Below are 72,089 nucleotides of genomic sequence, written 5' to 3' on the forward strand. Positions count from 1 at the left end.
AGTGCTAGAATCTGTAGTGCCAGCGACTGTCCTTCCAAGCCACGGCAACATAAAAACAACTCGACCATCCTTAGTTTTTGGAACAATTAGTCCCATTCCTTCAGGAGAGTAGTAATCAGGAAGCACTATGTGCACACCACTACTAGGACAAATCATTGTGGGTGCATCTTTGTTAGCCATCTTTCTCACTGAGTCACAAAATGGTCCAGCGGCATTCACAATGACTTTTGCATAAGTGTCAAACTCTTTGCCTAAAGGAAACATGAAAAGTAAACATCTTTGTCACCCTACATTGACCAGACAAATTAATATTATAATATGAACAATGCCCAAAAAAAAAGCAGCAACGACTGAAAGTCTACAATGGATAATGATTAAGGAAACCAACATAAAAATACGAGGGAATGTCAAGTTTGTTGTCTGAATGAATGTTGATCAACAATTTTGGAGTCAATGTAAAGATGGAAGTTCCTAAGAACTATGGAAATCAGTAGTTTTCAGTACCAGGCAACAAATAACATCTTCTATGCCACCTAAAATGTAACCAAACCCTTTATTTAGAAGCTTCAAATACCGACCTACTAAGAAAGGTAATTCATCATCAGCCAAGAATCTTATCACAATTTCTATTACCTGATTGTTTATCATGGATACGTGCTCCGATTACCCGCTCACCGAATTCATCCTTGATAAAGGAAATTACTTCTGCATAGTTGAGCACCGCCGCACCCAGTAATGCAGCAGAACAAGCTAAGCCAACATTTAGCCGAGAATCGTTCATTTGCCCGTCATAGTACACCACTGTTCCTTTCAAGCTTCTACCATGACCTTTTCTAGCTAACGTAGGAAAAAGTTCAGCTGATTCCTCTTCAGAATAATATCGTGACAAATGCAGCATCCTTCTACCAGCAACGAGATCATACATTTTCAGTCCAATCCAATAATAAACTGCTTCAATCCAGTCAAAACACGGGGTCATGCATGGCAAGGCATGGCACAAGTGTGGGGCATTCTCAATAACCTGTTTCCTCTCCCTAAGCGCATGGAAAACAAGTTTTAACTGTCCATAGTCAAGATTGAAAACAGCCTTTTCCAAGTAGCGAACTCCTGAAAAAGAAACAAAGTAAAACATGAGTAGAGCATTTTACCAAAATAAGAGCATCAAAACTTTTCTTCACACAGGAGATACTAAAGAATACACTCCATACATACAATGCGACCAAAAAGCCACACAAAATACTATTCCCAACAGTGGAAGCAGCAGCCACCAAGAAAGGACCAGGAATTTTTCCTTTCCATCTCCCAACCAAAAAAAAAAATGCAATACTAAGCAATAGACCTGCTTGCAACTACAATAAGAAGAAAATGAACAGATAACACTGCCATAGTGATATAACATCTCAGATTTAGGATGACCAGAAAAAACTCTACAGGAACCCATATATAATTTTCTGCTCCCATGTCAAGAAGTAAAAAAAAAAATGTGCCCATGGACTGTGGACCATGAACCATGATGATATTAATGCTTCACTACCCTCACCAGAAAGACCATAAACCTTACAGCAGGTATTTAAACGTCTTTATCATGAATCTGTGAAATTTCTGTCCATATTATTAAGTCAGGTCCATTTTAAAAGCACTCACATACTTTCCATTACCCTGTACTATGTTGGTCAAGTCCATCAGATAATTTAGATGACTAAAATGCTCCAAACAAAAATTAATTAAAACAGCAAAATCTAGGTCACCAAACCAAAAAAAAAACCTTCAAAACCAGGAAGGCCAACCAGACAAAATTCAATTGGACCAAGAAATCACTTTCCAATAAATGTGAGGGGGGTGAAAAATCATACACCTAAATAGATAGATAGGCAAAAAGACATCAAACATTCCAATGCTCACAAGATTCATTAACTGAAATCTTTCTTTCTACCAAACATAAATCCATCACATTTCCACAAAAACAAACAGCCAAAAGATCTGAAAAAAAGTCACAAACATGCATATCACTACAGAGAATCAAGATAAAAATTCAAGAAAACCCTCACCTCCATGGATGAGCTTCGTGGATCGAGACGAGGTCCCAGACGAAAAATCCTCCCGCTCAACAAGTCCAACACGAAGCCCACGCGAAACGGCATCAAGGGCAACGCCGCACCCGGTGGCACCACCGCCAACGACAAGCATATCGAGGGGACTGGTAGGACTCGAACCAATCAAGGCCGACTCCTGGACTTCTCTGGGAGGCACCATTACCGTGGGATCAGCGAGCTTCCGCCGAACAGCCTCGAGGCTGCCACGGTCACTCGCCGTGGCCGGAGTCTGAGCCAGTGAAATCGCCGCCAAGGAAGCGCCGGTGGCCGCCACCACCGCGGCCAAGGGCTTCAATCGTGATGCCGCCATGGCCGATCGATCTCTCTCTCTTTCTCTCTGTTTCTGTTTCTTTGAAGGTCTCTATGGAAACCGAGAAACACGGGAATCAGCGCGTAGTTGGGAATAGAACAATGGTTTTCTTTCATATAAACCCCTATAAAGTTATTAATTTGCAGTGACAAGTAAGAAAATACATAATTTTTCCAATGTGAGCAATGGTTTAACTTCTCCGCGATTATGATGGTGTATATTTTTGTCAATGACAACCCATAAAAACTTATTTTTAGAATGAATATATAAATTCTTTATTTTGTGGCAATTTAAAAAAATTGTGGAATTTTTAAATAAAAATCAAGTTAACACTATATGTTTTGTGTGCCTCTAATCACACTTTAATTAGCAAATATCTCAAGGTTCACTATTCCAAAAATAATATTCCAATTTAAATAATGAGGCCATCTTCACAACCTTCTTCCTTATTTTTAGCAGAGCCCTTGAAAAGCGGGAAGAGAGACGGTCACATTCATTCACAACTTCATACAGATGTATATGCAATACTAGTTATTATGTTTTTTCTTTTATCTCACTTTAATTAGAAAGTACATTAGGGTTATATTAGCATACCTTTGTATTTTTTAGTTAGGATTTGGTTACTTAATATTTTATTGAAAACATTGTACTATTTAGATTGGTTGAGTTTGGATTCCCTTTGAGAAATCTCTCTTGACATTGTCTTCCTCTTCTCCCATTTTTTCTCTAAATCCCTAACAAATTAGTACCAGAGCTTTTGTCCATGCTTCCTGTGTTATCTTAGTTCTTGTTTCACGCATTCAATTAGTGATTTGGTAGTTTTGTTGTATCATAATGAATTCGATGATGTCAGCCAAATTATGATGGTACAATAAGTTTTGCACTTTGACAAGTGCGAATGATGGCTATCTTATCAAATCAAGGCGTGAAGGCAGCTATATTCGGCCGAGACAAATTGGCGATGAAAATGGAGGATAAGGATTGGGAGATGCTTGATGATAGAGCGCTCTCGACTATTCAATTGTGTTTGAGCAACTCGACTCTTCAAGAAATCCTGGCAGAAAGTTTAGCAGCCAGTGCGTGGAAGAAGTTTGAGGAGATCTATCTACAGAAATCGGTCACAAACCGATTACGAATGAAGCAACGCTTCCACTCTTAGAAGATGGCAGAAGGTACATCTATTAAGGCCCACATCTCGGATTATACCGCTCTTCTTAATGAGATGGAGAAGATTGGTATTAAGGTGGATGATGAGGATAAAGCCATGGTCTTATTGTGCTTGTTGCCCAAGTCATACAAGGGGTTTAAGGAGATCATGCTCCATAATAGGGACTCCCTTACCCTTGACGATGTGAATAGCAATTTACTAGACAAGTCATATATTGACAATGACTTGTCCATGGCCGATGGTAGCCATCATTAGGATGTTGGGTCATTTGTGGAAAGGGGAAGGCGAAAGGAGATAAACTTGCTTTCAGAGAGGATCCGTTCAAAGTCCAAGCACAAGAAGCTGACTTGCAACTATTGAATGTAAGAAGAAGGGGACACATTAAGGCCGACTGTTTCAAAGCTTAAAAATAAATAGAAGACAAATCAGAAAGCTACTTTCTCAGGATAAGCTAACCTAGTTGAAAGTGACACTAATGATGTGCTTTATGTGGCGGACGGGAGGAACAAATTTAAGCAAAATTGGGTTATGGATACTAGGGCTTCTCACCACATGACTTCCACTTGAGAGTGGTTTGCCACATATGAGTTAACTAGTAAAGGAGTTCCTTTGGGCAATGATCATTTTTGTAAAGTTATTGGTGTTGCGACAGTGAAGATCAATATACATGATGGGGTGATCCGTACTTTGATGAGCATGAAGTACATCCCAGATATTACAAAGAACTTGATCTTTTTGGGTGTTCTTGAAGATGTCGATTGCAAGTTCCAAAGTGAAGATGGAGTCCTTTAGGTTTTTAAAGGGGCTTTCACATTGATGGAGGCAGATAGAGTCTGTACATTGTATTTTCTATAAGGCTCAACTATTACAAGCTCGGCTACCATTGCTAGTTCTAACTCAGATTCAGACAACACCAGATTGTGGCATATGAGGTTGGGCCTATGAGTGAACGTGGGATGACGATCTTGAGCAAGAGAGGTTTGTTGTGTGGCCAAAGTACAGGCACGCTAGATTTTTGTGAGGATTGTGTGTTTAGCAAGCAAAAAAGACTCAGTTTTAGCACGGCCGTTGATAACACGAAGGGTAACTTTGGATTGCATCCATTCAAATTTATGGGAACCCTCTCGTGTGGTAATGGTTCTTGTTAGATACTTTTGTTGATTGATGATTTTTCAAGAAAATTTTGAGTTTAATTTTTGGAAGAAAAGAGTCAAGTATTTGCTACTTTCAAGCAATAGAAAACTCCTATTGAGAACCAAACAAGAAAGAAAATCAAGGGGTTGAGAACCGATTATAGTTTGGAATTCTGCAATGAAAATTCAATGGATTTTGCAAGGATGAAGGGATTATTTGGCATCGAACATTTGTTGGTACTTCATAACAGAATGGTGTGGCTGAATGGATGAATCAGACACTACTTGAAAAGGCTCGGTGTATGCTTTCTAATGTAGATTTGGGAAAGGAGTTTTGGTAAGAAGCCATCAACATAGCTTGCTGGTTGACGAATCGATCTCCTAATATATACATTGAGTGCAAGACACCCGAAGAAGTATGATCAGGTAAACCTGCAGATTATTTGACATTACGGGTGGTTGGATGTCCTGCTTATGCACATGTGAATGAAGGGAAGCTCGAGCCAAGGGCGAAGAAGTGTATTTTCCTGGGTATGCTTTAGGTGTGAAAGGGTATCGCTTGTGGTGTCCAAATCCTAAGGCACCTAAACTCCTTATTTCAAGAGATGTAACATTTGATGAGTCGGCTATGTTATGGGCAAAGGAGCAAGTGCCTGAGCAGACTATAAAGGAGGTTGAGACAACCATGAAGAAGGTTGAGCTTGAGATTCCAGATCAAGCTGCAGATGTTAAGCTTGTTTTGGTGCATAATGATGACTCTCCTGTTAATGATGATTCCTTTGCATCATAGGAAGAGGGCCTAGAAAAGCATCAACCATATGCTTTAGTGAGAGATCGAGCTAGGAGGAAAATTCAACAGCCTACAAGGTATGGGTATTCAGATTTTGCTTACTATTTGGCTGTGACAGAAAAAGTGGAGTTCGGTGATTTGTCAAACTATAAAGAGGTAATATCTTCATGTGATGCAATGAAATGGACTGATGCTATGAAGGAAGAGATCATAAATGTTCACAAGAATGAGACTTGGACACTTGTTGAGCCATCTAAAGGAAAGAAAATTGTTGGATGCAAGTAGGTGTTTAAGAAGAAAAACGATACTACCAGTATCCGATACAAGTCGAGATTGATGGCTAAAGGTTATAGTCAAATAGAAGGTGTAATATTAAGGGTTTTTTGTTGTAATTGTTTTCTATTTTGGGTGCATGTGTAGGAGTTTAGTTTTGAGAATTTTATTTTTTTGTAGAGGTTTAGTTGTAGAATGGTTGTGTCAACCCTTCTTGGGCTCTTGGGAGGCTCACTTATACTCACATGTTCATGTATAAGGCCGTGTAACATGTCTAGGAGCCATACGCCCACATAGGTGCCCTTGTGTCTTTCTGGTGTTTTGTGTACCGTAGCAGAATCACTATAGCAATAGTGTTGTAACAAAGTATTGTAGCAATCGCCAGAAAAGGCACAATGCCGTATGGAATTTTCACATGGCCGTATGAGGCTTTCTTGGCCGTGGTTTTGAGGGTATTTGTGTCTTTTTTGTTGGCCCAAACCTTTTATTTTTCCCCTTTCTTTCCTCTCTCCTCATTCTCCTTCACTCATTCTTGGATGAGAGTCTTCCCAACCCTCTCCTCCTCTTTTGGTTGTGGATGGAAGGATGATCCTTCACCTCTTCTTATTGAAATCATCAAGGTATGGTTTCTCCTCCCCTTTCTCATTTGTATTCCCTCCAAGATGTTGAATATAGGGCTTTGTTGGATGAGGGTCTTTAAGCTTTTAATCTTGCAATAGCTTCTTGTTTGATGTGAAGAAGGTTGTTGATTATAATCCTTCCTTTGTATCTTGTAAATCTTGTTGAAGTTTGAGTAGCTTTCATCCTTGGAATTGGGGTTACTGTAGTGTTATTGTAGTACCGATGAACCTTGCTTCTTTATTTTATTTCATTGCTTTAGAATGGAATTGATCTCCAATACCTTGGAACTCCTTGGACTTAAGTTTGAGTCAATTTAAGCCTCTGCTAGAATTGCATTTCATATAGGTTTAGGGTTTAATGCATATTTTCTTCTTGACTTCATTGTTGCTCAATTTTTTTGTTGGTTGGGTCTTGTTGGGTGTTTATTTTGGTTAGGTGGTGAAGGCTTGGCTCGAGGCAAGGAGCCAGCAAAGGATTAGCACTCTTGTGGAGTTAATCTTCTAAGTTTGTGAGTGGGTTAAGTTAAATGCATGATTATGATAGAATATATAAATGTTTTAATCACTTGAATAAATTGTTATCATGGATTTATCATATTATAAATCAATGTTTTGGTTAGTTTGAGAAAGCATTAATATGACCACTATAGATTACTGTTATGATAAGTATAGCTTTGGACATGTTGTAATAAATTCTTTGGAAACCTTGTTGTGAGTATGGGTCGTGATGGTTGAATTTGAATTTGTTAGAATATATGTTTCTCGGGGTGAATGGAAATTGTGGAATATTACAATGATGATGATGAACTTATTTGTTATAAATGAGATCGATCATATATGTCTTGATGAATATATATTGTATGTCAACAAATCAATGTATGGTTATAAATTGTGAAGATAATGAAGAGGAATAATGGGTATGGTTGATGTATGTTTTTGGGTAGTTTTTATGTTGTTGATGGTAGAATTTGCTGAGTACTATGTGTGAACTACGGAAAATCTAATTACTCTCATATTATAGAATTGCTAAAGTTTTGAGGTATGCTATTATAAATAAAATGCATGGAGCCTGAATGTAAATTGATGTCATATTTAATCTAAGGATCTATGTTTATAAACAAAATTATTGTTGAGTTGAAGTTCATAATGCTTGATGTACATATTTGATATTTGTGAAATTTGGTGACCATTGTCCATGTGGGGAAGATCAAATAGAATTGAGTTGAGATATTTATATGTTTGTACCCAACGAATTAAAGAATAGTGTTTTGGGTGTTAAAAATAACATTGAGATGATGTCATTGACAAGAGAAAAAAAATGATACTAGGAGAATAATTTATCTCTTCACTAGTCAAGAGGTGATTTTAGATAGATGTTTTTCTGTGGTAAGGTATAACACTATATCAATATAGTGCAGATCATATACCTGGTCATGTACTTGTTATCTTAAACCAAAGATCATACTCTTTTATTGATAATGTATCCATTGAACTTGTGAGGATAACATTTGAGAAATTAGTTAATTCTATTTGAAGATTGGTGAAAAGAAATTTATTAGTTTAGTTGATGATGGAATCTAATTGGAATCATGATCCTAAAAACAATGTTATCAATGAAAAGAGTTGGTTGAATCTAATTAGATAATGTATGTTCATTGTGGCTTTCGTATATGTAAAATTGTGTAATTGGTAATTAGTTACTTATGGGGGAGTTGAACTTGTATTTTAATAATTGAGATTGAAAATGACTTGTACCTTGTTGAGGGTCTTTGATAATTGTTTCATTATCAAATTGTGAGAGGTTGTAGTGACATCAAGTTTAAGAGAAATGTAAGCAAAGTAACAATTTCATGTCTTTATGGAAGATTTCGATATTAGTCTTGAATTGTTCTTCGATTTACTTGTATATTTTAGGTGCTGGTTATCGAAGTGTTTAAGAGATGGAGCTAGAGCGCTCATAGGTGTGGGTCGAGTGTTCATTAGACTAATAGCCATGTTTGATAAATTTTATTATATTTTCAAAGATATGTGCAATGTATTCCAAAAGTATACTCACTATTTTTTACGTCATTGTTGGTTTTTTTCCTCCTGAAAACGGTTTGTGAAACCCTTCATTTGTATAAGTATATTTTTTATATTTATGGATATGAAATTGGTTTCTCTTTTTGAGATGTATATGCTTGTCCTAAGTGTGGACATTTTAATATGTTTACCATAAGTGGCTTTATCGTGCTATATTGAAATTTTAATTGATTTGAAAAGCTTTCTATGACATTGGTTTACATGTGAAACTCTTGAAACTACAAATAAAGGTTAATGACTACACTTGTATTTTGAGATTGAAATGATTTATGAAACCGTGTGTACATATTGATATGTTGTTATCATCGACACTTGTGGAATTGGTTTTCATCCCCGGTAGGGATGCTGTTCTGGATCTAGACTTCATAGATGATATTCATATTTGTATTATTGAGCTTCCACAAGTTTTGATGGTGACCAGGCGTAGCCCTATGCTGTTGCAGTAGACAGTCTTTATGGGCAGCCTCTTGAGGTAGTGTGAAGACCCGGATTTACCGTCTAGTTCAGGTGGAGCATAGAACCCTGATTGGATATACATTGGGAATCTGAAGGCACCACATGGGTTCTCTATGGGTCAATGTCAAGGTTATGAAGACCTTGACGGCTCTCAACCAAGTTGTGAAAGTAACTAAGTTGAAGAGTGTTTTTAGGCCATTGCTCATCTCTTTGAGATGAAATCTCCATATTTGAGAAAAATTATGTTTTACATGCAAATGATATCTTCGAGATGTGATCTCTTATTTATTCTTTGAAAAACTTTATTTGATAACGAGCTTCATGTCTTAATGATTTAAAACTCGTATTATGTCAAATTTCGTATTTGTGAGAGTTGGAAACTTTATGATCAATTGGTTGAGATTTATGCACATGTATTTGCTATATCCTTGATGAAAAGCTTTGAGGCTTTGAATACATTTGTGTAATGTTATAATATTTCGCATTTATATAATGTTATAAATGTTAAAAAGGTTTCGAAATAATATGGTTATTGGAAATGTTGGGCTATTGGAAATTATTGGTTTATGTTCTTTTTTTTTTATATATATATTCTCATAAAATTGTGCTAACCCACTTATTGAGTAACATTAGTTGCTTACCCTCTTCCTCCCTTTTAGGCTTCAATAGTTGGCGGCGTCGTGGTGCGTGGAGTGCTGGCATCACCTTATATTATTGTTTTTATCTTCTCATTTCCAGTCTTATGTATGTGTATCTTTGAACATGCTTGCATTATGTAAGGAATGGGTCCACTAGTATCTTTGATTTCTATAACCTGTATTAGGGCATACTTGTCTACTTTCTTTTGAAACTCTGTCGTATTTTGACTTGTATGACTTTTGAAACTTTGTATTTGGTCATTGAGATTACTACTTCCTCTGTGCTACCATTATACTCTGTACCTTGAATATAATGTATTTATGATATCGTGTTCAGGATTGTAGAGATCCAGGGTTTTGTCAGCCTTGCGGTGACTCGAGGGTTGAGTGTAATGAGTGTAGGGAAGTGGTAAAACATACTATTTTAATGAAAGGTGTGAAGCCCAGGGGTCGAGGGTTGAGTGGAGACTCGAGGGTTTTGTCGCGTGCTGAGCTCATGGGTTGAGGTGTAACAGAAGGTGTGGATTTCAGTGAAGTCTTCTCATCAGTGGTAAAACATACATCTATTTGAATTTTGCTTTCATTAGTTGCTATAGGAAATTTGGAGTTAAGAGCAGCTCGATGTGAAGACTACGTTCTTGCATGGTGACCTTGAGAAGAAGATCTACATGGAACAACCGGATGGGCTATAAGGTTGATGGTAAAGAGAACCACGTGTGCCTTGTTAAAGAAATCATTGTATGGCTAAAATTAATCACCAAGACAATGGTATAAGAGATTTGACTCTTTTATGGAAAATGTTGTGTTTTCTAAATTCGATTATGACAATTGTGTTTACTTCAAGAAGTTGCCGGATAGAAGCTTCATATATTTACTTCTTTATGTGGATGACATGCTAGTCACGACATCAAATAAAGAGGAGATCAAGGTGAAAGATCAATTAAGCTCAGAATTTGAGACGAAGGATTTGGGGGTTGCCAAAAGATGTCTTGGGATGGAGATCACCAGGGATAGACCCAATGACAAGTTATATCTTTCACAAAAGAGTTTTGTTGAGAAGGTGTTAAACTAGTTCATGATGAATAATGTAAAGCCTATGTCTACTCCTCGTGCGACTAAATTCAAATTGTCAAAGCATTTGAGTTTGAAAACTGAAAATGAAGAGAGCTACATGTCGCAAGTTCCATATTCTAGTGTAGTTGGAAATATCATGTACTTGATGGTTTGCACTAGACCCGATATTGCTCATGTTGTCAACATATGAGTCGCTATTTATCATGTCCCAGTAAGCAACATTGGGAGGCAGTTAAGTAGATCCTTTGTTTTTTGAAGGACATTGCAAATAGTTGTTTGGGGTTCAAGAAGAGTGAAAATATAACCAGTACATGGCTTTAACGGAAGACATTAAGTTGGCAATTTGGCTTAAAGGCTTGTTTGAAGAGATTTCAACAAATCGTGGTCCCACTACCATATACTATGATAATCAGTGTTATCCACTTGGCGATGGATCAAATGTATCATGAGAAGAGCAAGCACATTGATGTCTAATTTCATTTTGTTTGATAGGTTATTTCAAATGGTGTAGTGGAGATTAAGAAAATTGGCACTGCAGATATTGCCGATATGCTCACAAAGCCTTTATCTATTGTAAAGTTCAACTATTGTGCAGAGTTGATTTCAATTTATTGTTAGTTTACTTTTGTGTTTGGGGTGAGATTGTGAGTCAAGGTGGAGATTGTTATATGCTCCTCTAATCTCACCTTAATTAGCAAATATCTCATGGTCATATATGCAATAGTTATTATATTTTTCATTTATCTTATTTTAATAAGAAAGTATGTTAGGGTTTTATTAGCATGTTTTTGTATTTTCTATTTAGGATTGAGTTGCTTTATATTTTTATAGTTTGGAACCCCTTTAAAAAATCTCGTTGTCTTCCTCTTATCCCATTTTTCCTCTAAATCCCTAACCCTATACTTTTGCATCTTAGATTTTCTTTGTATTTGTCTTATATGTACATTAACTCTAATGTGGCTAAATCATTTTTTTTTTATTTACTTGCAAATATTTTTTTATAACATTATTTTTGTTTTTATATATGTTTCTCCCACCTTTAATTATCTTCGGTGTTTATTTTTTAAATTTTTATTTATTTTATTACATTCATGTAATAATACAAAGTTTTACAAATTTTATTGAATTGAAATTTAGATAAGTTAATATATAACATTTTGATTTTTATAACTTCCATCAACTATTTCAAGTTTTGATTATCACAATTTTTTTTCCATATAAGAAAACAAATTGAATATTATTAAAAAATATGATTGCATCTGTATTGAACATACCATTTCAAGAAAGAAATTAAATTTTTTTATCAATACAAAATATTTTTACGTGTATTAATCATCTTAAACAAATAAACTAATTTTACACGAACAAGTAATGATACAATGAAATTATCTCTCAAAATACCATAAACAATGATCATATTTAGAGATTCTAAACGGTAGTGAGGTTTTTTTATTTTTTATTTTTTATTAGAAAATCAGGACAAACGCTCCAAACTTATTAGTGTCAAAAAATGGGCAAATATAGAAATTCACCACTTATGATGACTTAATGACTCCCTTAAAAATTTACCATTTGAGGCGGACTAACATGCAGGGCAATGATACTTGTCACGTGCTTCCAAGATTTTATATCTAGGGGTGAGAAAAAATCCGGATTCGATGATCCGCTCCGATATCCAATGTTTTGACCTGAATTTTTTGGGTATCCAATCCGAAAAAAAGGGTCGGGTACCCATCCAAAATTTTTAGATGGAAACTAGGTCGGATTCGTGTTGGGTGAAATTAAAAATTAGGTATCCAAATCCGATCCGGTTTTAAATTTTTATTATATTCTATATATAATAATTTTAAATTTTATATGGTCTAAAAAGTAAAAAAAAAAAAATCCAAATCCCCCATCTAAACCCTTAAAGAGTTATATATATATATATGTACATTAAAAAATAAGAAAAAAACAAAAATCCAAATACCTAATCTAAACCCTTAAAGAGTTATATATATATATATGTACATTAAAAAATAAGAAAAACAAAATCCAAATACCTAATCTAAACCCTTAAAGAGTTATATATATAATAAATTTAAATTCTATAAGGTTAAAAGGAAAAAGTAAAAAAAAATAATCCAAATCCATGTCTCCTAGTCCCCAACGGCCATTACCCTGCATCTTCTCTCTAGTCTCCTTTCAAATCTTTTTTCTCTCGAGTAACTAATGATTATTATTGATGAGACGCTTGATGCTTCAAAAAATATTTAATTTAATTTTTTTTAATGCGTAAGATTGATAAAACTTTTTATTAGTTTTGTTATGATTTTGATATGTGGAGAATAATATAAGAGTTTAATGCTAAGTTATAAGTTTTTCATATTTGTTTTTTTATATAATGTTATATAAAACAGATCCATAGAGTAGATAAAATTTATATCCGATCTGGTTTTAATCGGATACCCGATTTTTGGTACCCAGTTTAAATCGGGTCGGATACGGATTGAGTTTTTAACGATCCAAAAAACCATGTACCTGATACGGTTTTAAAAACCGGATCGGGTGCCCTGTTTTGCTCACCCCTAGATATATCAGATATCAAAATCCCATAATGATAAATCTATTATGCCATACAACCATAAAAGATAAAGAATACAACACCTCTCATAATGTGAGAAATTTAAATGTCGCAAGTTTAAGTACTATTAGACACAGTAATAATAACAGGTCCCCCGTGTGGATTCAGACATGCAACTAGAACCCCACATCGTCAAATGAGAACGGAGAAATTAGATATTCAATTCCCGACCCATGGATATGCCTCTTACAACACTTGTCGCTTTTGTAAAAATTTAAAAAAAGGGGCAATTTCATGAAACTTTTCCTTATATTCTTAATATTATTATTCCTCACATACAACCATTCGTTTGCCTGTATAGCCATATGTACAAAAAGATTACTTGACTTTATATCAAACAACATACATAATATTATATAAATCGCACAGGGATAAGTTCCATAGAAACAAGAAAAGAACAAAGGGTCTGTTACCTTATCCGAATAATATATATCATGGGGCCACTTGCAAGAACCATATCTCATTGCCCATAACGACACCCAAGCCTCCCTCAAGAAAATGGAGAGATATAGTCAAACATAAATTGATGCCTGTTTCATGAAAAGGATGGTTTTAATATGCTAACAAAAATGAAATAGTTAGTAAGCAGCTTAAATTCAATTCGCAGAAAAAACAAACAAGTTGAATTTAGGGGTGGCAAAAATTCGAGTTCGGACAAAACCGAGTCCGGGCAACTACTACTATAAATAAATAAACTTATTGTCCAGACCCGGCCCGGTTTTAAATCCAGACAAATCTAACTTGTCCGGACCCGGTTTCTTTTAAAACCGGGTTGTCCAGATGTCCAAATTTTGCCCAAATACTATAAATTACATTTAATTTCACTCAAATATTAAATTATAAAAAATAATTTAATTCACATTAAATGAAAAAAAAACATCCAACAATCAAAAACTCAAATCAAATCATACAAAATTCCAAGTCTTAATAAAAAAAACCATATAAGTTTGAAGTTTTTTTGGAAAATTGGGCTTAAAACAATTTGGCTCATGATTTGGGCTTTTAAAATTTTAGAGGTACAAAAGCCCGGTTGTCCAAATTTTTTTGTCCGGACCCGGCCCGGATTTAAATTCGGACAATCAAGCATTGTCCAAACCCGACCCGAATTAATACAACTTTTGTCCAAACCCTTTTTATTCTGGGCCGGACAAAACTGAGCCGGCGGGCCCGGACAAAATATTGCCACCCCTGGTTGAACTCAAGCATGACTTTCAAATTCAAATTAAATAAATGTTTTGGGTGCAACTTGAAAGCATAGGAACAAATATTATATAATGTCTAGGTCACTAAGGGCCCGTTTGGTAGACATGATAAAGGCCATAAGATATGATAGACAATCATATCCTATTATTTTCTTTTATTTGGTGTGCCAATAGGACATGATAATATTATCCTATTGACCAATTTATCATACCGGGGACATGATATTAAATCCTGTGGGGGGAGTCAGGATAGAAACATGTAGGATATGATAAACTTTTAAACTTACTTTTTTTTCCCTATTTATGGTTTCCAAACTCATCTAGGGTTTGATTATATCCCTTCTTTCCATCTTGATGCTTGGAACAAAATGCTTATCAACAACTAAATATGACGCTAATTTCACTAAGTAGGGTTTTTCGCATCCGAAGTGGTTGAAGAGTTTCTCCGTCGATCTTGTGCTTGAACAGGTTATTTTTTATCTAAATATCGTTTGTTATCATGTCTTAGTGTTTCTAATCGGATGATTTTTTTTAATTGATTTTGATGTGATGTATTTAATTTGCTATATTTATGGATTTTTGGTTATTTTTTTTCTAGTAAATAGGTATGAAGTAAAATTTTTACAAGTTGGTGATATTATGATCTATATATTTGTGGGCATTATAGGTTTTTTTTAATAATTTAATAGAAACTCGTAAAGATACCGATAAGTAAATCATTAAGGAAAAAATTTTAAAAAAAAAGTCTATTTTGGAAAATAATATATAATTATATTATAAAGGGTAATTTTATCTATTTACATATCATTCATATCATATCCTGTCATTATTTGGTCCACTTCAAACGTAAAATAGGATAATAAATGATGTCCAATGGCTTATCTGGCACACCAAACATAAAATAGAATATGAGGTTATCATGCCCATATCCTTTCCTACTCCTATCCAGTTCTCATATCATTTCCGTCCATATCCTATCATGTCCACCAAACTGGCCCTAAAAGTATCTTAGCTTGGTTGCTGAAGTTGGTTGCCTTAACACTTCTCTACATTTTGTCCAAGCTAAACTAAGACTGGGCCAAATTAGCCAGCCAAGCTTGAGTTGGGCTTAGAACAAATATCAATGACATTCCTTAGGGCCTGTTTAGTGGACATGGTTAGATATGGACGGATATGATATGATGACTGGATAAGAGTAGAAAATGATATGTGCATGATAAGCTCATATCATATTCTATGTTTGGTGCGCATTGGATAAGCCATTAAATAATATCTTGTTATCGATTTGAAGTAGATCAGATAATGACATGATATGATATGAATGGTATTTAAATATACAAAATTATCCTTTATGATATAGTTATATATCCTTTTTTAAAGACTTTTTTTTGGATTTTTTTCATTAAAGATTTATTTATTAATAGATTTATTAGTTTTAATTAAATTTTTTAAAAAATAAATAAGCTATAAATAATGTCCACAAATATATTAATTACAATCAAGTTTCAAAAATTACAGTTCATACCTTTTTTTTTTAGAAAATCATACACAAAATCATCAATATAACCAAATAAATATCAAAATCAATTTGAAAAAAAAAATTGACATGAGATTTAGAAAAAAAAATAACTTGGTCATGAATGAGATTGACGGGGAATCCCTTTAACCACTTCAGATGCCAAAAACCCTAATTAAATAGTGAAATCAGTGTCGAATCTAGTTGTTGGCAAGCTTCTTATCCCAAGCATCGGGTTTAAAAGATAAAAAATAAGGGATATAATAAAATTTTAGATGAGGGAGAGAAACCAAATAATAGGGCAAAATTATAAATTTAATTTTTTATCATATCTTATTAGTTTCCATTATGACACCCATAGGATTCATTATCATGTGTTCGGCAGGATAAAGTGGACGAATAGGACTAACCTATCATATCCTATTGGCACACCAAATAAAAAATAGTAGTAGGATATGATAGCTTATCATATCCCTATCGTTCTTATCATGTCCACTAAACGGGCTCTTAATCACTTCCTAGAGTAGTAAATATCCACCTTATAACTCTAAGTTAAAAAAAAAAAAATCAATCATTTTCTTTTTAAAATTAAAATGAATAAACTATTATTTTATTAATCATAAAGACGAGTACAAGAAGTTAAGTGAACGGAAACAAATATCCACATGCGATAGTCAACGAAGGTGATGTTCGTCAAGGTGACACTAAGCACTAAGTGGAGATGAAGAAGGACTTAGCTAGGGTCGGTGATGATCGTCGGGTCACCAGGATTGCTAACACGGGGACTCAAGAACTCAAGACTTCTATTTACTAGTAATTTTTTTTACTAGATCATAAAACTATCAAGATACCTTATCTCCTGTAACCCAATAAAAACCCACACCTCTCTCACATCTCTCACGCCCAGTATATTCTACAAAATATATCTCTTTCTCATTACATAACAAATCCCAGTTACTAATAATAACTTAATAAGATGATGAAAATTTCATTTGACCAGTAAAAGATACAGTAAGATTCTAGCCCTCCAATTTTATCACCCGTACAATCTGCAACGTGGGCATGAACTTCAATGATGATTCATGAAGACTAATCATTTACCAATGCACACAAATATAGAACACATTATTTGCATATTTTTTGTGTTTTGGAAGTAGAAGGTGAAGTTGGAAGCTCACCTCTGGGATTCGAACTTGTAATGGGCGGGCTTTCATTGAGTCCCATTTTCAGTATTGCTATAGTTCTGTTGGCTTACACAAAATCCTTGAGAACGCAAGACTTGTTATGTAGTTAAAATGAAGTTTAAATGGAGTACAGGCATCAAGAATTTGGAGCCAGGATGAAGTCAAGAGATAAACCTATACAAGACATTCGGAAAACTTAGAAGTAATAAATGAATTTCTGAGCGCTCCTAAAATCAATAATCATGCATTTGGATGGATTGCTTGTTGGATGATACACTAGAGAGCATATTCTGATATATAAGATAAAAAAATTTCCCACAAACCTAATATTTGGAAAAAAAATCCCTTTAACCTGAAACTCTTATCACCCAACCGAACATCTCCTAAATCTCATGTTTTTCACTGCTTGTGCATTGTTGTTTTCATCCATATTTAGTGGTTAATCCAGGTGGGTCAAAACATTAACTGCATAATGTTTCTAACTTATCTAATATAGAACAATGAAACCATTCTCCATAATATATCAATGCCTCAAACATCACTATGCAGTAAAGATTAAATTCTATTCAGATCACAGAAGTCAACAAAAGGCAACACAAATGCTTCTAAATGTTACTCAACAAAGAAACAGATTATGCTTCAATAACAGAAAACAAAACAAACCATTGCTCATTGAAAGGATTCAACTTTAATACTTCTCAAGTGTTATAAAAATGCATTCTTAGCAATGAAGAGAAAAGAGCATTTAATCTTACTTGCTATTGCTTAAGATGATAAACCCAAAAAATCTCAATAGAAAATGATCTCTTGAATAGATATATTTATATATATATATATATATATCAATGTACTTCTTTCCATCAGTTTATTCATGCCATCCACTTCAATTAAACAAACAAAAGAAAACAGCTTTCCTAGCAAGACAACTCCCAATTTTCCACTTGTCATTCAAAGCAATGTAACCAATCCGGGCAAAACCCAAATTCAACAAAATTCCCAATCTCTACATTCAAATAAACATTATCAATTAACTCCAAATACAAACAGACAGCAAATCACAACATCCACCATTATCAAACAACCAATTAGACAAGAAATAAGAAACCCAACACTACCAAATCATCCAAAGAAAATAATGGGCAGCATCATCTGATGGAGAGAGAGAGAGTGAAGAGCCGATCCGGATCATGCTATCCTTGATGGAAAGCGAGGTTGGCACTGCCACCAAAGAGGGCAGCTTGGAGAGGCTAAACTGGGAGACATCACTGCCGCCATTGGAGGTGCTCAGGGTGATCTTGTTACCATAAAGACCCTTGACATTATAGAAAATGACAGAAAAGCCCTCCCATCAAAATTAGTGTGCTGGGCTGGGCTTGCTTGGTGCGCCATGTTGAGGTCCATACTAAATAGATATATTAATTGGTTGAGTTAACAGGTTTAATTAATTAATTAATTAATTAATTAAGTGGGAATAATAGTATGATTCGATTTGGTTTCCGGAATGGAGATGGGAATGGAGGATGGGATAGGAATAAGAGTGTGAAATTAGAGACGATAAAAATAAGGTGTAAATATCAAAATGATCCCTCTATTTTTTGTTTTCCGCCCTTTTAATCGCTCTAATATAAAATTCGCCCTTTTGGTATTTGTATTTGCACATTTTTCATCATTTAGTTATAAAATCCACCCTTTTGGTCATCGTATTTACATATTTTCATCCTTTTTGATCCCTCTAATTCATCAACTGTAAAGACCAAAAGGGAAGATCTGTCAATTAGAGGGTCCAAAAAGATAAAAATGTAAAAATACGAGATCAAAAAGACGGATTTTATATTAAAGGGACTAAAAGGGTGGAAAATGCAAAATAGAGGGACCATTTTGATATTTTGACATAAAAATAATATTTGGTCTAAGAGAAGAACGATGGAAAAAAAAATAAAGAAAGGAATATTGTGAAATTATTTTTTTGTATCATTTAAAATTTTTAATTAAAAAATATATTTTAATTATTTTTATATAAAAAAACAATTACCTAGCTAAGAACTGAAATATAAGCATTGTAAAACTTAGAAAAATAATATTAATTCTTGCAATAATAAATGTATTTTTAAAATAACTTAAAAGAGTAATAGAAACTCCTGTGAAATGACCATTCAAACAACATAATAATAAGATGTTTAATTAGAGAAAAGAGTAAGGTGACAAACTGCTGCTGATACAATGCCAAACAAAATGAAACATTTCTTGCTTCTTCACACATAAGATGCCCTAACTTGAGGTACAACGCAAACCTCAAAATTCATTTTCCTTCCATTGAAAATTTTTGATCCAAAATGTTATTAAAAAACAAACATATAAAAGGGGCACCACAACATGAATGAGATGGTTATTCATTAAAAAGAAAAAGAAACCATGAATGGGATGGAAAACAATGAAAAGCAACGGTCATCGTGATTTACATCCCGACCGCACATCATTGCTAATATAACTCAAATCTTCCCCAATTAAACTCCAATTGCTGATGTTTGATTTTCAACCCATACCTAAAAATCATCAAATCAAACAGTCATCATTAAACATAGCCTGATAGGATGGTGTTGACTCTCTATAGATATCAAGTACTTCAAATAATAGTGCATAATGGACTGAGAATAATTCTTGTAAAGTGCCTTATTTATTTCATATTGAAAAACTCTTGAGGTGTAAGGTGCATGTGGTTGACATTAAGGCCTTGCTTGGGAGAGGGTTATTGGAGGTTTTGTAAAATAAGGTTCTCAACCAACCCTTGTTTGGATCCAGGTCTTTGGTAAGGGTAGAGTTTGAGGGGGTTAATTGGAGGGTTGAGAAACCTCCATTTACCCCCTTTTCTCAACCCTCCAAATTGAGGGGGTTGAGAAGGTTTTTTTTTAACTGGACGAAAATACCCTTGAGCTTTTTAATAATTTCCATCCATTGTTAGGTTTTCAAACTATCAGGGGAATTTGGCTGAGAGAGCTTCACCGCAGAGACTCTGCCTGGAACTGGGGCCTAGAAAATAGTTCCCCTTCATCTTTGTGTGAGATCCCTTCTCCTTCTCCATTGATCTCTTCCATCTACATAGATCTCTTCAGTTGCTTCTGTTCTTTCCCTGGTATTAATAGTTTTCAAATGTGAAATGCCATTGTTTCCATCTATGAATTTAGTTTATTGAGGCAACCTGTTGCTAATGTTCATGATGTTTGTTGGCAACTTGAGATCATGCAAGTAGAGGTAGAATTTGGTAATGGTGTGAGTAAAAACTAAAAAGATGGCAGTCTGCTTTGGTAATTATTTATTTGGTTTGGATAGTAAATTTAATTGTGGGGTCTAGGTGAAAGAAGGTGAATTCCATGGCTCAAGCTTCTTGTTTGAGTTTTACATTTTGCTCCATTATTTTGCTCCGTTATTTGATAACTGGTGGATCAAAATAAACTGGCTCAGTTAATTTGTGTAATATTTTGTTTGACTACTAAATTCAATTATGGGTTTCTGGATCATACTAACCAAAATTGTTCAGTTGGTCATTTCGTGTGATACAAAAAAAAATGCTTTCTTAAATGTGAAGTTCAGGTTGTGTATATAATTTGTATAATATTGGCTTTCATGTGAACTCTCATAGTTTTCTTAAGCAGCTTTTATAAGACACGTAGCTTTTTTCTGTCCCTCTGGGACCTGAAAAATATTGTCCCAGTTTATGTGATGTGGCTTTTTTATTTTATTTTATTACATTTACATCCTAGATGGCATCCAATTCTCATTTTCTTCTTTGGTAGGTCGATCATCGTATTCTGAAGGCTGTTTCCATTGAACATGCAAATGATGTTGACGCAGTTGTCGAATTTATAGTAGCTGATGTTTTGCCTCGTTTTAGTGGACCACCCAAAGAAACACAAGGAATTAAACAGTCTTTTCACAAAGGTGCGTACATCTATGGACTGAAATGTACCATCAATTGGAATTTGATTAAATTGCGAATAAAGAATATAGTAAGTGTAATTGATTTTAAAATTTCCAAAACCGCATTATACTTCATCGATGTTGATGCTCGGGCTTTTTTTCTTTTCATGTATATCGAATGAATAGCTAATGTTTCCTAAGGATATCATTAAAGTTCATGTTTTTTTAACTATTATCTTTAAACTATAGACATGAAATTGTGGAATATATCAAATTATTCACACCCGTGAACAAGGTATCAAGCATTCCAAATTATATAATATGCAGTGGATTTAAATTCAAAGAGTGAAGTGTTTTTACTAATAAATAGTGTTGAAAGAAATAATTATTTCTTTTTGATGATGGGATGGGTTTTTCTGTTAGAATTTCTGTTTCTTAAATAGATCACACCAACTTTGTCAACTAATCAAGCATGTGGCTTTTTCAATTAAACATAGTTTATAAAATTCTCTTACGCTATCATTGCCAGATACTTCCAACACTTCCTCTCCCCACAAAGAAAGTGTACATCATTCTCTCAAGCATCTTAAAGTCATTGATAATGATAACTAGGATCATAAATCAAGAGGATTTAAGATGAAGCTTGTTAAGATGTTTAGGTTGTGGAGGTGGAGAATTATTTATTGCCAGGCATTGGGCTGAATGAAATTGTATGTGTGAAAGCCACATTAAATAAATTTCTCATTTAATTCTTTAAAGCCAATATAAATGCTTTAAATTGTATCTCCTTTTTTTTGTATGACATATGGGTTATTTTCCATAGTTAAATTTTTTTTTTTGCATGTTATCATATTACAGGGTCATATATTATTTTTTTTTATGCAAAATTTGATAATTTATTTTTTTTAGATGGCGGACAAGAAAAAGCTATTGGACAATCCTTATATTAAATTGCAACGTTTGCACCATTTAGCAACAATTCAAGTTATTATGCTAGTGATTAGTTGGATTGCGAGACGTAAGAAGGAACATAAGCATGTTAACAATAAAATTACTCGTGAATTATGCCTTCATGGAGACCAAGCAAGAGATGAACTAATGTCACATTTATTGTCAAGTGATCTGTGTCATAACATGATAAGAATGAGTCCTAGAGCTTTTCTAGGATTATGTGAAATATTAGTTAGAGACGGAGGTCTTAGACCAACTTTGCAAGTGTCTATCGAGGAGCAAGTTGCAAGAACTCTATATTTATTAGGTCATAATGTCTTCCATCACGAACTATCTTTCTTCTTCCATCATTCTCGTGAGACAATCTCCCGTCATTTTCATAATGTATTGCAAGCTATAGTAGAGTTAGAGGAAAATTACCTAGTACAACCTGATGGCTCGGAAATCCCTTCGAAATATTCGAGCGAGTAGGTTCTATCCATATTTTTAAGGTAATCAAATCCCCAATGAATTTTTAATTTTTATTACAATTGTGTATAGTGTGAATAAAATATTAAATTTATCCCAGGATTGTGTTGGTGCGATTGATGGAACACATATTCGTGTAAAAGTTTCCAATGCCGACGCTCCTAGGTTTCGTGGAAGGAAGGAATACCCAACACAAAATGTGTTGGCTGCATGCACATTCGATTTAAAAATTCACTTACGTGTGCGGGTGGGAAGGAACAACATCCGATTCAAGAATAATGAAAAAAATGCGTTAAGTAGAGCTTGTCCACTAAAAAAATCCCTCAAGGTAATTGTTGACATGATCTAATATTTTATTAAAGACCATATATATACAAACAATGTTATAACATAGTCCATTTGTTATTTAGGAAAATATTACCTTGTTGATGCTGGATTCATGTTAAGAAGTGGGCTTATTACACCATATAGAGGAGAGTGATACCACTTGAAGGAATACTCAAGGAACCCACCACGAAATCCATGTGAATTATTTAATCTTCGCCATGCATCTCTAAGAAATTCTATCGAGCGAGCATTTGGCGTTATGAAGAAGCATTTTTCTATAATAGGGAGCTCGACGGAGCCACATTATGGTTTGAAAACACAAAAAGAAATTATTTTTGCATGTTGTATTTTGCACAATTATTTAATGGGTGTAGATCCTGATGATATATTAATTGCTCAAGTTGATAACGAACTTAGTGATGAAGTTCAAGATGAGCATGATGGCACCGGGGAAAATAGTGAAGAAACATTTGCCGGAGAAATTATTAGGGATGTTATAGCAGTTGAAATGTGGACTAATTATGTCGAGTAAGTTATTGGTGCATTATTACATGATTGATGTTGTCTTCACAGTGTAGTTTATTTTTTGTAAGGTTATGTTGAGTGAGTTCTTGATGTTGTCAAATGGATAATATTGTTAAATGGGTGATGTTGTTTTTGCATTGATGTATAATGGATGATGTTGTTTTATGGACTAATTACATTGTTATTGATGTAATGTAATGCATTTATTTTATTTCATTGTGTGCCTTCTTGCAAACTTTTTTTATTACAAATATCCATGGATTTTAAATATTCCATTGTTATTAATAATTTTGTGTTCTTATCAATGTAGTTTAAAATATGTCAAAGAGGAAATCAAGTTCAAATGTTCATGATGGAAGTAACACGTGTATATGGACATTTGCTATGGATGATGCTTTGATTGATGCGTACTTGCATCAACAAACAATGGGAAATAGAGTTGGTGGAACATTCACCACACATGCATTAGAGAACATAGTAAATGAAGTGAGAAGTAAATTTTTGGATAAGCCAATAGACAAAGAAAGAGCTCAAAACCAGATGAAAAATATAAAATGAGCTTTTATAAGGTGCTATGACATTTTCAAGAATGGAATGAGTGGGTTTGCATGGAATCCAACTAGCGAAATGTGGCATGCTGAGTCTGAAGTATGGCAACATTTAATTGAGGTAAATTTTTGTACTTTGTTTAATAAAGAAGTAATGCTAACTACATTTTGATAACACCATTATTTTACATTTAGGCCAAACCAGAAGTTGCTGAATGGATGAATAAAAGGGAGAAATTATGAGAAACTTGTTCAACTTTATGGAGAGGATCGGGCAACTGGGGTACAAGCAGAGACTGCATTAGAAATGAGGAGATGGAGGCGAAATGAAATAATTTCTTCGGGAAACACAATAGACGAAATTGATTTGTTAGTTTCACAGAACACAGTGAACTTAGAGAAGTTGGGTGAAAGTCCAAATACTCATGAGCATGACAACGAAGGGCAAGATGAAGCATCACCAATGGCTACAAATCAACAATCACAAACTCAAGCTCCAAGTTCATCTAGGCACAAGAAGAGTAAAGGAATGAATAATGATGATGACAACGGTGACAAAGTGGCTACAGCGATTGAGATAGTAGATGATTCTCTTCTTCAATCAACCAACATATTAGTTCAAGCATCTACCACCGATCCTACCAAGGATTATGATGTTTGGGGTATGCTTAAAGATTTCGGGATCTCACACCATATTCTTGGAAAAGCTTACAGGTTTTTCATCAAAGATTCTAAGTTATTGGAAGGTTTAATTAGATGTCCAATAGAGGAATGCAAGGTTTTATTGTTGAGTTGGTTGGATTATGATGATGACCCACAACAATGAATGTTATAAGACTTTAGTAGTTTTTGTGAACAATTTGAACTTGTTTATGATGTTTGAACAATTTGAACTTGTAAGCTGATCATATATCCTTGTCATGAAGCTGTGGTAAGACTACTTATATGATTAAGTTTCATATATTTTTTTCAGAATGGAATGGTGGTGATCATCTAATATTACTTAGCTTGATAAATTGTTAGTAATATACTATAGTGGCTGTGTGAGAGTTCAATTGGCTCTCTTTATCAGGTCTCTCTTTTTTTTTTTTGGGAACCCCGGCATCGGGGTTCCGGGGTTTTTTTATCAGTTTTTTTTGGAGCCCCGGCATTGGGCATTCGGGTTCTTTATCAGTTTTTTTTGTAACCCTGGCATCACTGTTCTTTATTAGTTATTCAATTATTTACAAAATTTAGAAAAATTAAAAAAAATGAAATGTAATTAATATAAATTTACTATTTTAGTTAATTTTTATACTAATGCTCATTTAATTATTAATTTTTATACTAATGTTCATTTTATAAAAAAGTTTTACAATATGCTTTAAAAAAATTAAGATAAATCCCAAATCTTTAAATAAAAAACAAATTCCATTATCTCCAACAACAAACCCAAAACACTCATATATATTATCATCAACATATCTTTTTGTTATAAGGGTATTTTAGTAATATTACCATAATATCTTACTCTCTATTACCTTCAATCCAAATATAACAAGGTTTGGTAACCTCCACTTACCTTACCTTAGTCCCAAACAAGGTATAATTTAAAAACTCCCTTAACCTTACTTTACCCTACCCTACCCTACATTATGAACCTCTACTTCATCTCTCCTAAGCAAGGCCTAATTATCTCAAGAACTCAAGTGATATTTTTGTCTTAAAAAAAGCACAATAAAACATGGGCAATTTGTAAATCCATAATCCACCAAATACTAAAATCTTAATAGACAAACATTTCTTGTTAGACAATGGTGTTAAAGACAATTTGATTATCATCATCTTAAAAAGCAATGTGATTATAATTTTAATCTATTGTGCTTTGCTATAGCATCCCTAAGAACTTGACCGTTATGAACTAAGCCCTCTCAATAGATGAAAAATATATATTGCATATCTTGACTACAGACACTGAGCACATTAGTATTAATTTCAGATTTTCTTAATCAATATAGTGGCTGATCAGCTTTAGACACATTCACTCTGATAAAGTTCCATCCAATGCTCCAAATCAATTCTCTATTGAATAAAAATAATTTGTATAAAACACTACACCATTTTTAGGCTTCAGAGGCAATCAAATAGAGGGGTTTTAAAAAACCACATCTATAATAAAATAGGTTTTTTTTTTCATGTTTTTAGAGCCGGTTTAGTTAAACCCTTCTACCAAATTTTGTTTTAAGAAATAAAAAATAATTAAACCATCCTTCTCTCTCTCTCTCTCTCTCTCTCTCTCGTCCTAATTCTTCCGCCCTCTCCTCATGCCCACCTCCCCAAACCCCCTCCGAGGTTGTGGCAGTTGCTCTCCCCCTCCCTGTCCTCCTTCGCGGATTGGGTAAGTACAACTGTGGGTGCTATCTTTGGCCATCACTTATGAGACATATCACATATGAATGAACTTGTATTGTCTTGTCTTTCATCTTTTGTTGTAAGCTTTCATTGTCTTGGATTCTAGTTTTGAGGTGTATGTTAAAAAAAAAAAGCAGTGGGACAGAAAAAGGAAAAAAAAGAAATTTTTTAACTTGAAAGAAAAAATCTTTATTTTTTTTAGTATAAAAGATTATCTTTGTTGCTTTGTATATATGCAAGTATGCTATCATAATCATTAACAAGAGTATCTGTTATTTATATTTTGGAATCTAAAATCTAAATTTGTTTTTGCCCTTGGCAAAGAATAAAGTGGTATAGTTTTCATCTTAATTGCATAGGTCCATTACAAAGCTTGCCATTTTCTCCTCTCCATTGATTCTATTGTGTTTTGTGTGATATGCAGACCACTTGGAAGTGATTGCACCATTGTGAATGTAAATATTCCTACAAATGGTGCTAAAATTGGTGGTGCTTTTGGTGGTGAAAAGGCCACTGGCGGTGGCCGAGAAGCAGAAAGTGACTCATGGAAATAGTACATGCAATGTGCGACGTTCTAAATGGTACAATTAATTATGGGAGTGAACTTCCTTTGGCACAAGGAATAAACTTCGGCTAAATTCTGCCTCAAGTAATATTCAGCTTCCTTGTTCACACATAACTTACTGTTTATCATCCTCATCATTTCTCCCCTTTAGATCATTACATGCTACTTTGCATGCACCTACATCTTTTCATTTTTGTTTTCAGGTGCTGCGCCATGCATCATTTGTGTAGATGAAGATAATGTTCCTCCTATACACCCTTTCTGGACTGCACAACCTAGTCCCATAGTAAGTTAGTAATGTGTAATATTTATAAACATGGCGAACTCTAAAATTAGTGTCAAATATAATAAAGGTTGTCTTATACCTCATTGGTACTCATTTGGAGACAGTTTTTTTCTTTTTATTTTTTTATATCTTTAAAGAAGAGTTGCGGAGCCAGATAATCATCTACCTTAGAAGCTAGGGCTTTAAGTAGTTTTCATATATTCTTGTATCTATTAGCTGCATACGAAAGACTGCTTTAAAGTTTTAGATAATAAAAAGTCTAAGGAACTTCCTGTAATTTGTAGGATCTTATCTGGAAATACGAGACACAATAAGAAATCAGGGTTTGTTTGGATGAATCAAAATTCAATACCAATATGAGGTAAATTAGGGAACAAAACTATTGAATCAGTTATTGTAAAACTAATTTTAGTGAGACATCAACATCTTGCTTGTCAATTGCACTTTCTCTTATTCAGAAATTCAAAAGTAACTTGAAACAATTGTCTTGTTGTCCATGTGCATGTATATAAATGCATGAGAGTGAGAATCTTCAAATAAGCAACAATAATTCTAATAATTATACACATAATAAAATATCACTAGAAGATTGCACATTACCTCATGAATTGATTTGCTGCAGAAATGACATCCATTGTGATCACTTAAACAACTTGTGCAGGTAGATATATGATCATGTGGATGTCTATATATATGTATATTTAGATTGAGGATATTTGAAAAAGTTTCTTTTTTTATTTATATTAACTTTGAGATAGAAAGACATTCATGCATATATTTAAAGTGATTACTCAAAGGCTGAAAACTTTTTTTAGGTTTTCATTGATTAGCCAACATGTCACATTATTTGATTCAAGGGGTAATTGATTGACTCATAAACTTTTTTTAGTTGCTGTATCCACTATTGCAGTCACACTTATGATCAAAACCCCCTGTTTTTCTTCAGTCACCTCCTCCACAGGTACTCCACAGGTACTCCACAAACATGAATTAGAGATTGATAATGTCGCTAAACAAATAAACCCCACATTGTTGCTGTTATCAATACCCCACATTGTTAAAAGAAATGAGAATGATAATGCTTTTTTTTTTAACTAATTATGATGTGCTTGATTATCAAAATAGATCATCAGCTATTTTTTATTCTCAAGTTTCTCTGTTTGTTGTTGGTTGATTATTGTATTTGGTATTCATAATGTGGTCAAAATGTGATCTTTGTGCTCTTATTTGTTGTTGTTCTTCATTGTCAAGTTTCTATTGCAGTCAAAATATTATCTTTTAATTTGAATGTTATCTTAAACCACTTCCATGTATAATTAGTTGAATTTTCTATGACAGGTTCTGCTTTCCGACAAGACACCATGGCAAAATATGATTGACTTCAAAGTAGCAAAGAAATGTCTACTAACTGTCTCATAAGACAGGATGAAGTCAAATTTAATTATCCTATTTTTTACATGATGTGCTATGACGTGCAAAAATATTCAAGTCATCTCTTCAACGATGATATTTCTCGCGCCTCGTAGCCCGCTGTCATAGTCAGCATTTGGCATAATCCAATCTATATGTAGTTGTCAATGCATTTAACGTCACTTGCGTAAACCACGTGGTGGAGATAGTCAAATTGTTTATGATGTCTAATCATTGTTGTCTAAATCTCATGTTTGATCCTATTATTTCCAAGAGCACCATGCCTCATTTCACATGCACAAACTATGACATTTACTATGAAAAAGTAGCACATATACATTGCATATAGTTGAAGTTCTTCCAACTTGTCCATATTATCAATGTCCATATCTATATATATTTCCATCATTGTTTGAAATTTAAAATGTTTTTACTGCTCTTGGATTAACATGGTTATTGGATAGTAATTGAAAAACAAGCTCTAATGTTCATTACTATATTTGCAGCATAATAAGAATATGTATTTTGCCTTTTTATTCATTAAAACAAACTTCTTGTTGGGATAACAATTTCTAGGACAACAGACACAATTTAGAGCACAATGGTCATGCTTAATTCCAAAGAAATCTTACAAATCTTCATTTACTTATTTAGACAATTATATATTTTTTATTTTTAAAAATAGGTGTTTTGATTTGTATCGCAGATCATGGGGCCATAGATAAATTAATTCTATTTATTGCAAAGCTATGGTTATTGATTTATCAGTTGTTTTGAAGAGCCTTAACCTTTTGTTCAAGGATGCTCATAATAAAAACAATAGTTACTCAATCATAATTTCATTTGGGGTTTCCCATATCGAAATCCAATAACGAAAGATTTTAATTCTTTTGATAACAAAACATACCCCCAAATATGCAATCTCTAAAAATGATTTTTTTTTTTTTTGTGATCTTAAATTAAGGAAGTGGAAACGATAGAGTAATGGAACAACAAGCAATACTCTATATCACAAATTCAATCAAGAGAACATCATTACACAAAAAAATGAAAAAGAGGAGAAGGCCATACTCTAGATCACAATGTTATTTGCTCATCCAATTGAGCGGAGGCACTGAAACAATGGCAAAGTAATGGCAGTGTTACCAGCTGTGATGAAGAAGACAAGATGGGATACTCAATGGAGTGAGAGACAGCATCAAAGTAGTAACAAGGCAAGGAGGATTCTCACTAGTTGGGATGAATGACTTCTTCGGTGTGATGAATTAGGGATTTGTTAGGATTTGAAAATATATAAACATGTTAGCTATCCATTAGGGATAAAAAAATTAATTTTACCTACAAAGTAACAATTTTGTAATGAACTTGCATGAGAAGTTTCTAGGGAATATATCCCCGCCCCCCCTTCTTCGTATGCACCAAAGAAGGAAGACATTCACATTCCTTGAAAATCATTCCCTTAATTGAAACAGACCCTATAAGTACACTTTTTATGAATCTACCATGATAAAGATGTAAAGGAGATTTAGTCTCCTCGGTCACATCTCAACAGATCTTGTGGGAAACATGTGAAGCTCAAGCTCTAATGATGCCCACTAATTCTAGAAATTATGAACTGAAGTTCTCCTTATAATCCCTCTATTATCAATGCCTATATCCCTAGTTTCCTTCTTAATTGCTTCCTAGAGTATGCATGCACCTAGTTGATAGGGGTTAATGTAAGCATACGCGCCGATCAAGTAGTAAAGTGTGCACAAAGGTAGGGTATTAATCCACAAAGAAAATTGAGAGCACTAGTATTAGTCCTAATTGCAAAAATTAACCTACTCAAAAGTTGTTATGTGTGCAAATAAAATAATAAGAAAAAAAAATATAAATCAAGAATATACTAAACGGGATGCTCGGACGAAGAGTCCCTTTAGGGTTTTATAAGTCTAAGACAAAGGTTGTATAAGTATATATAGCATTCCTATTTGAACTGAGAAAAATCCTAAAATATACTAAACTCCTCTTGCAAGGATGAATAGTAACTAATTCAGTACAGTATTGATACAGATACCCCACAACCATATTTCACTCTAAGAAATCTCAATGAGAATTTAACAAGCATTGATAAGTAAACAACCCTTCTTGCGAAGTAATTGTCCTTAATCCCATACAAAATAGAAATGTGATTTCAACTAAAATCTATTCCTTATCATTATAAAGAGTATGAAATTACATGTTAAATTACTCGGGAGGATTGAGGGAGGAAAACTCTTGACTCCAAAGTACCTTATTACTATGCTTACTCACAATCCCCTCCAATCATGGCTTAGCTATGCTAGGTGGGTATTTCTATTCGTCACAAAGCACATTATACAAGAAAACTAGGGCTTTCATCATGATAGTAATTAAGAAATTGTAAACATGTAATTAGATACAAATAAAATAGATTGCAATTAAAAAACAATTAGAGCATAAAAATCTACAACCAATGCCAAAATAGAATAAACTCTATAGTTCATTTACCCCCCAAACATCTACAAAATTAGCTTTCCATTAAAGGAGAGGAAGCATCCAAAAAACATGATGCAACAAGAAACAAAGAAGACATGAAAACTCTCTTATCAATTGTGTCGAAAGGTGATTACCGTAGAGCACCGAAGGACATTCCACAAACATTGCCAAGACAACCCTTGACGGTTCTAATCCTTCTAATCCAAGCTAGGTGAGCAGATTCTCCCTCTTGATTCACTTTCAAAGCACTGGAGATCCACCCCTTTCTTTTCCCAAGCCTCATCATTGAATAGAATAAAAAATACCCTCAAAACCCTTGTCAAAAATATTTATACCTAGTCAAGGTCCTCTATTTGGTGTTACGGTCCAGCTTATGGCCATAAGCGCTGGATTGTAAAGTTCTTCAGATATCCTTTGTGACCACCCTTATGGGTGTATGTTGTGCTCATAAACTCCTCTACACAATCCTTACATTTTGACTTATAAGCTTAAGTCTTTCTCGTAAGTCCACCTGATTATTCTTATGATCCTTCTTACAATCATAAGCATACCCGCCAGGTTCTCTGGAAAAGGCTTATGACTATAAGGTACTCGTAAGTTCCTTTGATTATCCTTATGAAGGTCCTTAAGAGCATAAGCATACCCACAAGGTTCTCTAGAAGAGGCTTACGGCCGTAAATACGCCATAAGGTGCCCTTAAGTGAGTCTATCTGACCTGTTCTTCACTGATTGATACCAAAAGGGTTCCATCTTCAGCATTTTGGCTCTAGATTGCTTCTTTTGTCTCTCTCTCTCTCTCTCTCTCTCTCTCTCATCCTTAAGTACTACCTGAAGCCTGATAATACAAAATACACCATGTTTAACATTGAATTCAATAATATTACTCTAATACACACCTAATCAGTGTAAAAAATGATATTAAATTTTGTCAAATTATACACTCATTACTAGCGAACCTTTGCCAACCTTCTAATAAATTATATGAGCTACACCTAAGTTTTTGTCCTACACCCAAGAAGCAAAAAAAGTTATTTAGACAAGAGAGAAGGCTATCTTTGTCAATAGATATTACAATACCCCAAGCAAAAGACTCACATTCTTCACCATAAAAAAGAAGTCTATCTTTATAGGCTTGACTTAGATAATTTACAGGTCAATTAAATTGTATGGGTTGAGGCTTTTATCGGCAAAATTGATTGGACTACCTATGGGCTAGGTTGGTATGGGATGCCACTTTATTAACTCTAATGGCACAATTATACTATATGGGTTGAGCTCCACTGGATTTAATAAAGAACACAACACTCACTAGGAAATCCTACTAACCAAGATTTCTGATTTCTACAGTGGGCGTGTAGATTTGTGAAAAATATAGTGGGAACCAAGTTTTATTTAAAGAACTTAATATAACTTGGGTATAAATGAACTAATAATCTGGGGTTCCTTATTTTCTTGCATTTATTTCTCGATATGACAAATAACCCACTTAATATTTTGCTTGAGAAAATGTCCTTACATGGCCTAATTATGTAGCTTGGCTCAGGAATTTGAGGATAGTCCTCAACGTAGAACTAATTAGGTATATTCTTAAGGTTATTCCTACTGCACCTCTACCTAAGGCTATGGGAGGAGTTAGTAAGAAGAAAGGTAAGTGATGCGTTGTCCCCAAGTGTATGGGTCAAGCACAAGTAATACAGTGGAACCACAGGGACTGGACTTAAAGTACTAATTTGTCTTCTGATCTCTAATTAAGCAAGAATTGGGTTTGGTTTAAAGAAGAAAAATAAAACAAGCAAAAAAAAGAACAGGTGGAATTATTAGGCAGATTAGGATCAAGGTTTCAACAACAAGAGAGTAATGCCCCGGGATGATTCCTATTACAACTATGGCAATTCACACACCAAGTTTTACCTAAACAATTGTGCAAATCAAACACATCAAGTTATGTAACACAAGATTTAACACAAGAAACCAATAGAACTCCATAGATAATTAAAAGCAAGTATTCAAAGCATACAAAGCATCATAGTTCAACATCCCGGGGCACCATGGACGGTTAGCCCCTCATGGATGAGTATAACTTGGAAGAAACAAATAAAGATCTAAGGAAAGAAGACATGACTCCCTCTTTCTCAAGATATTCTTCCAAGTGGAGCTTCCTTGATGCTAACCCCACTTCCCTTGTGCCTTTAACTCATCCTTGACCCCCTTAGACGGTGTGGTGAAGCTTGATCTTCGCCCTCGTTAAAGTCCTCCAAGTAGAAAAGAAAATCCCTGAACAAAGATGAGATTAAAACCCTAGAAAGCTGGAGTTAAAAGGCTGATTACGGGCTCAACACAGGTTAAGCATGGTCGTGCTTAGACCTTGCTTCTCGTTGAGATTTCTGAGTGAATTGGCTAAGTTTTCGCCAGGGAAAATTAAGGGAAGGAGCACGATCGTGGTTTGCTCATGCTCTGCCTGTGCACAACCGTGCTAGGAGCATCTCAAGCATGCTTCCTTTGTTGGGCAGAAACCTTGTCCCGACTGAGAAAATCAGGGGGAGGAGCACGGTCGTGCTGAGACCATGCTTGGCTTGAAAACACCCCCTGCTTGAATTATCACTAGGTCATCTCCAGGCTGAAATAATCAGGGGACAGAGTACAACCGTGTTCTGCCTGTGTCTAACTTGAACACTTAGCAAAATTTTCATTCTTTGCTTGTTTTAATCCCCGATTTCACTCCAAATTGTTTTGAGCCCCTAAGTCATGCACATAGAACAAATATACCCAGAATAGCAGCGAATATACACCTAAGTACGCTAAAGGACAAATAAAAGAATGAATTAAGGGTAGATAAATATGATATAAAATGTGCTCATCAAATACCCCCACACTTGAATTGTTGCTTGACCTCAAGAAATCTCATATCGCTCAATAAAAGCAAAGATGAGTGCATCACTTCTGATCTCAGGGAAATGGTAAATTCTTAAGCATAGAGGGAGCAATGGGAGTTAGTTGAAACAAGAATGCTCAACAAAGGGCTACACTTTTACTTCAAACACCTTGTGTGTGTACAAACCCTAAATTGAGCACCCCACAGTCTCAAGGAGTCAACCTAACAAAACTCGACCTTAATTTCAACTAAAAACGGTGGGTAGTAGCTTCATACACCCTAAAGGTAGTCTTTTCTCCCGGTAGGTCATCAAATGTGCACTTGTAATGCCCAAAATTCGACTACTCAAAAGTGTTTTCCACTCTTCTAGGGCGATAGCCCTTTCTACCATCTTTTACACAAACATGGATTAAAAAATGGACTGGTAGGGCATTCTTGTCAAGGAATCTGACTTTCCATTTTTTTAAACAAGATTTGGTCCTAAACGAAGGGTTATCATCCTAAAACAAGTGGCTCCATAATTACGGCAAAGTGATGAGATTTTCAGTCTTTAAAGTAAAAGTGAATCTACAATTTGGCTCCAAAAGTCACTAACACACATGTATCCCCCTAAGTTCAAGAGTTTCCAACAAAACAATCATAGATCATCATTAGCAAAGCACTCATCCACCAAAAACAAGCATACAACCCTCCCCCACATTTAAATGTTACATTGTTCTCAATGTAAAAATGTATGGCATGCATCAAACAAGTGGAGAATAAATAATTAAAGAGGGGTTCATGGGGCTTTCCTTAACACAGAGAGTGATGTTGCCGCTCTCAATGTGTTTGCCAACTCCAAGCACCCACACAATCCCTGAGATGAGTACAAAAACACAAGTGAAGCTCAAGATTATAATAAAAGCAAGTACTGAATAGAATAACTAAAAATAAACAAACCAAAATGTCAGTGTAGCAGGGGACTACCCTTGCTAACTGAACAACAAAGTCCAACAAGTAAAAGAGACAATAATAAATGAAAATAAAGATAGACAAATATGGTGGTGCGATCAGAATGGCGCGCTCTCGGCCTTGGAATCATAGCTGGGGAAGATGGAATCAGCCTAAGACTCTCCAAAATCAGAAGTATCAACCCTAATGTGGCTATTGGGGCGCACAGGAGAATGAGGCTCAGGTGACAGTCACACACCCAAATGCTTGGCTATCTTGCCACACTCCTTTGAAGCCACTGTAACATTGCTGATGAACAAGTAACCTGGTCTGATTGGCGAGGATGAGCGCGGTGTGGCGAGGGTGACCTCTGTTTGTAGGTGGTGGTAAGTAGTGAACATGCGGGGACAGAATCACTTGCAGTGGATAGATATTGAGAGCAACAGTGGAGGAAGAATCGGTGGGCTGTCTGATGCGGTACTCAACCCCTCTCGCAGTCTATTCACACCGCAGCATCCTCATCAACCTTAGTGTCTCAAGGATTATGGGGGCCATGCCACCTACCATTCGCATCCTGTCAGCCCCCACCAGAATACCCATACATCTGATCAGACGAGTGATGTAAGGGCCGATAAAAAGGGCATCTATACGGGGGTCGGCCCCTGACGTGAAATGGAGAGTACAACCTCATACCCCAGGTGCAAGTCGAACCTATCCACCCTACTCATCAGGAAATTAAAGTCACGTCACCTAACAACCCCAATACTGTCGCCATGTCCTGTTAGGGTGTGATTGAGTATAAAGTGGGTGTATCTGAGTGCTGGGGACCGGAGAGTGGCGGCTTTGGTTCGACGAGGGTCAGAAGTGGGAGCAGTGCTCAAACACCGCCACACATCCTCTAGGGACTCCCCACTCGGTCGAGAGATCAATAGTGTATCATATGCAAGAGTTTGAGTGAACTCCGCATCATAAAGCCCCAACCGGACAGAGAAATCGGTGAGACTCATCCTGTGCATCGCGCTGAATGCCTGAAACTGAATGAAATCGGGTCAATGGAATGCAACAATACCCCTGTAAAGCTCGAATGTGGCCAACACCTCGAGTGATGATTGCTTGTAGGTGTTATAAGAGATCTAGAATAGCTGTCTCCAGGCTCCATTACTCAGCAGCTAACTGACATCCTCCTTTAAACCAACCTCACGGAGTACATACCAATCGATCTCTCTCGACTTGCAGAAACATTACCGGGAATGCGAGCATAATGGTCCAAATGCATCTGAGTGTGGAACAATGGTACTGAGTCCACATTAGGATTGAGCTCTCCAACCTGGGGCCTCTTAGAAGGCTCGGTGGCAGTGTGCTTCTTCGGCATAATTTGCGAGAAGAAAAAGATAAAACAAATTAGTTCAAACATGCCAAGACTCAGGGAGATCACAGTCATGCTAGGAGCACTCTGAACATGCTCAACATAAAAGCAGGGGCGTGCATCTGTGTCTCATGCTCTAGGTAAGGGCACGATCATGCTCTAGAGAGCACGATTGTGCTTTGGGTAACCATCGTCCCCGATGATCTTGCATAGTTCATGCTCAAGAACTTAAAAATATTTGATGAAAATCCATGAAACTCAAGCATGAAGAAAAATCCATGAAAATTGAGCATGAAGAAACAAAGAAAGTATTAAACAAGAGAATGAATAGCTAACACTGCAAAATAAAGCAAGAAAGATGAATGACAGCTTACTGAACTCGAAGAAGAAGAACAGATGACAGTGGAATGGTCTCAAAGAAATCCGATAAGAAACTTGAAACCTTACAGCGATTTAAAGCACAAGGGGAGAAGGTGGAAGGCTAGGAGTCGAGGTGAATGCGAGGAAGCCGGTGGTGAAGGAGTTTCAAAAGAAAATGGCGAGACATGACCGTTCACATTCGACCACGGGCAGAGCACACTTGTGCTCGGGCGTGGAAGTTAGGACAAGCACCACTAATGGAAGCACGGTCGTGCTCTAGGAATGCTCCTCCCCTTGATTTTCTCAGGAAAAATTTTCCAAAACATCTGAGGGAAGGACACGATCATGCCATTTGCATGGAGACCGTGCTTACTGATTCGACACTCTTGTGCTTAGCCCATGCTCACCCTAGAATGCTTCAAAAACTAAAAACAGAGAAACTCAGGGGCTCAAGCATGGACGTGCTCAGCTCGTGCTTAGCCAAAAAAAAAATTCCAAGTCAAAGCCTTTCCTTCTCCGCGATAGACAAATAAAACACTTGAAGTGATAGGAAGTATAGCAAACGCACCGAACGAACCAAAAATGCCACGAGAGACCAAAATTAACATGAACATAGCATCAATGGAAATAAAATGAAAAATAACGATAAGAGAAAAATAACACAACCAAAAGGAAAAACACAACAACTTGGGTTGCCTCCCAAAAAGCGCTTGTCTAATGTCACTAGCTTGACGCACCTTTTCTTTTCTCGAGAAGGTTCGTGGAATTGAGACCTTTCATGACCACCTGAAATACAACTGTATGAATAGGGCAATAACAAATTAATCAGATTGATCTCACCAAAAGTCCAAGGATTTGGATGGTCAGAAACGTTAGGGATAAGTGGAGAGATGTATGGCTTTTTCTTCTTGGTTGTCACTTTCTTCCACCACTTCATTGCACGGGAGGTCTTTTTCTTTGGTGGTTTCAGTGGTGCAGAGACCTCAACGGTCGCCAAGTCTAAACCAAAAGATTCTTCCATCATCTTCTCTGGTGCTTCATCTTCCAAGGGGTTGTCCTCCAACAATTCAACATGCTCATCTTTCATGAATGTATCCTATACAAATTCAGAGACAAATTCATCAATAACATCTACATAATAACATGAGTCATCAAAATCCATTGTATGCCTAATGAAATCCCGAGCTTGAAAATAATTTCTTTTTCCCCCACTCGAAGTGTCATTCGGTTATCCTTAACGTCAATGAGACCTTTTGAAGTTGGTAAGAATGTTCTTCCTAGAATCAATGGCACCTCCATCTTGTCATCAACATCGAGAATGATGAAATCCATGGGAAAAATAAACTTGTCCACCTTAACCAGAACATCTTCAATTATGTCTCTTGGTTGCCTAATGGACCTGTCTGCCGGCTGTAGAGTTATAGTGGTGGGTTTCGATTCTCCCAGCCTAAGATTTTGGATGATTTTTTAGGTCATGAGGTTAATGCTTGCTCCAAGATCGGCTAAAGCTTTCTCATCTACTAACCCTCCTATAGTGCAAGAAATAATGAATCCCTTGGGGTCTTCCTCCTCCTTGGGGAGTTTGTTAGTGATCAACGGCAAACATTCTTCACTAAGTGTCAATAAAGACACTTCCTCTAGTTTCCTCTTGTTTGTGAATAGTTTCTTCTAAAATTTGCCATACCTCGGCATTTGAGCAAGGGTATTGACAAATGGGACATTGATATGCAACATCTTGAACATATCAAGGAATCTCTTATACTGCTCCTCCTGCTGATCATTTTTCATTTTCCCAGGGTAAGGAAGTTTTGGTTGGTATGCTGGTAGTGCATATTTTTCTTTACTCTGTTCCTTTGCTTTCTCCTCTAAGTCAGTTGGAGACCCAATATCAATAGCAATAGCGGGTTAAACATTCTCAATTGCAGGCTTCCTCTCAGTAGGGCTTGGAAGTTGCATTCTACTCCTCAAAGTGACGCCCTTGAAGGATTCCTTTGAATTTACCTCTGTGTTGCTAGGGAGTGACCTTGGGAGTTTTTCCTTTATTAGTTTTGACATCTGGGCAATGTGATGCTCTAAATTCCTTATAGTGGCTTTAGTGTTCCTCATCATTTACTCATGACCCAAAAGACAAGTTTCAGTGCTTTTGATGAATCTGGTTAACAAACCAGTAAGTTCATTAGATGGCTCTGAGGATGGAGAAGAGGAGAGAGATCTCTGTCATTGCTGTTGTGCCACTTGCCCTTGTCTTGGTTGACTCCATACAAAATTTGGGTGATTTCTCCATCCAACATTGTACGTGTTGCTGTACTGGTTATTCTGATAGCGATGATTCTATCCAACAAAATCTACTTGTTCAATCTACCCTGTACCCACATCAGATGAAGAAGGATGACTAGGCTCACTTGGAGGTTCCCAACTATCACAAGGAGATCCTGACACATGAGAGATTGACTGCATGGTGTCCAGCCTCTTAGTAATTGCTTCAACATGTGCTGCAAGAGTGGTAATGGCATCTACTTGATAAATATCGGCTACTTTCGCTAGTTTGTTTCTCTTAGAACTCCACTGATAACCATTGTTTGTCATTCCCTCAATCAAACTATATGCCTCACTTGGTTGCTTGTTACATAGAGAACCACCAAATGCAGCATCGAACATCTGCTTAGTAGTGTTGTTCAGTCTATTGTAAAAGATTTGGATTTGCATCCATTCCACAATTCCGTGATGTGGACATTTTCTCAACATCTCCTTATATCTCTCCCAAGTGTCATACAAGGATTCTGATTCCAATTGCAGAAAGGAGGAGATATCACTCCTCAACTCAGTGATCTTTGATGGAGGGAAGTATCTTGTGAGAAAAGTTTCTGACAACTGCTTCCATGTTGTAAGAGACCCTTGTGACAAGGAACTTAGCTGCTATTTGGCCCTTCCTCGCACAAGAATGGAAAGAGTCTTAGGTGAACAACATCCTCTGACACATTGCTCGCCTTAAAGGTATCGTAGATTTCCGTGAAGCTCCTAAGATGCTTATATGGGTCTTCATCTTGAAATCCATCAAATTGGCACACCTGTAGCACCATTTAAATGAAATTGGGCTTCAATTTAAAGTTGTTCGCCACAATAGGAGGTCAAACGATGTTTGACCCTACTCCTTCTAGATTTGGTCAGGCAAAATCAGAAATACTTTGTTGTTGATTTTCGGTCATCTCCTCTTCTTGACCTACTTCCATACTAATTTCCACTGACCTTGTCTCACTCAAATTGATCTTCCTGATTCTTCTTCAGAAGTTCTTCTCAACTTCAGGATTAGGGTTCACCAATGGACTTGATGTGCTTCCACGGGGCATACAATTATGCATACGCATGATAACATAAATCACTATAAGCTCAAGAAAGAATAGAAGGAATAAAATGCGAATACAACTAAAAAGAATGATTAAAATGAAAAAAGAACAAATATTCACAAAGAAAATAATGATAATTACAAACTAGATCACCAAAATCCATATTTTCCTAAAAGTTGCCAGTTCTCGGCAAAGGAGCCAAAACCTTGATGCATTGTCCGCAAGTGTATGGGTCGCACACAAGTAATACAGTGGTACCCCATGAGGGGTAGGGTTGTCGAACCACATGGACTGGACTTAAAGTACTAATTATTCTTCTGATCTCTAATAAAGCAAGAATTGGGTTTGGTTTAAAGAAGAAAAATAAAACAAGTAAAAGAAAGAACATGTGGAATTATCAGGCAGATTAAGATCAGGGTTTCAACAACAAGAGAGCAATGCCCCAGGATGATTCCTATGAGCTATAGTATACTGACTTACTTCTAATGCCTACCAAGTTCATCATACGGTTCTTGTGTGAGCTCAATAGCAATGTCATATCTATGGTTCTCAAATACACCAAGTTTTGCTAAGGTAACTGTGGGTTTCATACACATCAAGTTTTGTAATTACAATAGGTAACTACAACTATGGTAATCCACACACCACGTTTTACCTAAGAAACTGTGCAAATCAAACACATCAAGTGATGCAACACAACATTTAACACAAGAAACCAATAAAAATCCATAGACAATTAAAAGCAAGTATTCAAAGCATACAAAGCATCATCGTTCAACATCTTCAGGCACCGTGGACGATTAGCCCTTCATGGATGGGTACAACATGGAAGAAACAAATAAAGATATAAGGAAAGAAGACATGACTCCCTCCTTCTCAAGATATTCTTCCTAGTGAGCTTCCTTGATGCTAACCCAACTTCCCTTGTGCTTTCAACTCATCTTTGATCCCCTTAGACGGTGTGGTGAAGCTTGATCTTCATCCTCATCAAAGTCCTCCTAGTGGAGAAGAAAATCCCTGAACAAAGATAAGATTGAAACCCTAGAAAACTAGAGTTAAAAGGCTGATTTTGGGCTCTACACGATATAAGCACGATCGTGCTTAGACCGTGCTTCTCATTGAGATTTTTGAGGGGTAAATTTTTCCAATGAGTACCTAAGTTTGGCATTATATTAGTTTGAGCACTAACTTTCAATTTGTATCAAAATGAGCATAAAGTTTTAATTTTGTTTCTCCGGCGGGGCAATTGGGGGATTTTGATTATAATCGAGTGACGTTGAAGCCGGAAATATGATGTAGACACCTTGGAACCAAGTCAGCAACTATCCACATAATCAACCAAGCTGGAAAAGGGATGAAGATAAGGAAGGGGAGGAAGGAAATGGATGATGATGTGGTAGCCAATTAGGTTACGTGTATAAGTTGATGATGTGGACATGTGCTGAGTTGGTTCCTGGGTGTCCACATCATATTTACGGCTTTCACGTCAATCGATGATAACCAGAATCCCCCAATTGCCTCGCCGGAGAAACAAAATTAAAACTTTGTGCTCATTTTGATACAAATTGAAAGTTAGTGCTCAAACTGATATAAGGCCAAACTTAAGTACTCACTTGAAAAATTTACCCGATTTCTGAGTGAATAGGCTAAGTCTTTACCTGAGATAATTAGGGGGAGGAGCAAGATTGTGCTTAGCTCATGCTCCGCCTGTGCACAACCGTGCTAGGTGCATCCCGAGTGTGCTTCCCTTGTTGGGCAAAAACCTTTTCCTGACTGAGAAAATCAGGGGGAGGAGCACGGTTGTGTTGAGATAGTGCTTGGCCTGAAAACACCCCCCTGCTTGAATTATCACTAGGTCATCTTTAGGCTAAAATAATTAGGGGGACAAAGCACGACCATGCTCTGCCCATGTTTAACTTGAACACTTAGCAAAATTTTCATTCTTTGCTTGTTTTAATCCCCGATTTCAATCCAAATTGTTTCGAGCCCCTGAGTCATGCACAAAAAACAAATATACCTAGAATAGCACCCAATATACACCAAAGTATGCTAAAGGACAAATAAAAGAATGAATTGAGGGTAGATAAATATGATATAAAATATGCTCATCAGTAAGGCTCCCACGGTTCGTGAGAGTGAGAGTTCCTAGCAAGAGATAATGTTTCCATTATGGCAAGGCTAGTCATTGGAAACTAGGTTACCCATAGCTAGGACCAATCATTGGCTATAAATATTGAACAATTTGTTTTGGAATCTAATTATTCAATATCTATATTTTCTACTTCTTGGATTCTTGATTCATGAGCTAGTGCTTATGTGTGTATTACAAATCATGAAGGAAGCAGGATGAATAAGAGGTGATGATAAATGTGGGAAGTGGACAGAGTGTCATGGCAACTCACGTAAGATCCACTTCTATTCATTTATATTCTAGACATGTCTTAGGTTTAGAAGATTTTTTAGTATTACCAAATGGATTAAACAACATTGTTTATATTCCAGTTTTAGTTAGAAAAGGATACGCCCATAAATTTGGTGAAACTAATTGTGATATTTATTTTGAAAATAAATAATTGACAATGCCTCTTTACTAAATAGATTGTATTATCTGAATGTCCAGAATAAGTATGTTATGAAAGCTATAACTAAAACACATGGTAGGCATGAGATAAATTAAAAAATTGTATGGCATTTGAGACCAGGTATTGTTGGAGAACAAAGGATCCATGAGTTGGATGGCCTCATTGGTCCATTGGGATTTGATCCCTATCTGACATGTGAGTCATGCCTCTTTGGCAAGATAATCTATTTTCTTTTCATTGGACATCCTAAGAAGGCCGCATTAGTTTTGCATTTAGTTCACACTGCTTTTGTGGGCTAATCAACGCTATGGCTCGTAGAGGTTTTCATAATTTTATACCTTTTACCAATGATTATTCTTGCTATGGTTATGTGTACTTAATGAAGAATGAGCTAGATGTTGTTGACATGTTCAAAAAGTACAAGACTTTAGTCGTATAAAGATACTGCGATCGGATCATAGTGGTTAGTATATGAATACTGAGTTTGATTTATTTTGGAAGGAACATGTGATAGTTTCACAATTAACACCACTAGCTACTTGTTAATTGAATAAGGTAAGTAGGCATAGCAATCGAACATTGTTGTATTTGGTTTGTTCTATACTTAGCTACACGGACTTGCCCAATTTTGTGGGGGTCATGCACTTCTCACTGTTGCACAAATCTTGAACAGATGTTGCTCCAAGTCCATTCCTAACACCCCACATGAAATGTGGAAGGGAAAGAGACCAAGTTTTAAACGCATTAAAATTTAGGGATGTTCAACCTATCTCAAGAAGACTAAGATGGAAAAGTTAGAGGCTAGATCCTTAAAAGGACGTTTTGTTGGTTACCCCTAGGATTCGAGGGGATACCTCTTCTACCTGTATAATGATCAATGGATTATTTTAGCTTTGCAAGCCCACTTCTTGGAAGATGAGTTCATACGAAGAAGATGGAGTAGGTAGGATGATTATTCTGAATGAACAAAAAAAACGCTTGAGAAACTTACTATTCAAGGATAATGAACTAAACCTATTGTGACACGACCACTATTGCGATGATCAAGTATAGTATCTCGATCGCCAGAGAGATATGGTTATCTAATACAAGAAAAGCATAATTTATATGTTGTAGCAGAAGGGAACTATGTAGAGGATCCCTCTACTTATGATCAAGCAATGATAGATGAGGACTCTACTATGTGGCAAGATGCTATGCAAGTAGAGATATATTCAATGTATTTGAGCCAACTTTGGACTCTAGTAGATTACCCCAAAGGGATAGTTCCTATTTGGTCCATGTAGATCTACAAGAGAAAAATTGGTCTAGATGGCAAAGTGGATGATGAGTGCATTTTATATAGATATTTTATATACCTTATTGTGTGTTTTACTTATCCTTTAAGCATGTTTTTGTTATAAACTGATGCTACTTGGGGTATATTTGCTAATTGTTACAGATAATTGGTCATTGGACAAAAGGAATGAATACGGATGAATTCTAATGTAAAATAGCATTGGAACATAAGTTTCAGGACAAGCACGGTCAGAAGCACTAGCGTGTTGAGCCCTGTATGATTTACTGACGTCTGCACAAAATTGAGAAGCACGGTTTCACTACTCCTAGCATCAGCGTGCTAAGGGAGCATGGGCAGTAAGCACGGGTGTGCTTGAGCCCATGCATTTTATTGGTACCATGTCAAAATTATTTCCTAATATCTGGAGTCAAGCATGGTCATCAGCATGGCCTTGCTTGTATCGGGAAAGGAATATTTATGCCCTAAAGTTAGATTTCAAGGGGATTCTCTTCTCTCTTTTAGGAGGCGCGGGTTAGGACATCTATCGGCTTCTTTCAGGGCCTGATCTAGAGTAGAGACAAGTGTGGAAAAGGAAGATTGCCGGATTATAAACCTTGACTTTTGATTGATTATGAAGTAAGGAGGGTGTTTAATGGATAATCTTTATTTCTCTTATTGCTTTTCTATGATTGATTGTAAAACCATGAGGGGATAACCGTCTTTCGGTGCCCCAGATTATGAACCTTGACTTTTGATGTATTGATTTTAGTGCATGTGGTTATTGAGTTTCCTTGTGGTCTTCCTTTTGTTCATAGTGATTATTCATCATTGTGTTGATTGCCTCGATGGTTGTATGTTGTTAACTCAACATGGAAATTGCCTTTAGCCACGCGAGTATTGATTTTTAGTGCATATTCCCCGTAGTTGCAATTGCAGTCAAGTCCTTTGTTAACCCTAGATTTATTATTCACTGTCTAGAGGATAAGTTCTACTCATCTAACTTGGAAAAACATCAATGAAGGGGTTTAGTCCACTCTGAGCCTTGAGTGAGGACGTATGTTATCAAATCCTCCATAGGTGGTCACCATGGTCCAAGAAGATGATCTTGTAATCATAGCCTAGTCATTGCATTTGTCAAGGAGATTAGTCCAAGACACTATTCTTCTCATTGCTATCTCTATATCCCAAAACCCTATCTTTTCTTCCATTTATTTTTTTTTCTTCTTTAGTAGTTTTAATTATTTCAAATCCAACCTTTTAAACTGGCTAGATATTAGGAAATGAACTAGTATCGAGAGCTTTTACTAGTCCCTGTGTATTCAACAACCTAATTCTATTGGGTACACTTTACTACTTGGATGACCCGTTTACTTGCGTTACGCAAGGGGTGTATCAAGTTTTTGACGTCATTTCCGGGGAGTGGGCAACTCCTGAGAAAGTTTTACTTTATAATAATTTATCCATTTTTTTCTTTATTTTAGTCTATCTTGTATTCTTTAATTTTTCTTCTGTTTTTGATTTGTGGTTTATTGAATTATTTTGCAGGTGCTCTTGCATACCCGGAGGAAGTTCCTCTTCTGCACTTGTGAGCCCTGATCCGAAGTTAGAGAGAACATTGCACATAAGATTATGACAAGTAAATCTCAGAGAAATAGGTTCAGTGGAAATCAGTATTATGGTAAATCAGAATGAACAATTGGTTAGAGTGGATGCAAATTCAGATTTTCTATAATGGTCTAAATTTAGCTACCAAGCATATGTTGGATGTAGCAGCTGGTGGTTGTTTTTGCAATAAACAACTGACTAAAGCCTATGCTCTTATTGATGGTATGGCATCGAATGGCTATCAGTGGAGCTCAGCAAAGACTACTGGAATCTATGAGGTTGATGTATTGACTATCTTAGCAACACAGGTGAAAGCTATTGCCAAGAGGTTGGATGCAATGCAAGTTCAAACTCAAGAACCAGTTATGAGTTACAAAGCGTGGTGTACCTAAGCAGGGCTGACTGTTCCACCTTTCGAGGGGCCTTATAGCACTGAACAGGTGGATTTTGTAGGTGAGAATAATAGGTTCCATAACAACTGCTATAGCAACACCTACAATCCAGGGTAGAGAAACCACTTGAATTTTTCTTGGAGCCAACCAAGACAAGGATCACAAGGGTAATTCAAACCATCACAACCTCAACATGCACACCCTTGATAGCTGATTCAAGAAGGAAAGGGGCCAACTCTTGAAACCTTGTTAGCAAGGTACATATAAACAAATGATGTTTGTCTCACGGGATATGAGGAATTAATGAGCAATCAGCAAGCATTATTGCAAAATTTGGAACACCAGGTGGCATAAATCACCAAGACTCTTGCTAAATGTCCTCCAGGTTCATTGCCAAGTAATACAGAGTTCAACCCTTTGAGGCCGTTCAGCAATGAACCTGGCTATCAACCTCATAGGTTCATTGCTAGCAATCAACCTCATAGGTTCAACCCTTTGAGGACGTTCACCATTCCCTAGCAATCAACCTCATAGGTTCATTGTTGAACGTCCTTGAAGATGGTCACTTTGAGGAGTGGAAGGGAATTAACATCTACTCCAGCTCAAGTGTATGAGAAAGCATTTCCTAAACCTGAAATGGTGATTCTGAAGGATACATCTGTTGGTGGTAATATTGAAGAAAGTAAGAAGGAACACATCAAGGATGAGACCAAGATTCCTAGCTTCCAACCTAAGCTACCTTATACGGCTAAGGTGAAAAGGGATCAATAAGATGAACAGTTTAAGAAGTTCCTTGAAATGTTCAAGACCTTGCAAATCAATGTTCTATTCATTGAGGCCCTCGCTCAAATGCCTCTCTATGCTAAGTTCCTCAACGAATTGTTAACTAACAAGAGGAAGCTAAAAGAGATATCCACTGTTACTTTGAGCGAGGAATGCTCCGCCATCATCTCCAACAAAATTCCCAAGAAAGAGAAAGACCCAGGAGGTTTTATCATCCCCTGTACTATTAGGGGAATGCTTGATGAAAGGCACTTGCCGATCTTGGGGCAAGTATCAATTTGATGCCCTATAAGATTTTCCAAAAGTTAGGGCTTGGTGAGCTTAAGCCAAGGAAGATGACCCTACAACTTGCGAATCATTCAGTTTATCGCCCATTAGCATTATTGAAGATGTGTTGGTCAAGGTGAACCAATTTATTTTCCCAGTAGATTTTGTTATTTTAGATTTGGATGACAAGGCTGAGGTTCCCTTGATACTTGGGTGACCATTCTTGTCCACTGCATAAGCATTGATTGATATGGTCGGATGGTTTTGAGAGTGGATGATGAAGAAGTGGTATTCAAGTTACGAGATGTTATGTGCCACTCTATAGATGCCGATGATATGTGTTATGCTATTGATGTGATTGATGACTATGTTGCAGATTTTGTGTAGGACACCTGGATGAAGGATGGCTTGTCTGAATTACTAGATGATGAAGAACCACCTGATGGATTAGTAGAAGAGATTCACCACCAATTTAACATTGAAGAGCCCGAGAGAAAACTTGAGCGATCATAAGGCCTCTCGAAATAGAAAGCGGTGGAAGCACTTCACAACTAACAATAAGAAAATTAACCCATCAACCTCTCCCAAGGCTTGCAAGTCTACTTTAAATTTAAATGAAGGGGAAGTTTTTTTAATTGAAACATGAGACCTTATGTGTTTCTTCATCCTGCAGGACACAATGAAGAAAGTCAATCCCATGATCCCCCTTGAGCTTTTAGGTACGTCAAGCTAATGAAGTTAAACAAGCATTCCGTGGGAGGCAACCCAAGTGTTTTTCCATTTGTTTTGTGTTTTCCCCTCTTAGTCTTGTTTCTCTTTTATTTTCTAGTTTATTTGGTTATTTGTTGCTACCAAACTCAATTTTTCTATACTGTTTGGGTCATTTTGGGCTCGTACTAGTGGTTGTTCAAGAGTATTTTTGTTATGTTCTGCAAATTCTCAGTTTTTCTAGGTCAGGAAAAGTCATTCTTGTGGCCGTGCAATTTATAGGAGTTGTGGAAATGATGTGTTCGAGATCAAGCATGGGCGTGCTCTTGCTAGTGCTGGTGACTGTGCTTATACAAGCATAGTTTGGCAGCCCCTTGTAGGGTCGTGTTGTTTTTCTGAGTTTTGCAAAGTTTTCTAGTAAAAAAAAGGGCCTTATGCACGGTCTCAAGCACGACTGTGCTCTTCTAGGGTTTTATTGTTTTACAAAGGGGGTCAGCACGGGCTTAAGCATAACCGTGTTGTTTTGGTGTGCTCAGGCGTGATCGTTCCCCTCCCATTTTTCCCTTTTTATTTCTGTCAGTCGGCGGGGTTTCCATTCTCGTTCTCCTTCCCGAACCTTCTTTTTTAAGTTTTGGTTAGATTTTGGTCTTTTCACCAAGTTTTTGAGCCCTTCTATTGCGGTTTCTCTTGTGCTCCTCTCCTTTCTTCTTCTTCGAGTGAAAGGTATGCACTCCTTGTTGTTTCTAGACCTTAATATTTTCTATTGGCTTCTATAAACCCTTGCATTTCACTTTATTCATGCTTTGTAGGATATGAGATGCTCGAACCATGTTGTTAGGATAGAAAACCATACTTATATATATATATATATATATATATATATATATATATATATATATATATATATATATATATATATATATATATATTTTATATACCCTATTATGTGTTTTACTTGTCCTTTTAGCATATTTTTATTATAACCTATGTTACTTGAGGTATGATTGCTAATTGTTCCAGATAATTGGGCATTGGATAAAAAGGAACAAATAGGGATAAATACTGATGCAAAATAGCATTATAAAACAAGTTTCAAGACAAGCATGGTCCGATGCACACCCATTCTTGGAAGCACGGTCGGAAGCACGGGTGTGTTGAGCCTCGTGCGATTTATTGGCATTTGCACAAATTTGAGAAGCATGGTTTTGCTACTCCTAGCACCAGCGTGCTGAGGGAGCACGGGCGTGCTTGAGCCTATGCTTTTTACTAGTATAGTGCTGAAATTATTTCCCAAGATCTAGAGCCAGGTATGGCCATTAGCACGCCCATTAACACAGTCGTGCTTGCGTCGGGAAAGGAAAATTTATGCCCTAAAGTTAGATTTCAACGGGATTCTCTTCTTTCTTTCTGGATGCATGGGTTAGGGCAGCCATCGGCTTTTTTCAAGGCCAGATCTGGAGTGAAGTCAAGTGTGGAAAAGGAAGATTGCCAGTGACGACCATCGTTTAGCCTCCTCCAAAGCGATTGTGAAGCAAGAAGGGAGTTTAACAGATAATCTTTATTTCTCTTATTGCTTTTTATGACTGATTGTAGAACCATGAGGGACTAACTATCTTTTGGTGCCCCAGATTATAAACCTTGACTTTTGATGTACTGATTTTAGTGCGTGTGATTAATGAGTTTCCTTGTGGTCTCCCTTTTGTTCATATTGATTATTTATCTTTGTGTTGATTGCCTTGATGGTGGTATGTTGTTAACTCAATGTGGGAATTGCCGTTAGCCACATGAGCTTTGATTTTTTGTGCATATTCCCCATAGTTGCAAATGCAATCAAGTCGCTTGTTAACCCTAGATTGATTATTCGCTGTTTAGAGGATAAGCTCTATTCGTCTAGCTATGGCATACATTAGGGAAGGGGTTGAGTTCGCTCTAAGCCTTGAGTGAGGATGTACGTTATCAAATCCTCAATAGGCAATCACTACGATCGAAGGAGATGTTCTTGTAATTATTGACTAGTCATTGCATTTCTCAAGGGGATTAATCCCGAGCACTATCCTTCCCATTGCTATCTTTATAACCCAAAACCCTGTCTCTTCTTCCCTTTATTCTTTTCTTCTTTAGTAGTTTTAATTATTTCAAATCTAATCTTTTGAACCTGCTAGATATTAGGAAATGAACAAGCATTAAGATCTTTTACCAATCCACTATAGATTTGACTACCCGATATTATTAGATACACTTTACTACTTGTACGACCTGTGCACTTGCGATTACGCAAGGGGTGTATCAGTGGATTCATATAATTCCAGGCTAGTGGCGAAAGGGTATATTAAGAAAAATAGCATTGACTATGAGGAAACCTTTTCTCTAGTAGCTATGATCAAATCCATTTGAATTTTGCTTGCGATAGCCACATTCCTAGATTTTGAGATTTGACATATGGATGTGAAGATTGTGTTCTTGAATGGATACCTCGAGGAGAAAATCTATATGGAATAACCCAAGGGTTTCATGTCTGAGGGTGATTCTTATAAGGTGTGTAAGATTAATAGGTTTGTTTACGGACTTAAGCAAGCCTCCCGTAGTTGGAATCTTCATTCATTTCATAAAGAATGAAGATGAACCATGTGTCTATAAGAAGGTTAGTGGGAGCAAGATATCATTCTTGGTATTGTATGTAGATGATATTCTGCTCATAGGGAATGATATAAACATGTTGACTTCAGTCAAAGCTGGGCTCTCAAGCACATTCTCAATGAAAAGACTTGGGAGAAGCCACATATATCCTTGGAATTCACATTTATAGAGTGAATAAGAAGATGGGGTTTCCCAAGCCATTTAATTAAAGAAAGTCTTGATAGAATGTGGATGAATATGTGGCTACTTAGTTGGTTGTTTGGATTAAGAAGTTCTAGACAAAACATTCGGTGGTTCCAAGTGTGGAGCTCCCATTATCACTTTATTGTGACTATAATAAAGCTATAGAACAGGCCAAGGAACTAAGGTCTCACAGTAAATTCAAACATATCTAGCATCGGTAGTACATCATTTGAGAGATCATTGGAAGAGGCAATGTTGCCATATAGAAAATAGCCTTAAGGGATAACTTAGCTGACCCACTCACCATGCACTATCACAAGCCGTGCTATATGGACATCTTGAGAAGATGGGTGTAAGATACCATAGTGGTTGGCATTAAGTACAAGTGGGAGATTGTTATGATTATGCGCTCTAATACAAATGAGGATACTTGTATTAGGGCATTTCATTTGTATTATACATCTTTATTATTATTAATAGCCATTTATTTTGATGTTCATATAAAACTTGTGATGACATTATTAATTTGTTTTGAACATCATAGTCTATGTGTATTAAGTTAAACCTTCTACAATTTTTGGGATAAAGAGAAAGGCACCAGAAGGGTTTGGTACTTATACACTTAAATAGTTCGCAAATATGACAATCTTTAATTGGGCATCAAAGATTCATAAGGTTTTGTATGACATATACTTTGACAAAGAGTGATAGTTGAACACTATGTAATAGTGGGAGCATATGTCATAAATACATCTTGGGATTGGTTTATTCCAACATGATTCGCAACAATCCAATCATATGGGTTTTACTCTTTGACAATCAATGATTGGGATTGTTGGTTATAATTATATGAGTGAACCTTAGTCCTGAGGTATTATGATGACAATGTGCTTGTGACATCTAGTTTGTTACTAGAGTCATTAGGCTCAGTTTACCTTTTGGTAGGGTAGACCTCGAAGTGCGGCTATGTCGGGCAAGTAGTAGTTGTGAGTGATCACCAAGAAGGAATTTGTTTTCTTGGACGTAAAAGAGTTAGTATCCTATGCATTTATAAGTATGTGAGATTAGAAGACATTGGCCAAGGTAGTCAAACTAATCATGTGGGACAAGAAGGATAGGTTGCTGAGTTTAGTGAGTTTGACAATTACCATATGGCTCCCACTCGGTTGGGATATAAGAACAAAGGGTTTATACACATATGGTAATGATGATCTGAAAGGTTCGTAATGATCTACTCATTCATATTCAATTGAGCTACGATGTAGGGCCACGGGGCTGGCTAGGTATCACCCATGTCCTTTGGTATCCCTCATCGCCAATCGAAACGAACCTACAAAGCATACTTAAAGGGATTAAGAATCAATCTCCTTTTGAGTGCAGGGATAAAATTATCAATTTATAATCTTATTTCATGGGATGAGTGAAATTGTAAATTGGTCAAGAGTTTTTATCTTAAGTTTAAATTTTGATTAAAATTTGATGGAATCGAATGATTAATCAAAATTATAAGGACTTAAAGACAAAAGTGATTTTACTCACATTATTACTCATATTTCTTATAAAATTTCATATGATAATATTTATCATATTATGAGGTTTCATATTTCAAAATTGAATAATGTTTATCATGTTTTATGAAGTTTCTATAAATATGACTCATCTCTAACCCTAGAAGGCATCAATTAATTCTCTAGTGAGAAAAATCTCCAATCTCTCTCTACATCTCTAACCCTAGCCTCTATTTGTAAAAATAGAGGAGATTGTTTCTCAATTCTGACTTGTGATCTAGAGGCGTGGGACTTTCGTTCGGCGTTAGAAGATCTATGACAATCTGAGGGACAAATTTGGCACATCAAAGGAAAGGTTTTCGAACACCCAGAGGTAATTTTAAAACCCTTCAATTAAAATAGTGTTCATTAAAACAATTAAATCATATCACAATTTTATTCTTGCTTCTGCATGTCTCAGATGGTGTTATATAATTTTGCAATATTTACTAACATATGTGTCCTACAAAAGACACACTGCTCTTGGTAAAACCATTACATGAAAATTATAGAAACATAATCACATGCAAACTATGATCATGCTACCTAAGTATCCTCCATCCGCTATTGTTAGAAAGCTCACCTAACAATTAATTTACCCAATCCCTTCACAACCTTAACTTCCATAAATAGTGATGGCGTAACTAAAGATTGGAAAATCTCTCCTTGAAAATAGTGGCAAAGGTCTTTCAATGTTGTTGGTATACTCATGCCCATGATAAGTTGTATAAGTTGCATCCAAACTTCCACTATCCTCATCAAAGCCTTCTCCAGGATCATGCTCAAGTGCATAGCCTACTCCAACTCATGCTTTAGTGAGTATCTCAACTTGTAACCTGCAACACTCCAACTCTTATTAGTTTCAAAGCTCAATGTGGCAATTAGGTTTGAAGTTACAAGTGCTTTACAACTAAGTTAGCATGGCGTATATCCTCAAGAGATGCATGCAACACGGATACAAGCCTTGTCTTAATGTCCAAAATGGCATATGATATTTGATGCAGTACTAACTAATATAAATGTGATTGCGAGCTTAGAGTTTGAAGAATGTTGGCTAGATTGGTATTATTGTTATGGAAGGTGAGGTTGTAGTAGTCCACCAATCTAGTGATGATGTGGTGACCCATGTTGAGATATCAAATGTTCTTTTATTGATAAATGATAAAAGCTAGTATATCCAACAACCTTTGAATGATAATGAGCTAGATATCGGGCCAAATATACAAACTTGATATAGTAAATATTATTTCTATGTTGAATTTAAGCCCATCTCCTGTACTCAAAAGGATCCTAACTACAATAAAAGACTAGTTCAAGGATCATGGGCTATCAAGCTTGAGAATCCACTCTTGAACAAGACCTTAACCTATTGGTGTAATACCTTAATTAATTATTGTACTTATGTGACTTTGCCCTTCTAGTCCCTTCATGCTAATTTGATCAAATTTGTCCTTCTACTTTTCAATTGTATCAATTAATTCCACTTAGGTAACAAGAGTTAGACTTGCTGTTTGTTTTGGATGTAGTATTTTTATTAAAATATTATTAAAAAAATAATAAAAATTATTGAAAGGAAGAAGGACGGAATTAAAAAAAGATAATAATTAACCTAATAACCAATAGGATAAAAAAATCTAAACAAACATGCAACTATTTAAAAATAAGCAAAATGAAAAGCAAAGAAGTGATCTTAGTGTCAAGCATAATTGTGCAGAGGATGTTGGCGTTCATGAAAGTTATTGAAAGTCTCCTAATGATACTAATGCGATCCATGGTTGAAGAGCACTTGATGAGTGCACAATGTTCTATTAATTTATATCATTTTGTACAATCATTAGGCATGTATCAGAAGTATATTATGGAATTCAACATCAAACATAGTGTGTTTTACATTCTTAGGCTTTAGGTAGCACTTAAAGATGAGCCAAAAGTAGCATTCTAGACTCTAAATGAAGAAGATGGAACTCTCTCAGCATCTAATGGATAAGGACAAGGCAAATATGATGGCTTATTGGTAGTTTACAGTCTGACTTACGGCCGTAAACTTCTTCCAGAGAACCTTGCGGGCATGCTTATGCCTGTAAGGAGGAGCATAAAGCTAAACCATATGACCTTACTGGTAAGAATTATGCCTGTAAGATAGCCCGTAAGGACCATTCAAAGGAGATTAGCAGAGCTTACACCCGTAAGGGCAGTCACAAGAGCAGCATAGAGAAGCTTACGGTTGTAAACTAAATCGTAACACAAGATAGAAGACGGATGAGACTTATGGCCATAAGTGTTCCCTTAAGTCTAACAAGCCATCATCTCCAGCTCTTTACGGCAATAAGTAGCCCGTAAGCAGCACAATATAAATAGATCTTATGAGGATTTTTAGTGCAATCTTTAATTTGTTTCTTGGAGGTGGGACTAGGAAAGAAAGGAGGTGAATCTCCAGGGTTTTAGAGGTGATTTTTGAAGGGGATTTGATTCCATCATCAAGGAGAAGAAGATCGTAGCCATCAAGCTTACCTTGGCGGCGTTCACCAAAGGTTCTTTGGAGTGTTCCAACGATCAACCTTCGGCACAATTAAGAAAGGAGTTTTCATTGTATGTTCATTCTTTTCATGTCTTGTGATTTGAATATTTGCCCTCCATTAATGGAGGGCTAAATAGGATTGCATGTTTAGACAACCTTTGTCCTACGCTTAATAAAACCCTAGAGGGATGCTATACCCATACATCGTTTCTTCTCCTAACTTCTCCTCCTTATTTTGTATTCCTTGCTTTGATTTTCTATTTTTTTTTTCCAGACACATCATTATTTTGGTTTAGGTTAATTTTCGGAACATGGTTGTAGTAGTAATATCATTCTTCCCTATGGGTTGATACCCCGCTTTTTAGCACTTTCTTACACGATTGGCATGTACACTTATGTCCCTATTAGCATGATGTTTATCCAATCTTGAAGGAGTTATTTGATAATCTACATTGACCTCAATGCAGGGCCAAGCATTCAAACAATCTTTGTTTCAACCTCTACCGCAACTCCACTACCACTCTTTAGTCTCGATTACATCATAGATCAATTGTAGGGAATGAGATCTTGAGAAAAAGAGATGAAAGGGAAGAAAAACTACTAGACGAGATCAGCATTGATGAGAAAAGAGTTTAAGAGGAGAATAGAAACTAGTGTGCAAATATAGAAAAAATGTGTGGGTTATTTTGTAGAAAACTCCTTACATTTTATGTTTGCTTCAACGTTGATGGAAGTGTTGAGGATAATGGTGAGAGTGACATGTGTGTGAGAATGAAATGGAAGGATAGGTTGACAATAGAGAAGGTGATGACGAAGGTAAATGAGGGGTTGACGATGTTAATAGAGAGTCCAAGAAAGAAGGAGGCAGTGATAGTGCCTAGCTATAGAGGTGGGGTTGAGGAGTAGTAGGATAAATAATAGTAGTAATAAGAAGAGTGGGATAACAGAGGAGGTGGTGGTGAGTGAAGAGGGAATGGAAGGGTTGAGGGCCGTTATGGATAACATCTTCTTCTTCTTCTTCTTCTTCTTCTTCTTCTTCTTCTTCTTCTTATTATTATTATTATTATTATTATTATTATTATTATTATTATTATTATTATTATTATTATTATTATTATTATTATTATTATTATTATATTTTAATGAAAAAAACCAAGTCAGTCGAAATAAATGACAAATGTAACTTTGTTACCAAGTAGACTTAATTAACCCAATTAAAAAGTAGAGGAGGGACTAAAAGGGCAAAGTCATATAAGCACATGGACAATTTTTGGTATTACACCTAATCTATTCCCTATAGTTCAAAGTGTGAACAAAGATGGTCTTATTATCGATCCAAAGAATCTATCTTCAAACATTGATTAAGGGGGGAAATAATGATGAATTTGAATCTCCATAATTGAATAATGGCTAATGTGGGAAGCATTATCCAGAAGGCCCTTGGGAATAAATTGGAGCAACTTCTATAAGAATCTAAAGATCACAATGATGCATCTATCATTATTTTTGTTTTTAATGAGTGCTCTATTTATTGAAGTGGTTAACCAAAGAAGCCATCTTATTACTAGACCAAGGATGGATGGTTTATAGTGTAACCACCTTAATTTTCTAAGAAAAAAAGTACAAATGATCCCCCCATGATGCCTTAGACTTGAAGAAGCCAAAGTTGAAGGCATTTACTGTTGCAATCAAGTTCGAGTTAGACTACACTATATAGCAGGAGCAAACTACTTTCAGCTGGTACTTCTTTGGCCTAATGAAGCTAACAATGTTCTATCCTTGGAAACCAACCTAATGTTTTCCTTTAATATGTTGTATCCTTTACAGTGTTCTTAGATTGAGGGTTTAGTAGGGAAAGTAAGGTATGGGGAATGTTAAGGAGGGTCAAGATAAATTATTCCCTTCTTATGATAAAATTTTTTAATTTAATGAAAGAAAAAGAATGGTTAACTTTGATCTTCTGAAACCCTCTAATTAAAACCTCACTTTCCTACAAAATCTTGCTCTATAATGAGGTATAATTGATAAATCATATTATTATGAATCTTTTACTTTCGTGTCCTTTCTATAACCAAACATCAAACAACCCTTATTTTCCTTTCTATCACTAAAATTTGATTTTCCAAACAAAGGTTAAACATTTCCTTTCCTTTCTTTTACTTTTCCTTCCTTTCCTTCACTCATTTTCTCTTCTATTTTTGGATCCAAAGATTATGTTAATTTTTCTTATTTTTGTTTCATTTCTTCTCCCCACCTTCAATTCATACCATCCCATATAGTAGTCTTGATAATATGTTTTTCTATATCTTTTAATACATTTTGTTGTTTATCTATTTTTATAAAAAGAATTTTTTTCGTTAAATTTGTTGTCCTTAAAATTAAAGAGAATATTTAATCGCTTATAGTTCATTATTGGTTACCTCATATTGTGATTTTTGTTATTTCTAGCTGTAAGACCTAGATTTTAATTGTTTCGAACAAATGAAATATATAAAAAGAAAATAACAAAAATTATTTGAGGCATGTTCAGTAGATTTGTTATTGAAGTGGGTGAAGTGGAGACCATATAAAAAGTAGTTCCTCCCACTTCCCAAAACAAAATGAACTCTTTGGAAGTGAACTTTTTCTCACCTGATCTGCCTCCCAATCTCTTCATCTCCTTCATTCTCTTTGCTCTCCCCATCAATTCTCTATCAGGTGACACCATCATCACAGTCGACACTGAAAAATCTCTTCCAACTTTTCTAAATTCTCCACTCCCTTTCCTACTCCGAACCTGGTGATGCCACCAACTCTCCTTTCCTCTAGATTGCTAATTCATAGAAATAGGGATGCAAGATACTCTAGATCAGTTATAATTTCCTTTTAAGATCAATTCCCCTTGTTTCCCTTGTAATTTGGTGTTTTTTCAAGGATTTAACTACTGAGATGGGGATCTTAGCTGGGTTTTGATTAGAAGTGGTGCTCTCATTGTATCTATCAATTTGATTGTAGTTGCAACCTATTGTCTCTTGTTTCTTTGATTCTAATTTTCCTAGATTTCTAGCTATATTTTCTGTGATTTGATGTGGTTTTTTTCTATCTATGGATGTTTTTGGTTTCATAGATGTGAATCTGTTTGATTTGAGGAAGAAAGAGCCTGAATCATTTGGTATTGCTAGTAAAAATCAAAGTTTTAACACGGTTGTTTAAGGAATAAAAGTCACATGGATTCACAAGCTCTAAGATCAATTCTCAAGGTTTGTTGTCCATGGGGTGTGATTTTTTTTAGATTGGAGATTTTCTTGATGACTATATCTATTGATCTTTTTACTTTATATATTTTTCTAGGGTTGTTCTAAGTTTCATGCAATAGAGACCATTAAGATCACGATTTTGTATTGATTATTCTAAAAAGTTCAGGATTTGGAAATGGAGATGCTTGTAATTGCTAGGCCCCCTCAACACTCCCCGTTATGAAAAGATTTTGTATTAATCATCAAAGTTTGCCTCCGCCGACATTCCAATTCTTAAGAGGGGATCCTTGAGGTGACTCTTTTGATGAAATGGATGTTTTTTTCTCTAATTGTATTTGATATGTCCATTTCCAATGGTTTTTGTATTAAAAATGGAGATGCTTGTGATTACTAAGCCCCCTCAACACTCCCCGTTATGAAAAGATATCGTATTAATCATCAAAGTTTGCCTACGCTGACATTCCAATTCTTAAGAGGGGTCCTTGAGGTGACTATATCTGTGAAATGGATGTTTTTTCTCTAATTGTATTTGATATGTCCATTTCCAATGGTTCTTGTTTTGTCTTTCTCTTGTTTTGGTTATCACAACTGTTTGAGAGGGAATTTTGAATATGATATTCTCAAATATGATCATCATAAATTGAGTATTTAAACACTTTGACTGAACTAATATCCCTAATGCATTCCTAAATTGTATCCATTTTGCATGGCATCAATGGACTAAAAATGAACTATTTTGTTAGCCTCCTAATAAAAGCACTCATATGGGTAATTTTTAATGTGTCCAATGCATATGAACAAACAAGCAAAGCTGTTTCTCAGGCCAAGTTATGTGCAGGCATCTTATAACTTTTCAATTTTATAGTTGACTATGATTATGATATTCATCTAAAAATATATATGAATTTTGACAATGGTATATGTATGAAGCTTAGAATTCCATAGGATACAAATTGTGCTACAGCGATTAGCTTTTCTATGGACTTTGAAAGACATTTATCATTAGCTGATGGCAACACATTTTTCAAACTGAGTGAAAATACACTATCAATGCAATAGTACTAGAGTAGATATTTGTTATTCCTGTTTGATAGACTTATCATCTGTATACATTGCACCTGATGTTCTTTGCTTGTTGATAACTTGATATTAGATTCATAACTCTATGCACATTCTTTCCATTCAGTATTATCTTTATATTAAACCATCTTGCTGATTTAATTAAAGAAATTCTATTTTAAAAAATATTAATATATATTTTTGAAAATTATACGTATAAATAGTTTCACTTACTTATAAGCACTAGTCTTGCCATCTATGGAGAGTTTATTGTTATTTTTTTTCTTATAAGCATCCATGTATATATATATTTGTAGTTGAATATGGTTCAATTGTAGAAAAGAGATCATGATTGTTTTCAAGTCATTTGGAAATTCTGTTGTATACCTAAATCATTGTCCTAGGTTAAAAAGTCTGTATACCTAAATTATTGTGTCTATCTAATTTAATATTGAATGATTATACATATGAAGGGTGATTTTTTTAATTTTATTTTGTTTTTATTTTGTGTAACATGCAATTGTATAATGTCATGTATTCCGAAAAAATTACTCCCTCAAATATAGGTCGTCATGGCTAATGATAGTTTAGATTATCTCATTTACATCAATGCACCTGTGTCTGCAACTAGGGCGATTATGTTAGCCATGATGTCTAACCGGGAACGACGACAAACACTACCTTGAAAACCTTACTTGGTTAGCAATATTCATCGGAGTGCACACATAACTAGTATATTATGATATAGAATTCAACCCAAATTATTATCCTTTTTTAAGATACTTCATATTCTTTCCAATTTTCATGTTTTGCTAAAATTATCATACAGTTGGAAGACAATCTAATTGACTTCTAGTTTACATGATTTTGTTGGATTCATTGATAGAACACATATTGATACAAGGGTTAGTGCAAATTTAGTTGGTAAATTTTGAGGGCGCAAGGACATCATACAAATGTGCTTGCCGCATGTGATTTTGACTTTAAATTACATATGTTCTCTGCAATTGGGAAGGTTCAGCAAATGACTACCTCATCCTAAAAGATGTATTGTCAAGACCACCGCCTTATGGTTTGCATATTGCAATAACATTATAATGAAATAATATACTTTCTTCCATGATTATATAAAGTTCTAAAAAAATATGTTGAGAGTTTTGTCCATTTTTTGCTAGGAAGATACTACCTTGTTGATGTTAGGGTATACAACATAGTGCACGGATTCATAAGTCCTTATAGAAAAGTTAGATATCATCTAAAAGAACATCCAAGCCATAGACCACAAAATGTGAAGGAGTTATTTAATCTTCTCCATTCCCAACTAAGATCAATAATAAGTGAGAATTTGGGATTTTGAAGAATTGGTTTAGGACCTTATACACAAAGTCATTATACCCTTTCACAATGCAAGTGGATGTTGTCCTTGCTTGTTGTGTGTTGCACAATATTATAAAAGAAGTAGACCCTGGATGACATATTGCTACAAGCGGATGTCCCCAGTGAAGAGGAAGTTTCTAAGCATGAGAGACCTTTCACAATGGGAGAACGATGGGTGGCACAAGTGCGATGGAGGCAACTTCTTGAGAAAATTATGGATGACATGTGGCATGAGTATGTTAGCAGGGGCCACACTATAGAATGACATTATCTTTGTGGTTTTGATGTTAGATCTTGACATTAATAATTTTGGGTTGTTATGGATGTAGTTTTATATTATGAGTTTAAAAAGATGATGCTTGTAATGTCATTAGTTCAATGAGATAACATTGTTTTAGTTGTGGTATGGATTTTTATGTGTTTTCATTGGCATGTATGCTTGGATGATTGAATTATGATAATATATACATTGAGTTCATTGTTACTTATAAATATTGCATGTATTTATATATTTATTTATTTTTTAATTTTTTGGATATTTTATGAGTTGATAGTATGTATTGATACTATCACTAATATCTATGTGTTAATACTATCTGTTAACTTTTACTATTGTAATTTGGTCTTGTTATTATCCAAGATGTCAATTTTGTGTAATGGGGCACCAAGTGAAAAATGAAAAGGAACACCAAAAAAAAAAAATAGATGGACAAAAGATATGGACAATGTGTCGATACCATTGTTTACAAACATGGCAAAGAGCGGTTGCCTTGACCAGTGGGCCTGGCACCACGACAACTGTGATCGACAACCCGAGAAGGGATACCACACCACTCAACCCTTGAGTCATTGAGAGGTTAATGAAAATCCCTAGAATAAACAACATTGAAAAAATATACGAAATAGAAAACTCAAAGATATGCAGGGGAAGTATCAATAACATAATATGATAGAAGAGTTCAAGAAATATCCTATCTACAAATACATCAAGGGTTCCAAGAAATAAATAAGAAAACATCCATGCAAACAGAGTTCAAACTCACTAATGGATCCATATTCTTATACAACATGTTCATGCTCAAGGAAAACATACATGGAACTAGAAATGAATGAAAATGGACAGTGGATGCCCAGGACTTTGCCTCGCCACCACATTATTGCCCACTAGAGCCTCGGAAGAAAGAGAGGGTGAGTAACCTAGGTCACTCAATGAGCAGGTTATCACAATTCTAAAAGAATATCAAAACAAGTTAAAGAAACATCAATAATCAAGCTTTTAAAATTTTACACATAACTATGAATGATACAACAAATAGCATAACATATACATGTGTATGAAATCTATAAGTATAAAATCAAATTCAATTGATTCAAATAAGGGTTCACACTCAAAAGAACATCCTCAAGAATAATACAAGTTTATAAATATCAAACCATAAAACTCATCATAAAACTCATTCTTTTTTTTCTTTTCAAGAGTATACAAGGGACCAATACAAGAGGAGTTCAACATAAGAAGCATGAGTTCTCAAATACCATTTTTACATCTCATTCATTGGATCTATGGTCTAGAAAAACCCTCCAAACTATAGCCGTGTCTGTGGCTAAGTTCAGAACCGTCAAGGTCCTCATATCCTTGACGTTGACCCACCAATTCCATATGGTGACTCTGGAATATCGATGTATCATCCAAATCAAGGGTTCTATGCTCCACCTAAAGAGGAAAGAAATGAGTCCTCCATGCCACCTCTTAAAAGCTAGTCCTTGAGGGACCCGCTGTTGCAGTAGGCAGGTTACAACCCTATTACCATCAAAATCACCCATAGGTGTATCAACAATACAATCCATATAAGTAGTATCACATGGTCCTTATTCAAGATAATAATCACATATTGGGAATGAGTATCAATTCTATATAAATCAATGTCACAAGTATAACATGTATATAAGTTGCAAACTTCATTTCAAATCTGATATACCAATGTAATCATAAGCCTTCTCATCAAACATCAAGAGTTTCATTTATAAAATAGAAAGAATAGAAACTCTTTATAAACTGATTAAATCATTAGTTAAAATGATAAACTCAAGGATTACTTTTAAATCATAACCCAAACCTCATAAATAATTTTAGCTCAATGTATATGTATAATTGTAAACACATTCACTCTAACATCAAGAGTTTCATTGATAGTTCAATAACATAGAAATCTTTTTTTTAGACATATTGAAGAATTGATTCAATATGATAAAATCCATGAATCATTTTTAGTCAAGCAATACGGATAATCAAACCATATTCTAAAAGAATTATGCACTCATAAATCCCACTCACAACTTAGGTGATTTAAACCCCAGATGCGCTACTTCTCTGCTAGCTCCTTGCCTTGAAATGAGTCCTCACCACCTAACCAACCAAATACACACAAACAAAAGCAACAAACAAGAATTGAACAAAGAAGACATGGATGAAACCTAGGTTTAACAATGTAATGCAACCCTAACAAGACCTAGGGTTGGCTCACAACTGGGTTTCAAGGTTTTCAACGAATCCTAAGGCTTTGAGCTTCACTCAAAACCAAAGAATCCAAATAAACAACCAACTTCAACAGTAATCTCAGAAAAAAAGGAAGAAGAAGGTTCATGGATTCCACAAAATTGAAGAAATACAAGGCAATGCATAAACTACTCTCAAATTATAACAACAATAATCAAGAAGAAGAACAAGAATCAAACTCACAATCCTAATCCTAGATCCACCATCCATCCCAGTAGGAAAGAGTGAAAAGCCTTACATCTTGGTTCAAAATCAAGGAATGATGGATCTTCGAGGTTATAACAATCTCTTCTAAGGCATTCAAGCAATAAACATACAAGGAAGAGACAAGGATCAAGCTTAAAACCAAATCCTTGATCTACCATGCCATCCAAGTATCAAGGAGATAAACAAAGAGAGGATGGAATGCGTACTTTTATATTTCAAAGAAGGAAAGTGAGGCTTCTATCTTCCAAGAAGGAGGGGATCATTCAAGGTTTTCTTCTCCTCCAAGAGAACACCAAGGGAAATGAGGAGAGAAGGAAGTAAGGAAGATATATATGGGTTTAGGGTCAAAAAGAGACAAATACCCTAACAAATAGGTTGTGAGGTTTTCCATGCTCAGGAGCACATGCGACAACACAGCCCTCTGGACATGCTGTGTGGCTAGTCGTGTAGGAGGAGGATTCCTGGCACAAAATTTTACACCAAATACTGTAGCAAATTACTGTTTATGAAGCATGAAATTTTACTACAACATAACCCTCTAGCCAAGAAAGTTACTATTTACATATACGGTTTTCATCCCTCACATGCTTTTATCAACCCCGTGCGGCCTCTTGTATGGGTGCACAATAGCCCTCATGCCCTTTTTAATGACCTTGTGCGGCCATACAATTAATGTATGCGGGCGCACAACTACCTTCATGGCTCCCAATAAGGGTTGCGTGGCCTCCTATGCGAGTGTAAGTACTCTAAATGACTATACCACACAATTAAATGAAAAAACAACCCCTCTTTTGCTCATGCAAGCACAGGTTCACCAACACGAGTTGGAAACAACACCAAACTCGGCTCATACGCACTCCATATCACTTGATAAGCTCTACAAGATAAATGAAACATAAGAACTCAATTAAAACTTTGAGTCAACACATCAGAAAAGACCAAAATACCACAGTTTAAAAGTTGATAAGTCATTTAAACGTCAAGCATTTGTAGAAGCCACGAACATTGTCAAAAGCGAATTCCCCGTAGTTTCGCATGGATGTGGATAATGGGGAAGAATCACATGCGCACCTTAAAACAAAAATATCAAGACATTAAAAACGATAATGAATCTTAGACAATGTTGGGTAGAATGACTCAGAAAATATGTTAGTGCTTGAGGACGAGACATAGTGTGCATATGTGGAGGTACATGAATGAAATTTATTTCTTTATTTTTTTTGTGATTTTGTTTATTTGTTTCTATGTTCAATGAGAAGAATTTAATTTAAAAAGTAAAATTTTCACATGACATTTTCTCATAGTGACAACCAAAAGCCAAATGAGTATGTAAACAAGCCCATACCTTTCTTTGAGGAATTACGATTGTTGCAGGGATGATCATACCACCAGTGATCATGCATTCAATCTATGACCAATTTGGTGATACAACACTTGAAGACGGTAATGTACCTCCAGCTAATGAGCGAATGGGCTATGAAGCTTTTGAGGAAAATATCCAAAGACATAAATTACAAAGGTCATCTACAAGCAAGAATGCCGCTAATACTAGCCGAATAATAAGGACCACAAGTGAAAATGTTACTATGGAGAATGTTGGGGATAAGTTGGGTGGGTTGGTGACATCAATTGATCCGGAAAGGAAGAAAACATGGAAGGAAAAATTATCAATTGCGCTATGGAGCATGGAAGGCTACAATGATACGGACATGGAAATATTCTTTCACAAATTAATGTCTAACAATAAAAAAATGAACTATTCTACTTGATGAAGCCATCTTTTCACAAAAGATGGTTGGATAGCTTTATTAATTCTATAAAGAATTCCAGCTCCTAATGTAAGCATCAAGGTAAGTTTTCTTTTTTCTTTTTTCTTTTTACTATTTGTTTATTTTTTATTAAGGATATTTTCTACTTACTTTGTATTTATTTAGAATAAAAATTGGATACAAAAGTGCATGAATTGGTTCTTTTCAATGCTCTATTTTCAACATTAGTTTCATTTTCTAATATGGAGCCAAAGATATGGACATGAACAAAATGACAAGTTCAATTAAACATAGTTTCTGGTTTGTGTAGCAAACAAGAGTATGTTTTTAATGGTGATCCTGTTGCAGGGAGTTTAAAGTTTTGCTGACACAAGTTGATCTTGTTAAAGAAACCAAGGCAATAGTGCCAACATCACCTAACGCATTTAACCATTCACAAATGTTGTTTCTTTAACTTATGATTTTGTAATGCAAAACCATAAGTTGTTTATTTAGTAGTAGGGTGAAAGTTCTTCATCCTATGAACCTTGAAATATTCAATGGGTGTTTATAAGGCAAAACTTTGTGTCGGTATTATTGTACTATGAATGTATGCCTTTTGTTTTTGCACATCTGAATTTTTACATGTGAGTATGTTGGATGGATGAATGCCTCTTGCCATAATTCGAATTTGTAAATTAATATTAAAAATGTCACTAATTTTATTATGTTGATCCTGTATTTACATTTGTGAGAATCTATTGAATAAAATCTTGAAAGTTGAAGCCTGATCTTGCACTTGTGAATTTCTTTATCTTTGTCTATGCAATGAATTCTATTAAAACTATGTCATTAATTGTTCCACTATATAAATAATAAAAGTCTTATAATTTTTAGGTCAATTTGTAGCTCATTTTAAAAGCATTAGTTATTATGTAAAAGTAAAATAAAATTTGTATTTATAAAAAAAAACATATTTTATTCATATTTTTCTCAAATGTTATTGTTATTGTTATTGTCATAAATTTCTAAGAAAATTATATTATTTTTAATTATTATTATTATTATTATTATTATTATTTACTTCTCTCACTTTCTTGGAAATAAAGATAATGCGAAAGTCGATTCTGAAATGATTTCACTTTGATAAAGCAAATGAACATTAAAAGTGGGGAAGTGGGAAATTCAGAAAAATGTCACTTCCTTTAAAATGAACACATGGACCACGGGAAGTGTTATCACTTTAACTGCTTTATGGAAGTTCACTTTGATAAGTGCTTGAGTGAACATATTTATTTATATATTTTACATGCATTAAGCATCATTTTTATCACGTTTTATGGCTCATAAATTGTTTTCGATGTTCTTTTAGTGCAAATAGTGTTGTGAAGGGCTTTGGAGATAAAATGAAGCAAAGATAGGTCATGCATACACAATTTGGGGCTCTTTTGCATGACACAAAGATCAAGACACAAGATGTGCTCATACACATAGCGATGTGTGTCAAGCTCTAAAAGAATTCAAGTTAATTTGTGAGTTGGAAGGGCACAAACACAGTCATATCTTCATGCCCCAGCTTGTGTGAAGACTTCAAGAGCGTTCCCAATGGTGCTTCATCAACAAGAATGCATGTAATCTACCACACGGACGTGTGCCTGGCAGAGTGGCCCCAGAAGAAGGAGATGTTGGAAGCACTATTCAAGAGGTTAGTGTAGTGGCTACTGTAGCAGTCGCTGTTTATGACCATGTAGAATTTTCACATGACTTGTGGAGAATTTTGCAGCCCTTGTGGAGTCTCGATTTATGATTATAAAGGGCCGCTTTACCCTATTTTAGGTAAACTTTTTTCAAGGCATTGAAGAAGCAAGGTGGCTAGTGTTTGGAGAGGATGTCTTTGCGACTTTGGGAATGTTTCTTCACCAACATTGATCGATTTCTCCTCTGTCATGGCATCAAATAAGCCACTGGTGATCCTAGTTTCAGAGAGGAATCCATCAAGATGTTGAACCTACCCATTAAGGCAATCATCATGAATTCAAAGGGGTTCATTTTCATGGCTTTTATAGATTTTTACTCTTCAGCATTTTTTTTATAACTTGCTCCATGGAGAGCTAAACCCTAGAGGGTATTTGGGCATGTAAACCCTAGGATTCTATTCTTTGTATTGATTTACATTGTCTTTTCCTTTTAATCCGAGTTTAGTTGAGTTTTAATCATGTGTTCTTAATGCTTGTTTGCTTTATTAACCTTTTGATTGATTGGTTAGCATTTATTCATTCACCTTGGTGAAAGAGAAGTCTCAATTAAGGTTAGAACCTCAAGATTGAAGAGGGTTGAAATTATGAGTTATGAGATACTTGAGTGTCCCCTTTCCCCTCCAATTGATATACTCTATCTCTGTATTCTCTAATTTCTAAGCAACCATATGTGGTGTAGGGGGTTAAGGTTCTTTCACCTAGAAGTATGACTAGGTCTATTCTTAGGAATCGGATACATCCTTTGGAATCCCTAGAGTGTTATTCAGTCATATGTGGTGTGAGGTGCTGAGATTGAGATATTTCTCCCTCAGAACCTCGTAAGGGACTAGTATCGGTGATGTGGAGGCAAGAACCTATTATCTTTGGATTTCCACTATTTAATTAACTTAGTTTAAGAACTCTTTATAAATCTTGTGCTTAATGTTTAAATCCTAGGTGAAACATTGCCCGAATACATCATTTTCATTGATTGAGACTTCCCTTCATTTTACTCTTGCATACTTGTTCGTGGTATTCATCTTCTTGTGATTTAGTTCATTACATCATATTCTTAATCATTCGACAAGATAACTTAGAAGTATCAATTATTAGTACTCTTGTTCCCTGTGGATTCGACTACCCGACCAGTTGGGTACACTTTATTACTTGAGCGACCCGTGCACTTGCAAACATATGCTAGGACTTTATTACTTTAGTCATTCACTTTTCTATTGTTTCTCTATTTCTTATTCCTTTCTTTCGCTATTCTTATTCTTTTTTCTTTTTCTTGATTTCAGCTACAAGTAATGACCTGAGGAAATCCTTCGACATTAGTTGAAGAAGATCCTGAAATTAAGCATAGACTTTGTAAAAGGGGAAAGAAACATGCACAAGAATGGTGTTTTCTAACTGAATTAGAGGTTGAAGAATCTGAAAACATGGCAGAAAAAGATGGGCAGCAAAGAACACTTTCAAATTTTGCCTGACCTATAGCTTATGAGACACAGTCAAGCATTATTCGCCATCTGTTCCAGCATAGAACTTTGAGTTAAAACCAAGTTTTATTTAGATGATTTAGCATTCCTCATAGTTCAATGGATTAGTCAATGAAAATCCGAACAACCATATTGACAATTTCCTTGAAGTGCGTGATAAGCTAAAAATTAATAGAGTGTTAGATGATGCGATTCGCTTAAGAATTCTCACTCAAAGGAAGAGCCAAAGAATGGCTCCAATCATTGGCAAGAGTTTCCATCATAACAGGGGATGAAATGGTAGAAGCTTTCCTTGTAAGGTACTTCCCTTCGGGAAAATCAACAAAGCTTCGCAATGAAATCTCTTCATATGTTTTGATGGAGCTAGAATCCTTGTTCAAGACATGGGAATGGTTCAAGGACCTTTTGCATAAGTGCCATCAATATGGGTTCCTCGAGTGGTTGATTGTTCATACATTTTACAATGGGTTGATTAACCCAAGCACTAGACAGCTTCAAAATGTCGTCGCAGAAAGAACATTAGGAATAAATGCCCTAGAATCTGCTTGGCAGCTGATTGAAGAGATGGCTCTGAATAGCTACCAATGGAATGCCAGGAAAAAGAAGAAAGTGGCCGGTATTATTGAGGTTGGCATAGTCACTGCCAAGTAGAGACATTGACCAAGAAATTAGACACTCTAACCTCACTAAGAGTGTTCGCAATCACAAGTTGTGATGGTTGTGGGGGTGCACACATTTCAGCAGATTGTCCTATTTTAGTTGGTACTTCAACACAGATTGAGCAAGTTGATTTTATGGGTAATGTGGAGAGAGGACAAGAAAATCCCTATAGTAATACCTACAACCAAGAGTGGAGGAACCACCCAAATTTCTCGTGGAGTAACCAAGGACAATAAAAGCCTACCAAGATTCCAGTATACACCTTCAAGTTTGAAGAGAGTTTCAGAGTTAAAGAAGGTTTTAACAAAGTTTATTCAGTCAATTGACACTATATTTCAATATGTAGAGGCTACACTACGAAATCTTACTGATTCACTACATAATTTTGAGAACCAAGTGGGTCAAATAGAAAAATCATTAGTGGAGAGACCCCACGGATTCCAAGCAATACTAAGACCAACACAAGGGAATATGAAATTCCTCAAGAAAAGCTCCCCACTGAGAAGATTGCTGAAATACCTCAAGAGAAACTAAAGGATAAGATAGAGATAAGGAGAAGGAGGTACTTGTGATGCCTCCTCCATTTACACAAAGAATCCCTTATCCGAAATTTTTGAAGAAGGACCAAACTGATGAACAAAATTGAAAATTTCTGGATCTATTTAAACAGCTACAAATTAATATCCCATTCATGGAGGCATTGTCACAAATACCTCGATATGCAAAGTTCTTGAAGGACCTCTTGACTAACAAGAGGAAGAAATAGGAGAGTGTAGCTGTAGTTTTGGATGGGATTGCTTGGCAATGCTTCAGGAAAAATCTGTCGAACAAGATTAAAAATTCAGGAAGCTTCATCATTCCATGTGTAATTGAAGGTTTGGGGGAGGAAAAGACACGAGCTGATTCGGGGACCAATATTAATGTAATGTCGTACACATTATTTCAGAAATTGGGGCTAGAAGAACCAAGGCCAACTCGAATGACATTACAACTCACCAATCATTCAATCCATCATCTAAGAGGTATAATAGAAGATGTTTTAGTAAAGGTTGACAAGAATATTTTTCCTACAGATTTTGTGGTGCTCGATGTCGATGAGGATGTGGATGTCTTGCTGATTCTAGGAAGGCCCTTCCTATACACTTCCAAGGAGCTTATCGATATGAATGAAGCTGAGATGACGCTACGCATTATAGAAGAGATCACATACCGCTTGGCTGAAGCCATGAAGCATTCTCTTGACTTTGATGTCACATGTTATTGTCTAGACATTACTGATAATATTGCTAATGAGTACATGTAGGAATTCTTTCATTCAGACCCATGTGAGGAGTGATGGGATAATGAAGAAGAGGAGATGAGTGAACAAGTGGAACAAGTTCCTGAAGGGCAACCTAATGGGGGAATTCTAAAAAAAAAATTTTGTCTCATGAAAAAGTCAAGGCATCACCGCAAAAAGCATCCTAACAATCTTGGGGATGAGCACGCACGAGTAAAGAGCAGCACTCCCTCATTCGTTAACATGTTGCATCAATTTCCTTTGATCTTGCATAATTTCTGTCCTTCATGTATATAGGTTGCAGGTATGGTAACCCTCCATCTCCATGAGCCACCATGAGTTAAGGATAGGTAGGTGAAGCTTAGTGCCATAAAATAAGCACTCCTTGGGAGGCAACCCATGTTTTAATTGTTTTATAGCTTAGGTTTTCATTTCTATAGAAATAATTGTTCATGAGTGGTTGCCAATCTCAATTCTTGTTGCTGTTGAGTTTTTCATGAAAAATTTTGGTGTTTTAATGTGTATACATGTGTGCAACGTGGTCTAGGATGTTATTCATGATTTTGTAAGAGAATTTGGACTTGGATTAGGGGGTATAAATCCCTGTGTGGCTGTAATCTGCACAAATTCTGCAGCCCACATGGGGGTGTGGAATTTCCATGCCCCCTGTGACTTATATTGATGGTTAGGAGAGTACTATTTATTTTCTTCATTCTCACAACCCTTCATATTCCCACTTCTCCACTCCAAGTGTCACACCTTTTGGGTTCCCAAACCACTTTTGGTTGGCTATTGCCGATCACTACATCAAGTTTCCTTCTCCGGTTCACGCCAGTAAGCTCTCATATTTTACCCTCTCCATGCTTCCATCTTCTAGATCTATTCGGATGTCATGGTTTTTAGGGATTTTTCTTCATGGGAATTGTCTTTACTTGCCTTTATATGACTGTAGAGGCCATTTAGTGTGCTGATGTGGCACGACCATGGCAATTTTGCCATGGTCGGGGCTCCACATAGCCCGTGTGAGCTGGAGCAACTCACCCAGCATAGTCACACTGCTGTGTGCCTAGCTCACACGGCTGTGTGGTTTTTAAAACTGCCTATTGATGCCAAATTGATATTTATTGACTTTTTTCTTGCATGTATGGGACCAAGGGCAAAAAAAGCTTGCCCAGAAACATTCTCGCTAGGTTCAGGAACCATCCCCATCACCATAAATGTAGTTTACTATCCCCGAACATTAGCAAAGGCATGAGTGTCTTCGAAAGCTAAAATTTGGATAAACTTGCTTCATTGATTGGGAGGCACTTGAGGGAATCGGTCTAGCTGATGATATTCGAGAGCTTGTTACTGTGGGAGGATGGGATTGACTTATTTCCATTCATGACCCCGTCCGCTGAGATATTACCCTTGAGTTCCTTGTTTCATTTTCTTTCGACCGTTCTCATTCCAATCTCAACAACGATGATAGTATTCATTTATGTGCTCTTGGTCAGTACCATGGTATATCCTTGACTTAGTTTTATGTTATGTTGGGCTTATATGATAGAGACTACGTGCACACGGAGGAGTATGCACAGCTTCTTGTTGATTATTGTCCTGGTCTTACTCCAGCTCGAGCATTTCGAATAATGTGCGGCAACTACCAGTTTGTCCTAGGCCATTCGAAGGCCTCCTTGCTTAACCATCTTTCCTACATGCATATCCATGCTATTCTCAACAGGTTAGTGACAGGACACGACAATAGTACTTGCATGCTCAGCCTGTTGAATCTTCTCTATCTTCACTCCATGATTTAGAGCGAGCCCCTCAATCTGGGCACATTGTGGCTTATTATCTTCGCCACCAAAGCCAGCATTTATGAGTGGGTGTGCTATTCGGTGTACCATATTGTTTATAAAAAAATTCAATTAATAAATTAATTAATATTTATAAACAAAAGATATACATATATCAAATATAAGTCCTAATTCAAATCAAATCAAATTTTAAAAATATGTTTATCTTAATCATATATATCCAAACATTAAGTAGGATAATATATAGCTAAGATAAACAAATTTCATAATATTTGGACATATTTTAAGATTGCCCAAGAGCAGATATCTCAAGGCAATCTGAAATGTTCAATTCCCAAGATCAACCCAGAGCATAAATCTAGAGGCTATCTAAAATACACAAATCTCAGGATCAGCTAAGAGCACAAATCTCAAAGTGATCTAAATATTCAAATCCCAATATCAGCCAAGAGCTTATATCTCGAGATGATCAGAAACATTCAAATCCCAAGATCAGCCAAGAGCACATATTTCGA

General features: G+C 35.8%; 1 protein-coding gene and 2 long non-coding RNA genes across 4 annotated transcripts in view; 1 reads left to right on the forward strand and 2 right to left on the reverse strand.

The window, feature by feature from the left end:
- LOC120254109 (glycerol-3-phosphate dehydrogenase SDP6, mitochondrial) overlaps nt 1-2,465 on the reverse strand; it is a 6,362-nt gene extending 3,897 nt beyond the window's left edge. The window contains exons 1-3 of one of the 2 annotated variants that reach the window (XM_039262255.1): nt 2,049-2,465; nt 634-1,107; nt 1-251 (exon numbers count right to left, since the gene is read on the reverse strand). The exon at nt 1-251 is cut by the window's left edge and continues 81 nt beyond it. In XM_039262255.1, coding sequence (XP_039118189.1) covers nt 1-251; nt 634-1,107; nt 2,049-2,403 — 1,080 coding nt within the window. In that variant the 5' untranslated portion in view covers nt 2,404-2,465. The remainder of the gene's footprint in view (nt 252-633; nt 1,108-2,048) is intronic. The other variant, XM_039262256.1, reaches the window with a different exon arrangement.
- Nucleotides 2,466-6,304: 3,839 nt separating this feature from the next.
- On the forward strand, nt 6,305-9,775 carry LOC120254104. Its single transcript, XR_005534524.1, has 3 exons — nt 6,305-6,387; nt 6,824-6,896; nt 9,585-9,775. It is a non-coding gene; the product is annotated as an uncharacterized LOC120254104 (long non-coding RNA).
- A 3,514-nt stretch (nt 9,776-13,289) lies between these two features.
- On the reverse strand, nt 13,290-17,226 carry LOC120254112. Its single transcript, XR_005534526.1, has 3 exons — nt 17,157-17,226; nt 13,674-13,790; nt 13,290-13,553 (listed from the first exon to the last, which is right to left on the reverse strand). It is a non-coding gene; the product is annotated as an uncharacterized LOC120254112 (long non-coding RNA).
- Between the last annotated feature and the right edge of the window lie 54,863 nt (nt 17,227-72,089).

This window comes from Dioscorea cayenensis, unplaced genomic scaffold, assembly GCF_009730915.1.
Source record: "Dioscorea cayenensis subsp. rotundata cultivar TDr96_F1 unplaced genomic scaffold, TDr96_F1_v2_PseudoChromosome.rev07_lg8_w22 25.fasta BLBR01000344.1, whole genome shotgun sequence".
In the NCBI taxonomy this organism is placed as follows: domain Eukaryota; kingdom Viridiplantae; phylum Streptophyta; class Magnoliopsida; order Dioscoreales; family Dioscoreaceae; genus Dioscorea; species Dioscorea cayenensis.